Source organism: Galleria mellonella, unplaced genomic scaffold (genome assembly GCF_026898425.1).
Source record: "Galleria mellonella isolate WM207_F2 unplaced genomic scaffold, CSIRO_AGI_GalMel_v1 utg78, whole genome shotgun sequence".
In the NCBI taxonomy this organism is placed as follows: Eukaryota; Metazoa; Arthropoda; class Insecta; order Lepidoptera; family Pyralidae; genus Galleria; species Galleria mellonella.
The window spans coordinates 4,300,774-4,372,862 of record NW_026442151.1 but is presented as its reverse complement, the minus strand read 5'-3'; the positions used below and the strand labels follow the sequence as shown (position 1 = coordinate 4,372,862).

Below are 72,089 nucleotides of genomic sequence, written 5' to 3'. Positions count from 1 at the left end.
GAATCCAGTAACATGTAGACGAATCCGTGACATGTCCTCGACGGACACAGCGAGGTTTATTAAGTTCAAGTCGGCAGTTAGTTTTTCTTCGGAGACCTTGTCACCTGCTAGCGATGTTCTGTGGAGTAGGGAGACATGCATTTCCACAAAACAAGAGCACTCTTTATGGAAATATAAAGTAGGCAAGGCTACTTGAATAGATGCGCGGACGTCGGCGGGGAAATGGCGGAAGTATTTATAGAAAAAGTACCCACTATAGTTGAAAAAGGAACTTTAATTTTCTGTCTTTTTTTTTTTACAACACAGGGGGCAAACGAGCATGCGGCTCACCTGATGGTAAGTGACTACCACCGCCCATGATCACCCACAACACCAGCGGCATTGCAGGTGTGCTGCCGGCCTTTTAAAAAGGAATATACTCTTTTCTTGAAGGTTATGTTGTCGTATCGGTTTGGAAATACTGCTGCTGGAAGTTGATTCCAAAGAATGGTTGTGCGTGGAAGAAAGTGCCTTAAAAAACGCACGGTGGAAGACCGCCACTCGTCTTCGTGTCTTGTTCAGCTAATTGTATTTATTGTTTACAGATTCATTCCATAAAGTTCTCTAGTGCGTTCAGTAGTCATAGCGGTTTATAAATTAGTATGTTTAGTCTATTTGTCGTTTAAGTACTATACTCAATAATGTACCTTCGGATGATAAGTTTCCTGTTCTTACGTTAAGTTTATTCTTGTAAAAAAATTTAAGTAATTTAAAATGACCGCTTATTGGTTGCTTAATTAGTATTATTTTAATAAATATGTGTCGAATGTAGTGAACACCTCTGTTCCATTCGTGTTTTAACCGTGAAGTAGTTGTTTGCATGAAGTGTTCGGTTTGAAGGGTGAGATACGCCAGTGAATTTAGAGGGTACCGAGGCATAACACCTATGTCCTCAGGAATGGCAACGCAGGGAGGGGGGGGGGTATCATGGGCAAAACAGTATACTCTGTTATGTCCATGGCACTGCTCATGTCTATAGGTAACAGTTACCACTTTTCATCACGTGGGCTGTCAACTTGTTTGCCATTCTAAGTTGCATAAAAAAAAAGTAAAGAAAGAGTAAATCTCATGGTTTACTAGTAATATTAGTGGATGTTAAGAGTAGAAAAGTAAAATACGTATAGTTGAGGTAGATATTGTATTTTTATAAGTTTTAGTGGAGTAACAGAATATTATTTCTTATTGATTGAATAATTATTGTTAATAATCAATTTTCTTTTAAAACATGAGAAATAACATGAGTAAATATAAAATATAACATTTTTTAGCGTTGATAATTTGGTGTAAAACTAATTTGATATTTATATATACTATATAAATGATTGGCTATCTATCATTTAAGAGATCGAACGACATCATTTTACTCCCTTATGGAATAAGAATAACACTATACTCCCTGTAAGTAACGCGCCACCCCTGAAAAATAAGACGTTTAAATTTATAATTTACTATAGAAACAATGCCGTGTGGTCCAGGCATAGAATGGGCCACCCGTTCCTAAAACCGATTTTGAAATCGGTTATATGTTTTTATCACAAGCAATTATGATTTGTAATCACAGAAATTTTAATCTAAAACCTAAACCACTAAACCAATTTTTATGAAATTACTATGAGACCAATTTGTAAGTAATTGATTTAAAACAAAAAAAAAAGAATTTTTAAAATCGGATTAGAATTCACGAGGTTATGAGGTAACAAACATAAAAAAAGAAATATAATCGTATTGAGAACTCCTTCTTTTTGAAGTATGTTGAAAATACTATAGACTAGGTATTTTAATTAATTAAAGTCTTGATAAATTTGATTAAAACATACCACATCACGAACCGACTCGCCGGTGTATGCCTGTACACGTTGAACATCGATATTTTATATTCTCTACTGTCTTTAAACTGTTTCAGGATTTTCTCCAGCCTGTAATGAAATTAATATTTATTTGCCAAAAAAACTTTTACATAGATGATTAACACTACGAATTACACACTAGGCATGCAAGCCTGTATCGTTTAATTCAAAAATGTGATTTAGCCATGGTGTTATATTAAATGCTCGGTTGACATACATGCAAACTATTAGATTGGGGGAAAGGGATTATTAGCAATGGAGTTTGACAGCCCCATTGCTAGCAATATGCCTTATTAGGTCTACCTCCACGTGGTTCCCCCTGGAAACCATCGTGAACAATTCTTGTTGAATTCGTCACGATGGGCTAACTGACCTACTTCATCCTCACCTATCATCCTTTATTGGTGCCCCGCCGGTGTTTACCAATAGCGCAGGTGATAGCCCACTATTCCATTATCATCCATTAAAAAAAAACTAATAGATTGAGCATTTATATACATGTAAATGTGCATATACATACTATTTATAATGGCATTACTATAAATAAATAAAAACATATAGAGCTCAAATTTGATTGATTATATACTTTAGGACTTTGAATCGAAGTATTTGGCGTTCTACTGTTTCTGCCTACCCTAATAGGAGACAGGCTTGATATAAATGTATGTATTTTTTTGTAATTATTTAAACTATAATTACTTAAATTGCAACAATATTAAATAATTCAGCTTCGAATGAATGAATGAAAACTTTATTGTTTTCTTTAAAGAATGATTATAAAAATTAAGAATATGTACACAAAATTATAAATAATTAAGTATATAAACTTAATTACATAAAGGCAAGATAAAAAGGTGATATCGGACGGTCTTATCGCTAAATAGCTATGTCTTTCAGACAACCTTAGGGTGAAAAGGAATAATTAAAACTGTGTGTGGTCAAGACGTAACAGATAAAAATAATAATACTAAAAAGGAGAAAAGGGAGCTAAAGATAAATTTAAACGCAGTATAAATAATAATATCTCTATCTAATAAATATAATAGGATCTATATACCGAACTGGACGGTAGGGAAAAAAATAAAATTATAATGTAAAAATTTGACGTTCATAAGCGGCTAAAATGTCCTACATGAATAAATGATTTTTGAACTTTGAAAATTTTTTGAATTTTTGAATATACTTACACATAATAATAATAAAATACTTATAATATACTTACTTACACAAATAATTTATATATACATATATATAAATATAGATATATAAACTTATATAAAGACATACTATATTAGCTACTATAACGAGCGTGATTTTCTCAAATAGTAATTTTTACGGTTATTTCAATAAAGAAACAGTAACTAAAACAAAACTACAACAAAATATCAGTAATTAATAAACAAGTAATCCGTGACATATGCACTATTAAATCCTGCATACTAAGCTGAGTTTGTACTATCAGTAGGTGCTAAACATATATAAATATATGTATATATTACACTTTATTTATATTATATATATAAACTCGTATATATACATTTAAATATATTTAATATCTAATTTCTTTATACATAAAATACACAAAACACGATGAGACAATGTATCTAAATCTGTAAACAATATTCAGTTTTAATTATTACTTTGTTCTTCCCTTGAAAATAAGTTGTTTTCTTCATAAATTTTTCGTTGCTATTTTAATAGATGGCAGCACAGGTGTATTTCTTTAATGAAACTCATAAACTGTTCTCGTTGTGTGGTATTTATTCATTTTGATTGGGTGATCTAAATCTTGATGATGTTAGTTCAAAATTTATAGTTTTAAAACCGCAGCGATAATTTTTTTTTAATATCGTTTTTAGTAGTATGATAGATCTTATATTTCGTCACGAAATACGGTCCTGAGTCACCTGCATCCATTACATTATCCCTGTTACTATTGAGTTTATGCGTATCGTTACATATACTTACGTATGTTGAGTACTAGTTGCAATAAGAGCTGTCCGTCTACCATAAGGTTTTATATCAATAGACCCAAAACTTGCGAGGACAGACGCCACCTGACGACAAAACAAATACATAAATTCAATTGATGGTGCAATACTGGCATGATAGTGCCATTGTAATATCTATGTACAGCTGTTGCGACATAAACTATTATAGCATAATGATATATCGCGGTGGACGGTAGAAGCTCTTGTATAATTATATTTATATCTTAACCTTAAATCAACCTTGACAGTGGCGTGATAAATGACTATTCGTACATTAGAGAAATCAAACACCGGGCCGCATTTAAAAATGAGTCCCGGCGCAAAAATAAAGATTTCCGTGTGCGACACTTGGGTATTATCAATCTGTTTTAACTAGCAACGGGAAATATGCACAGTGCGAGAGGTATGCGTGTGTGGGTGTATGCGTGCGCGTGTGAATACAGTCGCCTGTTGGCGTGTCGCCAAATGTCAGACGATTTCCTACTACACAAATTTGCGGGCACAGAGTCGCAATATCGCACATTCTACCAAGGGAATAAAGAGGCTACTGATGGAAAACACGCCACGGCGCGGGCCGCGCTTGCAGCAGTAAAACACGTGTTGCAAAACAGCACTTTACTGGCCGAGGTGACAATTATTACTACCATAACTGTTCCGTAACAAATGGCTGCTAATTTTGGATCCGAGGATCGAGACAACGCGGATGGACCGCAGTTTACAATTTCAACAAAAATAGCATTGTGTTTTGCTCATTACGCAATTTATAATGAGCTTCACCACGTTTTGTTGGATGAACGGTCTCTTTGATGTTAACGTCTTAGGAATTCAATCAAGCAGTAGGCAGGTAATTTTATGATAGGCGTGTTACTTCCTGGATTTTTTTAATACTTATAATTTGTTTCAATTCAACAGAATTGTTTTATTTTTTTGCGCAGTTATTATTAATTTCAAAATTAACCACAGGCCAATTACCTACAATGTAAGAGAAAGTGTTCTGACTTCCGCTAACCTAAATACGAAATTTAAAAATGAGCTATAGGTACTTTGTAATGTTTTGTTGTGTAATTAAGATTATTATTATCAAAAGATTTTGTTTTGACATCAATCGTAATAAAATTAATATGAAATCATCGCATTTTGTGGACACGGAAGTATATGGGATAAAAATAAATACATAAAAAAATGTCTGTCTGGGATCTCTGTTATGAAGTTAATTCTTGTTATATTTAGATTGTTATATTTTGACAAATGTATTATTTAAAAAAATGAATTTAATATAATATACGGAGATATCTCGATTGATGCTCTAGTTAGAAGAAACAGGTCTTTCAGTATATAATGGAACTAGGTAATACACAAAGGATATAAGACTAAATATGATATGAAACACATAAATTTTCAATCTCTGTGATTGATTGAATTGTGATTAGTCGATATGGTTTACTTTTAACACATAACACCATTGTCGTAGGTAAACCGGCCTATAAATTACGGCTCTGTATTCAATGTTCTAGGTTCGATGCATCGATAGCATGCAAACGAATATGCTATTTTTCACAATATTCAAATATCAAATTTCAGACTTTCTCCGTCTGGCAATCGCCCATTACTCATTAGCGATTTTAAAATTAGAACGTCTTTAATTTTTTTGCGGAATACTTTTCAATATGCTCGTGATCTGAGATAACATTTTCTTAATCATAAGAGTTTAATATACACTAAATTGTTTAAAAGATATTCTTTAATTTAATGGCAAAATATTTATTTTATAGTTTTTTCTTTTTTTACTTGCAAAAAAGAGGGATGGTCCTGAGAGTATTTTTTGTTCATTTTGATGAAACTTAAAACTGTGTTTCAAAACGTAGCAGTTTGTGGTTTGTCCTTGGCGTATACAACGGACATTTTTGTCCTCCATGAATGACATAAGCTCGTTGTTTACGTAGGCTCTTAGTTTAATTTGTCCAAGTGTTTATACAATACCTAGATATAAGTGGTTAATATGGAATAAAATTCTGTTACTCTGGAATAGGTACTATCGTCTTATCTATTTATTTCTAGATTATGGCATAAAGTAGCAAATAGTAGCAATAAATACACAATGCACTTTCCAACAAAAGAGTAGAATAGTATTTGTATGGACGAATTATGGAGTGCTTCAAATTGGTGCGGTTCTGAACTGAACTGGTCCCGGCTTTTGGTACGATTCGTATATTTAGTACATTAGGTGCACGAAACTGTGACGCAAATATATAAATACTAATTTGACACCGAACAAACGTTGTCAGATTCGGAGCACAAATTTTTTTAGAACAACCGGTTTGGCTGGAGTAAACTCAAAGAAATTTTCGTTAATACCTACGTAATAAAGTAGTTGAAAAAAATTACAACAATTTCATAGACTATATTCTAGGGAGGTGGCAAATAAGCATACGGCCCACTTGATAGTAAACGGTTACCATAGCATATAAAAACCTGCAATACTAGGGGCATTTGCCGATCCTGAAAGAAATCTCAATACAGAAAACTTACAATCTTATTCATAAATACTTCTACAAACTTTTTTAATTATTAGTGTTTTGGCACATTCCTTTGATTGAGTATTTAGTGCAAAACAGACGTTTGACATTTTTATGAATAAGGAAGTCATTCACAAAGCCTATAAAGTAATAAGACCATCTGCTTATTTTTTTATATATATTTGTTACAATTAATAAAAATATCTTGGCGTGTTTGTAATGAATTTAGTTGTTTAAAAATAAAGCAGACAATATGTTTATTTCGCTATCCCGTGACGCTGTTTTGCAGTAGTACAAAAATAACTACGTATATATATATATATTTACAATTCATTACAATTATATTGTAAAAAAATAATATAATAAAATGAACAAAACAATGAAAAATATATAATACTTGCCTTTCCCACGTCGATAGTGCTCTCTTTCATTGATTTGACGTGTAGTAAATTAGGCCGGTGGCGTGGTGGGTCTTCTCCAGCTAAATTCTGAAAATGTAATACAAAGTAAAATTTCTTATTTTATAATATTTTAATGAATTTGGCGGCAGATGTTGTTCAGTTGCTTTTGTATATTTATATTTATAAATATATGTTTATAAAAAAATTACGTAAATTATCATTATCACCATTTCAGCCATTATCTGTCCACTGCTGGACATAGGCCTAAGGTCATAAAGGACGGTCCTGAGCCACCTGCATCCACCGACTCCCTGGCTATGGGTAAAGGCAATGATGTGTATTATGTACTCCGGCGATACTGAATGGTGAGTAATAACAATGGAAAGTGGAAACATACTTCTTTGGGCTCTAATAGTAATGTAATAATAGTAAACTCTAACGGCATATAATTGACCGGTACAGAATTTGTAGATGTGCTGTAACGCCATCTAGTGGCGAGTTATAACAAAGTATAGTAAAATTAATATTGTTTTAGTGCCATCTAAAAATCAATGTTCGGGGGAAAGGGGTTATCAGTAATGAGGTCTAATAGCCTAATTGTTAGCAATATACTCTCTAAGATCGACCTTCACCCGGTTCCCCCTGGAAACCATCATAGTTAAATCTTGTCGAATTCATCATGGTGAGTCAAATGATCTGCATTCATTCTCACTTATCACCTTCCACTGGTGCCTCGTCGGTGTATACCGATAGCGCGGGCGGAGTTACCATTCCATTTTCACCCATTAAAAAAAATAACAAATGTTCAAAACCAGTATAAAAGTCGTTTGCACGGATGTCTATAGCGCTGTAATTTCTACTATGTAGCAGCTGTGCTTCGATTTAAAGGGTATGCCAGTAAAATTACAGTTTCCAGAAATGACAACATATATAGGGTACCATAGAAGTCACAGTGTATTCTGTCCATGGTATCGGCGTATTTATGATTCATCAACATCATCTCAGTCATTATCCGTCCACCGCTGAACATAAGCTTCACTCAGACTGCCTTAAAGAACGGTCTGAAGTCACCTACTCAGCCTAAGCGGTACTAAGATGGGCACCAGGTAATTTAGGGGTGAGTAATGCCCACCCGGTCTCCGCTTGAATACCTATAGTTTATGTTCATGTCTATAGGCGAAGATTTCTACTTTTCTCCAAGCAAGCAGGCTATTTGCCATTCAAAATTGCAAAAAAAAAAAATTCCTGATTTGACTTATTTAATGTGTTTATGATTAATACCAAATAATTTGATAAATAGATATGTGCTTAGTTGACTAATTAAAGTAAATAATTTAGAATATTCTAGGAAATTTTCAAATGAAAATTACCATATAAGGCACGGCGCCTCGTATGACGTTCACTTTGTTGCAGTAGGACGCCAGCGCGGCGAGCTTCTCCCGAGGCCCGACCGGCCTGTACTTGCCGCTGATCTCGCACGCCGCCCAGTGGCCCATCCGGATGAAGCAGTAACCTGCCCATGTCATTTACACAAATTTAATTATGTTACTATAATATTACATACTAGCTTTGTGCCTGCTATTTCGTACGTCTGGATTACAGACGAAAACTAATGAAATGTATCATTACTAGATATAATATAAAGTTAAAACACACCAGATTTTAAGTTAGATTTTTAGAAACACAACTGTGAAAACTGCTTCCAAATTTCTGTAGTTGTTTTTGCGTGATGCAGGGAGAAACATATTTTATTTTTCCGACATTTATTAGTTTTATTAAGGCCCCTCATGTTATTATTTTTAAATATTTCTCATGTCCAGACATAGTATAGTTACAATTTGAACCGACGTAAAATAGGAGGTTTCCAATTCGGTTGTATTTTTCTTATGTTTGTTACTTAATAACTTTGTCAGTTGTAAACCATTTTGGAAAAAATCTTTTTTATATGAAAGATGCTTTCAGATTGGTCTTTTTAGTACTTTAGATTTTAAATCAAAACAATTTTACCACAATTGAAGTCAGTTTTTTTTGTGGAATACAGTCTTAGTATATAATATATAAATAAATAATATTATCAAATATAATTAGTTATATTATATTTTTTTTGGATGATAATGGAATAGTAACCCCGCTTGTGCTATCAGTATACACTGACGGGACACCAGTGAGGGATGATAGGTGAGGATGAAGCAGGTCAGTTAGCCTACTGTGACGAATCTAACAATAAATCAATCACGATGGTTTCCAGGGGGAACCACGTGGAGGTCGACCTGATAGGGTATATTGCTAACAATGGGGCTACTAACGCCCATTATTAACAATCCCTTCTCCCAAATTAGTTATATTGTACATAGGATAGGTAAAACTGAGTATTTTGTTTATTAGTAAATTTCGAGAAACTAAACGCGCCGTTTTTATACGGGAGGCTCAAATGCTTGGTGGTTTCTTGACCTATTTCTTTGATGACAATGTTCAATTTCGTTGGTAGAACTCCTGGTAGGATACTAACGACTTCACTTTCAAACAAAAATTACTCCACTATGGTTTTCAGGGGGAACCACGTGGAGTTCGACCTGGTAGGGTGTATTGATAAAAATGGGGCTGTTAGTCCCCATTACTGAAAATATTAATATATATTTCTACTATTTTGTAAGGATAGTTGGAGGTACGTTATACTTTCACGAAAAAACTACTAAATAAATTTACATAAAATTTGGTACATAGGTAGGTTCCATTTAACGCATAGGATATCTTATATGCACGCGACCAAATACGTGGAAAACGGATAGTCTAGAATAATTAAACAACTGTAAAAACATGTTTGACTGTAATGAATAATGTCTTAATTGACATGATTAGATAAATTTATTTGTGTTAACATGTGTGCAGTAGATACTGGGTATTTTAATTATGTTACAGTTTTAACAATAAAATTACCTGAACAGTAAGAGTCCCAACCAGCTTCGTGGAAAGACTGCTTTTCACTAAACGGCGTGCTCAGACGTATAAGGTTAACTCCATTCTCCAGCTTTTTACATTTTCCTTGGGCAAAGAACTCGTATAGACTGTAAATAAAATATTTTAACAATAATCTACTTGAAAGATTAATAAACAAAAATATATTATTAAAAGATTGAATTTTTTTATTTAAAAAAAAAAAAACATTGATAATTAAATAAAAATGGAAATGAATATTGATAAATTTCTCAGAAAGTAACCTTACTCTTGCAGTGCATTCGATTTCCAGACTTCATCGAAAGTTAACATCCATCCCATTTCATATGATATATACTTCGTATCAAAAATAACAGGGAACATTGTGTTAATGTTTTTTTTAAATACCGAGTACTTCTTAGGTAGTGGACCTATGAACTGGCTGTGAAGGAGCATTACATCCATAAATATATTATGCCCAATGATGGGCTTCTGATAACTTTCCAGCAAGTAAATAATTTGTGAGAATCCTAATAGGTGGTTTAGTAAATTTTCTTCTAATGCATCCATAGGTGCACTAGTGGCAGATACTACGTTTTTATCTCTGTATATCAAAATCTGAAACAAAAAATATGTCTTATACATATAAGAATGAAATAAAATACTAGTGTCTAGTGAAATGGTAGCTCAGGTAGGTAAGACAGTTGTACTGCTCAGGTTGTAGAAAGTGGGTTAAATTCTAGTTTGTATCAATTTTTTTTTAATTATGCAATAATTACTATAATATTATATAATCAATAAGATGAAAATCAATAATAAATAAAATTACGGTATTTAATAATATATAATAATAATAAATACTTGTACTTATACTGAGAAATGTTTTTTCAGTTTAAATTTCAACCACCTCAAGTTATTACAATATTGTTTATCGTGTGACATGAGTATTATTAAAAATCTGGTTTCTATAGATTATTAACACAATTTTATTGTTTATATATGGATTGGAATGTTTTGATAATTGTATAAGTTTAAATCTTTGTAAGAATTTCATGAATAAAATAATGAAGATAGTTTGTAGTCTTATAAAATATGGTGTTGCATCTATTAAAAATCAGATAATAAAAAATTAAAACAAAAAGCTTAGCAAGTGTTCCAGCATCGCCAAATTACCTTATTACTATTACCTAAACTATCGGTAGTAAGAACATCTGGGAACCGTATCCTCAGTTCATTGTGAACTATATACCTCAGAACTGGATTTTGGACATCTAGGTACATTGTTTCTTCACTACTATTGATGAGCCATCTGAAATGAGAAAAGATAATCTCAATGGATTATAATTCTTGTTTTTTTTTTTTATATACTGCTCATTTCCTAGCAAGAAATCGAGTACGTGTAGGCAACGCGCGTTACCATCTAACTTATGTTGAAGTTCCTTTCTCCACTGTTACAATACTACATCTCCGCTAGCAGAGTAAAATATAATTTATTGACAACTAAACTTCAACTTCATATGCATGGATTTTGGAAGTAGGCCCTCATATATTTTGCATGGCTGTGTTTCAGTTTGAAGGGATATGGCGTGAATTTACTGGGTACAGAGGAACACACAATAACACCTGAGTCCTCAGGAATGGCAACGCATGGGGGATATCATGGGTGAAACAATATACTCTGTTATGTCCATGGTACTGCTCATGTCTATAGGCGACGGTTACCACTTTCCATCAGGTGGGCCATCGGCTTGTTTAATATTCTAAGTTGTATGAAAAAAAAAATATGTTTTGTTCTAATATATTCTGCTTTTATTTTGAATGATTCTGAATTTAATAGTGTATATGAGAAATGCACCTGGCAATATATGTTACCACAAATATTAAATGAAGTACCTGCAAATGTTTGTAATAGAATATATCTACATAAAAATTGTAAAGTCATCATATTTATATTTACAAAAATATGTATTTGGACAATGATGAATAAACCCAAAGTGAGTTTCTGTTTGATAATTTTTATGTAACTTGCAGTAGCACACAAGCTGACAACCTGTTTTATATTCTGCTATCTCATATCTTTGCTACATTTTTCAATAAGTAATTAAATTTAAAGGGTCATGAGAATATATTAAATAACAAATTTGACTCCTGTCATATTTTTGTTTGAGAATGTTCAATCTAGTGATTTTATTAGCAAATATTAAGCACAATGAAAGCACATACTTAGCCACTTCTGAACAGTACTGTTGTACTTCCTTTTCCTCATCTAATTCTAATGCTCGAGTTAAGTTGTTAAATAGTATTTTATCTTTCAGTTGCTGGCGAATAGACATTTCTTCAGCTTTACTCAAATATGGAAGTCCTTCATAAGTAAACTGAAAATTATAAGTAAAACAAATATAAATTAGATTTTGTTATTTAAATGAATATAAATTAGAACAGGTTGAAAAGGTTTGAACAAAGTAAGGGATGACAGGTAAATATGAAAAGGCAGCTCAGTTAGTCCATCATGATGAATACACATAGAATTTAGCACAAGGGTTTCCAAGGAGGACCATATGGAGGTCAACCTGAGAATGTATATTGCTCACAATGGGACTGGTAGTCTGCATTACTAACAACCTCTTCACAGCCAAATTGATGTATTTCAGGATGATTGCACTAAATATCTTTGTAAATTTATTTGAATGAATTTTTAAATTGTAATTAATGTAATTTTATGTATCATTTTACAAAGTGATACTGGCTGAATGTGTGCATTATTTTTATTTCTTCTTTTATAACATTTACTAATTTATTTATTTTTTCCCCGAGATGCAATAATGACTTGATTATGGATTTGCTTTGCTTTAATATTCAAAGTTATGGCAAGTCATTTATTGTACATTGCACCTCTCAATAACTTGTAGATGGACAATTATTAATGTACTATAAAGTTTGTATCATATATATAATATAAGTATATATCATACAATTTTATTCTGAAACTTTTATAATTGAGCTCTTTGTAAATGTATGTATTTAAATACATATATATATATATGTATGTATTTAAATACTTATTATTGTAATGTAAGTATGGAACATTATGTTTAATTTTAACAAGTTATTATTAATATTTATAAGTTGTTATTGTTAGAGTTTGTTACATTTTTTACTCTTGAACATTCTATACTTTTTTTTTCACCTTATCAAAGGTTGACCTTAAGAGGTCTCTATGAGATAAGTCCTTCATTGTATATTAAATATTTTTAAAGAGTTCAAAGTAAAATTAGGATTTTTATAATTTTATATAAAAATATTATATATATAAAAAGTTGTTATTTACCTTATTAAAATCAAATTTGTGTTTACATAAGAACTTCAATGTGGATGCTTGGAAGACAAATGACTGATGTACATTACCAAACATTTGGGGACAAAGATGGAATGTGTAGCCAACTGCTACATACATATCCAGATCTCGTTCATATTGGAACATAGTCAGTCCAATTTGAGTCATTATCATTTTACCAACTTCATTTTTTATATTATTATATCGTTCTTCATTAGTGTCAAATAATCTGAAAACATTAAATACATGAATGCATTAATATTACTAGATGACTATTAACTTGTTTCAACTAAAATATGTTGTTTAATATCGGTATTCTAGTGAGATAATTATCATGTTATAGAAACAAGAATGATAATTTAAAAATGTATAATTTTTTTAAGAATTAAAATGGAATGGTATCACAACTATTGGTATATACTAGTATAACACCAACGGGGAGGGAGTTATTTTCTATTCACTCTCATTTCTCCTTTAAAACCTCGTGTTTTAATTCTGTTTTATGGTACTTAACAATAAACCACAAAAAAATCCTGTAACCTAATTACAAATCTTAGATATTTGTATGTATGTACACTGCCCCACTGCTCCTCAAAAAAGAGACCGCGAATAAAAAACTTTTATTTTTTAGTAAATATTTTCAAAATATTGGTAAAAGTTATCTGCACACCTGCATATTCTAATGTTTATAAAGATTGTCTAAAAACTTATTCTTTTGTACATAAGCTAAAAAAAAGGGGCAATAAATAAACATTGTTTCCAAACTTTCCAATGTGAGCTGAGGAAGAGCTAGTTCGACAATCGACTGTAAAAATTTTATTACTGCATTACCGCAACTGACACTTTTTTATTTTACATCAACTTTTGCAATTGCTCTAAATTCTTTGAATTATTTAAAATGTTTATTTCAACTCGGCATTTTTAAGGTTATCTACGAATATACGCAGTTAGTTTAATTTTGTGATTCCTACAGTCAAGACATTACTAAAATGGGAAAAATTCGCGAAATTAGTGTTGAAACGCGAGCTGCTATTGTTGTTCTTCATAATGAAGGCAAATCTGAACGTGACATTGCATCTCGAGTTAAATTATCAAAGACTTGTGTTCATCACTATTGTATGGTATAAACAAACTAGCAGTAATCATTGTCCGCGCTCCGAGAGACCAAGAGTATGTAACTTCTTCTGAAGATAATTTTATTGTGGTAACCAGTAAGTAAAATAGACAACAGCCCCAAAAATTCCTGTTGAAGTTAACAAATCTCAGGAGGAATATGAAAAAATGGTTGCAATGGGCTCTAGCCCATTGAGACTGGTCAGAAGATTTTTAAGAAATGCTATGGAGTGACGTCTCTAAATTTGCAATATTCGGTTCAAAAAGAAGAATTTTCATTTAATGTTCTGCCAAAGAAAAGATGATGCTACAGTGTGTAGTCTCAACTATCAAGCATGGCAGCGGATCTGTTATGGTCTGGAGTTGTTTCTCAGGTTATGGGACTGGAAATCTGTTCCAAGTTAAAGAAATTATGAAAAGGGAGCATTACAAATTAATTTTGGAGAAAAATGCTATTCCCTCCATACTAAAGTTAATTGGCCAAGGATTTATTTCAAAATTATAAATTACACTTTTCAAATTTATTATTACATAGTGCAAAATTATATAGGGATTATTTAGACAAAAAGCAGTCGGAAAAAGTGTTAAAAAACATGACATGGCCATCTCAAAGCCATAATTTTAACCCTATAGAGCTTTTGTGGGAAAAGCTTGATTTAAATGTGTGAGAAGAATGTCCTAATTCACAGCAGGCCAAGTGGAATGCATTAGAAGAAAGCTGGAGAAATATCTCACAAGAAACTATCAACAAATTAATTGCTTGCATGCCAAGATTGTTAAAACGGGTCATAAAATACAAAGAATATATTGATAAAAATCTCTCTAAACTCTGTGTGTGTTTTCTTTAGAATATTGTATTCATCAAGACTTCATGTATTCATGTATATTATGTGTAATATTAAAATAAAATCTGTTTTTCATAAAGTTTTAAATATGTTGACTTTTATTTGTTTTCTTATAGTTTTATAGTGGTCTCAAACTTTTGACCGCCAGTGTATGTATTATAGAAGTTAGATTTAATCACACACATATATCTTGTTTCAGTAAATAGATAGATACTCTTTGTTGTTTCCTCCAAAAGATTACATTTGTAAACTTATTATAAATATATACAAACAATTTCTATAAATGTTTACACTGAGAAAACAATAGGCGGCCTTATCGCTTAAAGTGATCTCTTCCAGGCAACCTTTTCATCAGTACATACTAATATTATTACAATTATATAAAATTAGAAATTAAAATAGTATTTAATTACCTATGTCTAAATTTGTCTCCTGTTAAAATAGCTGTAAATTCAGCATCAAAACCAACAAAACATGAACGTTTTAAATCTTGGTTTATGTTGTCTAGTTGTTCTAAAAAGTTTTTTTTCGTTATTTCCATTATCAATTTTAAATTATAAAAATTTAAATAAGAGTCAAAATAAATATAATATTTAATTCTTAACTTATAACAGCACAAATTCCAAAAGTTCGACTGGCAAGTCACAAGTGCACAAAACAAATTACCACAGATTAAAGAAACTACAAATGTCATTATGACAAGAACAGAGCATTATCACTTCGTACAAAAAAAGTATGAAATCTACATAGTTTTCGTGCATACTTTTTTTGTTTAATTCCATTGATTTTGAAAAGTTACAATATAAAGTAATTAAATCTTTTATGTTACAGATTTTTGTTTATCGCTAGAAAAAATATTTATGAAGTATATAGTTCAGTGAAATGTTATAGTATAATGTTAGAACAGTACAGTAATGATAGACAATGACAGCAAATCGTATAAGAAAAGTAGTGAAATAATAGTGATCGTGATTTGTCAGCGCGCTAATTTGCCTAGTGATAATATAAGTTGCTATCCTGTGTTCCGTTCGATTGTATATGAAAAAAATTATAGTGTGTTTTTATGGTTAAAACAGTACAGAAGAGTATTGGAATGATTATTAATAGATAGTTTATATTGAATTGTATAGAGTTATAGTACAGAAATTAATATAAAATAGTTATAAGTTTAAAAAATAATTTTTTTTACTACAGAAAAATCCATAGAAAATAGGTATGGGTATAGTTATAGTTTTACAGTGTTCTTTGTGTCAATAGATTAATGGTAAACAGAAAATAGCATACTAACAGTATAGTAAAATAGAAAATAGACAAAACAGAAACAGTTCGAAATTAGGTCATAATAGAGATCTAAATGTTATAGATCGTAAGAGAGCATAGGCATACACAGTTTTATAGGAATTGATAGACTACTGTTGTAATATGCGCTGCGCGGAATTTTTAGCTACAACGAATATTTACATACCGCTTGCCGCGCAATGCACCATATGTTTTTTTTTATATAACTTAGAATGGCAAACAAGCTGAGGGCCCACCTGATGGAAAGTGGTAACCGTCGCCTATAGACATGAGCAGTACCATGTACATAACAGAGTATACTGTTTCGCCCATGATACCCTCCATGCGTTGCCATTCCTGAGGACTCAGGTGTTATTCCTCTGTACCCAGTAAATTCACGCCAAATGTATGTCTAATGCATATTGTAAGTAGCCCTACTTATAACCGTAAGCACCACAGTTTTTGATAGAATTGTAAAATAAACAGTTTGACATAGGGGAGTTGAGGTTACTAGTTTGCCAGAGATTCACAGGTCAGTCGTGGTAGGCCACTATAAATATAGAGCTCGTTGAGCTAGTACTGAAACTAATACTCCTGCCTCACTATTTATCTATATATATATATTATTAGTTTATATTCATCGCATCCGTTTACCATCACCTCTCTTCAGCTTTCGTGTTCAAGTCATTCTTCGCTCATCTTTATCAGAGTCGTTGTGTTCATCATAAACATCGTGTTCGCCGCATTCATCGTGTACACCGTGTCATCGCTACAGTTGGTGCTCACGCCGACTGAGGACCACTTGCTGAATACAGGGTGTCGTTCTAGGAAAGATAAATTTACATCCTAGCGTACTAGTGGCCTGGTGCAAGTGACTACCCTTTTCAACCTTCGGGGGCAGTGGCATCGTACATTTTATGATATATATTTTAGATAGAGATATGTTATAACTATTTACAAGTAAGTAATTATTATATTTATTTTATTTTGTTGAAATTTTTAAAAGGTTGCATAGATTAATTTTAAAGTTTATTTTTTAATATAAGGGTAGTGGCGATACTTAAGTAGCGTAGTGAGTTGTTGTTGTTTTGTTTTAATATTCGTCACAAATTGTATAGACAAAGAGCATGGCTATAAATCTTAGTATTAAGTTACTACTTATTCTTTATTACTTACTCTGTGTAAATGTCATTTGTTAAATGACACTAAAGACAGTCGATAGTCTATCAAAATGATAATTTTTCCCTATTGAAAGGGAAAACGGAACTAAGAAAATAATAATGGGCAATTATTTTATATTATATATTTGGAATTTGGCATGTAAAATTCCTCTTTAGTCATAAATATATAGTGATGATTTATTTATGGATAATCAGTTGATAAAATGATGTGATGTTTTTCATTCAGAGACTAATTTAACCCATTAATTTTTTTAAATATCGGGTCCTAAAAATGTTTTGGAAAAAAATAATTGAAACGATATTTATTTTTAAACATATAACTTTTTTATTACCTCATTTGCTCATTTCTATTTAGGCAATTTGATGCCTGTCAAATTTTGAACGAATTTTAATATAGCACCGACATTTATGCTATTTTAAATTATATAGGAGCTGCGGCTTACTTGATGGGAAGATAATAATGGACCTGATTTATCTAATAATTTAAATAATTCTTGTACTGATTTATATTGACATAATTTTAGAATTGTAAAATCAACTTTTCTTGAAATAGCAACAGTTAAGTTTCATGTTCGTTCTTCTCGGCTGAAATTGCTAGAACGTTATACTAAGTCTATGCAAATTACATTTTGAATGGGCGGCAGAATTATAAGAAATTCAAAGTGGCTTATTATTAAGGTTACTTGAATCAAGATGATTATTATTATAAAAAAATCTTTAGACATAATAAAGATTTAGGGGAGGGGGAAGGGATTGTTAGTAATATTGACTACCAGTCCCATTGTTAGTAATATACCCTGTCAGGTCGACCTCAAACTGGTCCCCTGGCCCTATCGTGCTGAATTCTAGGTGAACTCATCACGACGTACTGCCCTGCCTTTTTATTCTCACCTATCATGCCTCATTGGTGGCCCGCTAGGATATATCGTTAGTGCAGGCGGGGTTTACCATTCTATTCTTATCCATTACAAAATTTTGATTGTAAAAATTTAAGAAATTTACCAATTTGGAATCGTTTTTGGTAATGTTGAATTCGTGACTACGAAATGATAGCGTAACGACTTCATTCCATGTTTTGTTATTATACCAATTCGATAGAAATCACAAAATACCTACTACCTTATGAAGAGTTTTACAATAAAATGCAGTCTTTTAGTATTGGTTTAATTTTATTAATTTTCACCCGCGAACATGTTCATATAAAAAGTAGCTTATGTTTTTCTCCATTCCAAGTTCTGTTTAAATTTCATAATAACTGTTTTTTTTTAATGGGTGAAAATGGAATGGTAACCCGTCCGCGCTATCGGTATACGCTGGCGGGTACCAGTGAGGGATGACAGGTCAGGATGAAGCAGGTCAGCCCATCGTGATGAATTCAACAAGAATTGTTCACGATGGTTTCCAGGGGGAACCACGTGAAAGTCGACCTGATAGAGTATATTGCTAGCAATGGGTTCATTAGACCCCATTACTAACAATCCCTTTCCCCCCATGATTACTGGTTAACGATATAAGGTACCAGAGGGGAGGGATTGCTAGTAATGGGCATCACAGTTCATATCAGGTCGACCTCCACGTGGTTCGTCCTGGAAATCATCTTGGTTAAACCTTGGTGAATTAAACACGATAGAACGACTGACCTGACTTCATTGTCATTCATCATCCTTCAACGGTACCCCCTTGGTGTACCAATAGTACATATAGGCGGGATTAGCATTCCATTTTTATCCTATTAAAAGCTAAATTTCAATGAGTTAAAAACAAATATTCATGTTCATGCTACTACTATAATAAATGTGAAATTTTGTAAAGATGTTTATTATTCATTCATGCTTAAACAGCTGAACTGATTTGAAGGAAATTTGGTATACGAGTACATATACTAACATACCACATAGAGTACTTTATATACTAAAGCAGGCGGCAAAGCATTATATCTAATGAAAGTAAGAATTAGGGTGGTACCTCCCTAGAAACCTACGTATAAAAATTCGAGATTACAAAGCTTTAAATAGAATGTAAACATTGATCAAGATCCTTATCATAGCGATAGGTATATTTATCACAGAAGGTGTTGGTGTAACTAACATTAATTTTCGTTGCCTGTTGCCGTGAAAGACATTCAGTAGTCACGAAATGTTTGTTTATTTTATACCTACATACGTATCTTCCAAATTGTATCAATTATTTAGATGTAGATATACTAATGTGAGCACTTATCTTTTGTTTCTTTATCAATTATAGGATAGTTATTGAGATATATAGCTTATGAATTTATTTAAGTATAATCTTTTTAGGATTATGTATTAAAAAGGTACAAAGGAACCTTTAAAGTGTGACTTTGTCAGTCTGTTCGTCCATCTGTCACAGGGCTACATCTGAGCAACTACTAAAGGTATCGATTTGAAATTTTGAATAGTTTTATCTTAGATTATAAATTTAGTATATTCTTCATTCCTATACATATACTGAATGGGAAATAATTTATATAACTTTATTAAATTTATATAAATTATAAATATTATGTACTCTGTGGTCCCGGAATAGAATAGGCCACCCCTTTCTTTCCTGTGGGTGTCGTAAGAGGCGACTAAGGCAATTTAATGGTAGAGGGATAGGCAGCAGCGCCCCTCTTAAAACGTCACTAAAAGTCTAACTGTGGTTTCCAACCCGCCTGCCAATCGTAGCAACTACTGGCTAAACTCCCCTTATGGGGAAGGCTTATGTTCAGCAGTGGACACTTAACAGCACAAATGATGATTAATTTTATATTTTCTGGGGCCGAAAGGGGTACTAAACATTTCAATATATCTAGTCTAAATGGGGTATTAAATGAAAGAAATTCATTTATATATTATACAACAAATTTTTGTTTACTTCTTTGCTGTGTAATTTTTGGACTCATGAACGTGATTAAATAATAATCCAAACAATAATCCATACTTTACAAATGAACTTTCACATTTATATAACATTCTATATTATTTAGATAGGGTTATAATTTATTCCATAAGAGATTTAAGTCTAGTCTGTTTTGATAGAACTCAATGAAAATATAAACAAATTTAAAATCATTAGGTGTTTCTGTGATTTTTCTTTCTCATTTAGAATGTATTATGTATAATCTAAGGTATTATTATATGTTTGTTTTTCTGTAGAAATAAATTTGTGACAATAAACAATCAGCTGTATACAAATTCATAGAGTTACTATAATACGAACGTTAAAAAAAGGAATGGCAGTACCCGTTATATTCATCTAATATTCTAAAGTTATCTAAAAATTTCACTTCAGAACCGTCGTTCCACAAGTTATTTCCCAGGGGTACGATTATTTTTTGACCGTAGAGCCCACGAACCGTATATAATATATGTATAAGATATTTAATAATAATAGTTAGGAGCTTTTAATGTATTCCTTAAATTATGAAGTGAACTGTAATATTTATTTTTATTTGATAAACTGAATCATATTTAACACAAAAGCTCAAATTAAATGTCGGAATACGAAATTTTAAGCACAGATTTGCTAAGAAAGGGACTTAAGTAGAGGAGTAGAGATACCATAAACGAATCATGTTTGTAAAAATACATTGTTACCAACGACTTAGTATCATATACAACAAAAATATCGTGGTTGATTCACGATTCGCTTCGAAGGACCAGCTTCATTTTCATCTATTTTCTTTCACTGGGGTTTTGCCACTGTGCTCTAGTAGTAAAGGTTTGAATAGGAAACCATTAATAAAGATGACTTCGTAAATTATGTATTTAGTAACGAAAGAATGTGTGAAAAAATATCAAATATTTTATGCAACTTAGAATGGCAAACAAGCTGTCGGCCCATCTGATGGAAAGTGGTTATCGTCGCCTATAGACATGAGCAGTACCATGGACATAACAGAGTATACTGTTTTAGAAATTATATTTTATATAAATAAATACAAAATATAAAAAAAAACAGCAGGCCAAGTTGCCACCGGCAGCTTGGTTACTATTTCATTTTATTATGATTGTAGTTAAGTCTATGTATCTTACCGTATTTGCATACTTCTAATGTCACATTAAGTGTACCTACACTTCTTTTATTATCTTTTCATTATACGTTCATTACTCATGTCTCTGAATGCTAATTTTATTCTGCAGATTTTGTCCTAGTTGCTTGAAAATATTCCAAAATTTTCATGAGAACAGAAGTTAACGCCCTTTGTGCGAGCGAAACCGTCGTGAACAGTTTGTATTTTACACATTTTAAATATTTTATTAATTTATCTTTTTGTATCTAGATACTTATCCGTTACATAAGAATTTAATAATTTAAAATTAAATAAAAAAGCGAAAATACTTCCCATTCACTCAGTGAATAATTAATTAATATTACTTAACTCAAAATCTCCAACGATTATTTAACCTATGAAGTTGATAGGTAGATAAATTCCTCGTGGGATGTAAACATTCACTAAGAAAGGGTTTTTGGAAGTCCCTATGGGAATGACAGATAATGGATTCCACATGAGCGTAGCAGCGGAAATGGCTACTTTTATATAAGAAGATAGCTTTAATACATCTGTTATACAATTTATAGTTGCGTAACGACGAACAGGCTCAGAGAGAGCGCTTAAACTAGTCAGTCGTCAATTTGCTTCCGAATATCGGCCCCTTGTCTGTAGCACGAGGCAAAGGTGCAGCGTATGGTGCAACGAAGCGCCATAACCAGCTCCACTTGCCAAACAGTCGCCAGCTGATGGTCGACTCGCGTGGTCGCCTTTTTCCCAACCAAGTGATTGTACGGTACATTCACTCTATACACTATCGCTCGTAAACATGTAATGTTATTGAAGTAAATAGAAAAACAAATCGGTGCTATAAAACCAAAATGGAGACAGAGAAGAGCACGATTGAAGCAAGCAGTGTGCCACATAAGAAGCCAAATTACACGCTAATGTCCCTGCAAAGGATTTTGGTGTTGTCTTTTGTACTTATCAGTGTTATTGTTGTAATTTATTATACGCCAATGCCGGGTATGTGTGTCTCAATATTTTCTTTTCAACTTACAAATTACATACAATTATATATACTGTCTAGATGTATGTATATCTTTTACAAAATAGGAAGGTATATTTACATATCATATAATTTTATAATATTACTTATTTTTACTCTCTCTCTCTCTCTAAGTATCCCTATAAAATGGCGAACATAACGAATAAGTTATTACGTAGTTTCATTAAAACTAATTGATTTTCTTGTTGTAATTGTGGTCAAGATTTCTAATAGTAATGTAATATCTGTAAAGATTAAAATTAAAATAGTCTTGATAATAGTAAAAAAAAATAGTTGAAAATAGATATTTTGGTTATCTAAGGTTTCGGTTATCGGCCTCGTAAGGTTTTCATGGTAGTTACATGTACGTGAAGACATGTTAATATCTAATAAATTGTTTAAAAAAATAATGGTCATTATTTATTTTGCAGATGAATATTTTGAGAATTGCAACAGAGAATGCAATGAGTTGGATTGGCCCATGATATGCCGTGTAAAACTAGTTATTGAGGTCTACAAAACTCTCAGCAAGTAAGTGACATGTTCATTATAACAACTGTTTTATATAAAAATAATAGTATTTTAAATGAATTTAATATTGTATAATTTATTATGACAGATCCTGCGGCACTTGTACCGAAAAGGGTGGTGAAGAATGTCCATCTATGTGCATATCTGCTGATGGCAGAGAACGTGGAGTTTTATCCGCGAATAGAGTTCTGCCTGCACCAGCTCTACACGTCTGTGAAAATGACATTTTAGTTGTGGACGTTGTACACAGAGCACCTGCTCACGCTTTGTCAATACACTGGCGGGGACAACCACAGAAAGAGACTCCATTTATGGATGGAGCTCCCATGCTAACCCAGTGTCCTCAACCGGCTTATACTACATTTCAATATAAATTCCGTGCATCAGCAGTAGGCACGCATATGTATCATGCGCACTCAGCCGCAGATGCTGCGGATGGGCTTGCTGGAGCATTCATCGTTCGTAAGCCTCCTCGTTTAAATCCCTTGCATAAATTATATGACGTCGATGCCACAGAACATACTATCTTTATAGCAGAATGGGGACATTCAATGGGACCTTTAGCTGGAATGATGTCAAGAATTCCCAACGCAGAGTCATTGCTTATAAACGGAAAAGGAAAAACGGCAGACTCTCCAGACGCACCAATTGCTAAATTTAGTGTGGAATACGGTAAAAGATACCGCTTTAGATTAGTATATGGCGGAGGATCAAAAAGTTGTCCAGTGAAATTTAGTATACATAAACACATTCTTGAACTTATTGCTCTAGATGGCCATAGAATAGGCATTGAAAATGTCAATTCGATTACATTAGGTCGCGGAGAACGCGCCGACTTTATTCTGGATGCCAAAAAGATGCCAGGAGTGTATAATGTACAGGTGGAGGCGGAAAAATCATGTCAAGATAATTTAAAGGGTGTAGCTGAACTAGTCTATGAAAATAAGGAATCTAAAGTGTTACATGAAGACGATGGAATTAATTCCGAAGTGAGCCGTGAGTTTACAACAGTGATTAGTGAACAGTGTCTTAAAGACAATGTGTTGTGTTTGGATGAAGTGCACGCTGCTAATAAACTTCCTACCGAGTTGATTACAAATTTGGAAAACAGAATATATGTGCCATTTAATTACTCTACACGGCAAATTTCTACTAAGCGAGTAGGTAAGTAGACTTTGCGAATCTATTAATATTTCTTTCTACATTTTCTTCGGTGCCATTCTATTTCCAATTATGTCGATGAAAGAGTCTATAAAAGTTATAAAAATGTTAATATTAATAAATAAATATTCATGAAGGGTATATTATAGGTGACACACTAAACTCTGTTATCCATGATACCGTTCATGTCTATAGGCAACGAATACCACTTTCCATTAGATTCTTTGCCATTCAAATTGCAAAAAAATTGAAGATTTCGATTGTGAACAGTGGCGAGATCATTTTATTTATTATAATATAATGCACAAACAACAAAATGCAGTTTTATGTATTTCAGGGACAAAACGTATTAATGTGTTCTTTAATTGATTTTTGTTTGTAACGGTGGAATATAATTAGTATAATATAGTATATTATAAAAAATGTATATTGAAGTTATGAACCGAAACCACTGACACAATTACGCAACTTGCAATTTTCCAACTAAATCTTGTTTTTTTCGTATTACGTGTGCACTTTTATATAAGTGCCTATCATGCCTTCACCTTAACACACTTCCTACTCAGGTAGGTAATTAAAGTAGTTCAGATGAACGATGTTACATAATCATTTTAATGCCATTGTAGTATAAATGGTTTTGTTCATTTATCATAGATTGAATATAAGAACAAATTTTAGGCGCTATTTACTTTATTCATATTTCTAATATTAAAATAAGTCATTCAAGTCATCACGGTTGAATTGGCCCTCCCCCAAAATAGGGGCTTTGCCACTAGTTGCCGTCCTTGGCAGGTGAATTGGCAATTACAGTCAGATCATGGTGATATGTAAAGAGAGACACTGCTGTCCATCCCTTGATAATTGTTTTTATAGTCACCTCTTACGACACCCACGGAAAAAGAAGGCGCTATTATTATTATTTATTTTAATCATCATATCATTGTCATATCAGCCATTAACTGTCCATTGCTGAATATAAGCCTACCACATGGGAAGTCTTGCCAGTAATTGCCACGCTTGGCAGGCGGATTGGCAGCTGCTAACGGCTTTGGAGATGTTTAAATGGGACGCTACTGCCCGTCCCTCGCCTTCCCTTAGTCGACTCTTACGACAGCCACGGGAAAGGAAGAGGTGGCCGATTCTATGCCGGGACCATATGGCGATTAATTTTAAAAAATAAAATAATTTAAGATGGAAAAACAATAATAAATATATGAAGGGCAATGAAATGACTGGGTATGGAGGCAAAATACATTAGTCCTTAGATTTAGCCACACACGAGAGGTAGTATGGACGTCACAGTGCATTATTTGATGCCGATACTGCTATTCATGTTTATAGATTACGGTTATCATATACTATCAAGAGAGCAGTCAGCTCGTATGTCATTAAAGTTGCAAAAAAAAAAATTAAATATCCATCACTACGAGTTAATATATATAATAAGTTTTTATTCGCTCTCGAAAGTGGTCGGTCCAGTTTTTACAATAGGTAGATTTCAACATAAATACGGAGAGAATGAATTTAATTGCTTTTAAGCACACGATGTTATTTAGCCAGCGTCACATCATGCATGGCGCGTTACATAAGTTCATGGGAAACTTTGGATATTAATTATCTTTAATATTGTGTACAGATAACTGTAATAAATTGGGGGGGAAGGGATTGTTAGTAATGAAGACTGAGAACCCCATTGCTAGTAATATACCCACCAACCAGGTCGACCTCCTCGCGGTTCCCCCTGGAAACTATCATGGTTAATTCCTGATGAATTCATCATGATGGGCTAACTGGCCTGTTTTCATTCTCATCTATCACCCTTCACTGGTGCTCCGCCAGCGTATCCCGTTAGCGCGGGCGGGATTACCATTTCATTTTCACCCATAAAAAAAAAACTGTAATAAATTATTTAGCATTTTTTTTTTGTATAAAGTTATACTTTTAGGATTCAGTGGTTGACTATTCATCATATCAGCCTTCAACTGTCCACCGCTGAACTTTTCCCTTGGGGGTTTTTCCCAGTAATTGCTAGGCTTGGCAGGCGGTCTGGTAGTTGATGTTTTAAGAGGGCCCCTGCTGCTATCTCTCGCCTTCCCTTAGTCGATTCTTACGACACCCACGGGAAAGGAATGGGTGGCCTATTTTATGCCGGAACCACACGGCGCAGTAATAATGTTCAGGATTAAATTTTTTGTACATGTCACTAATATCATAATTGTAGTGATAAAGTCATTATCATTTCAACCGTTAATTGCCCACTGCCGAATAAACAGCCTCTTCATATAGGGAGTTTTACCAGTAGTTGCCAGGCAGTAGTTGCCGTTTTGGCTAGCGGGTTTGCAACCGCAGTCAGACTTTTAGAGATATTTTAAGAGGGACGCTGCTGTCTATCCTTCTACTATTAAGTTCTTTTAGTCGCCTCTTACGACATCCACAGGAAAGGGAGATGTGGCTAATTCTATGTCGAGACGGACAGTGACAAAGTATTACACCCTTATTAACAGAAACTAAAACTTCCTATAAATCTATTTTAACTATAAGACTGTTTTGTCACTTTCATTCAAATTGAGAATTTATCATAAAAGAAAGAGACAAAACAGGTCAATACCTAACATATGTTTATAAGAGGATTAACGTTTTTATGAACAAGAGATTAAAATGCACTGGCTGGATAAAGAATAAAATAAAAATATCTTTTTTACCAAACAAGTCACAAAGACTTAGAACAAAGATATAAGTTAAAGTTATTTTATTTTTTTTTTATATAGCTTTATTTTTTGAAAGTTTTAATGTAATATTCAATTCATAACTTTTATATGCAGTTTATAAAAAAGCGCAAATTCTTAATGGCGATTATTACCTACATTTCGCATCATAATGCTAGACTTTACCATTACAGCGTGAACGCGTACTTTAAATGTCATTTTGCTAGCTTGCTATTTTTTGTTATATTATAACGATTTCAACGATTTCATTTTACGGCCTCTATACACAGAGTGATTTATCGCGTCTATTAATCGAAGTGTTGTTGTACGCGTACTTTTATTGTCTTTCTATCCCCCATTCCCTTCTTTTACGGTGGGTGTCAAAAGTATATAGGCTCTTAAAACATCACCAAAGTCTAACTGCAGTTGCCAACTCGCCTGCCAAGCTTGGTAACTACTGACAATACTCCCTTTATGGAGGAGGCCTATGTTCAGCAGTGGATAGTTAACGTATATATATAATATTAATAAGTAAAAAAATACTTTTTTTTTAAAAAGACGCTTTGTATTATGGTTCTAAAAATTGTAAATTCTTGAATGTTGTTTCTTGTGTTTATTAATAAGAAGCACATTTTTTTTAATATTATTTTACTTAACCCTATTATTTTTTTTTAAATTGTATTCGATATTGGTACACACGTATTATTTTTATTAATTGTTCCATTTTAAAAACTTAACGACAGTTATAAAAATAGTTTGTAGGTATGTGAGGCATTATTCACACCTCGCGAGATGAAAGTAATGTAACTGTAAGCATACTGCGAAATTAACAGTTGACAGCATATAAAAAGGAATTTATAACAGTTTATTTTCGGAACGTTTACACTTTCTCTGCAGTTATAACTGACTTTAAAATAATAATAAAAACCGAATAAGTGTGAATTAAACTCACGTATAGAGGGTTCCGTACGTTGATACGTTACGTTAGTACGTTAGTATGTTTGAAGTAATTTGGTTGTATTACAACTGGAAATGAAATGTATACGCACAAATATTAGGAAATTTCCTATATTACTTTAAATACTATAGACTTTTTATAGGTTTCCTATAATCGACGGCAAAGAACTACTTCGTTGGTTTTTCAAAATTTAAGGTCCAGTAGTTTTGCAGGTAAATGGGGGGAGGGCAATGGTCAATTTTTGTCTATTTTCTCAAGTAACTTCTTAACTGTTTAATTTAAAAGTATAAGAGAAATATATTTTAGACATTCGCAATCTCAAATATATTTTCATATATCACCCAATATAGTTTGCAAAATTTTTTTCTAATTTATATTTCCGCCCTTGTGTCACTGATTTACATTTTATGTACCAAATTCTAACTGAATTGGTCCGGTAAATTTGGGGCAAATTGACTGACGCAGATGGACGTACAAACGGGCACGAGTGAAACTATAAGGGTCCTGTTTCTTCGTTTTGAGGCACGGAACCCTAAAAAAGAGGAGTTCGGCACGTATATTTTTTATTTTGTATTCAAATGTAACCAACTTCCCTGGATTTCTGGACTGTTTAGTATGGCGTTTTAATAATTGTGAGAGTTTGCTACAAAAGTCGATTGCTTGGGTACCTCTGTCCCATTTGTGTTTCAACCGTGAAGCAGTTGTGTTTGCATGGCTGTGTTTCGGTTTGAAGGGTGGGATATGGCGTGAATTTATTGGGTACAGAGGAATAACACCTGAGTCCACAGGAATGGCAACGCATGGGGGGTATCATTAGCGAAACAGTATACTCTGTTATGTCCATGGTACTGTTCATGTCTATAGACGACGGTTACCTTTTTCTATCAGGTGGGACGTCAGCTTGTTTGCCATTCTAAGTTGTATAAAAAAAAATTTGCGGCTGAAATGATATCATCGTAAAGTTGGTTAAAATTTACGCACAAATTGGTATCGATCGATTAGAATTCATAACATCTTCAGTCGGATTAGTAGGTATTTATATTACTAAGACGCGACGCTCTCATTTATGTCATCCGATGATCTGCAAGAATTTGTAACAATTTGATGTCATAACAGAATAAAAACGTTTTACAACTCACGTGACTTTTTCGAAATACAAATGTATAGAATTATGAAGTTCTCTCTTTTCAACGTCTGCTCGTAGCCATGATAAGAACCAAGACTATAAAATAATACATACACTACATAATAGAAACACTTAGAAATAATATATTACTCATATTATATTGCAGAGTGCATTGACATCTTTATCTTTGAATGGTATAAACAAAGTCGTTGTCCACGTCTATTTTTCAATTAACTTTTTATGGATTTTGATATAAGTTTTATTATTATTTAGATTCATTTTACAGAAGATTTGTATGTATCATTTGCATTCTTGCGAAGCTGGGTGGATCGCTAATAAATCATTTTATAAAGTTCGTATAAACAAAGTCTTTTGCCAACATAAGTAGTAATGACAGTAACTTGGATTTGTGTAAATTTTCATTTATGATATTAGGCCATTATAATGAGTATTATTAAATGGCTTAATGTGAAGATTGAAGAAAAAAAGAAAAAGAATTCATTAACCACTTGTATATTACTGCGGTGTTCAAATAAATTATACTTTTTTTAATATTTAAAAATGAAAATGAGATTATAAATTGTTTCGAAATTAAACGAAAATTATTATATATGTCATTATAATTTTTAACTGTACCTATGTTTATGCAAAAAAAAAATATAGCTTGATTCATATTTTATTATTTAGACTGATCATAATTGCCAAATGCTTGATAAGTATTACCACAGATAATGTACAAGTAATAGTACTATACTGGTTATTATTTAGATCACAGACAAAAGCATCAAGTTAGTTGTGAAAACGATTGAAAACTCTATACGATTACTTTGAAGGTAGTAAGTAGGACTAAAGTGGTGTTTCGAGAGAGAACAGGATAGTAGAAAAAATTATATATATAATTTATAAAAAATCACAATATTGAACAAATAATAGTGAATTCATTCATGAACGACGTTAATGATTTTAATGAATTTTATACAAGATAATAAATGTCAAATAAAATTCAAGACAGTGAGTTAAAAAGTATACAATTTGCAAGTGAATTGCCCGCTTAGGTACTCTAGTATATGCAAACAAGTTAGTGAACACAATACAGCACAAGTAGCGAGAATTTTGTACGGCTTGGCGACTAACAGCCTTTGTGTATACAAAGGCACAAAGAAATGTCAACTACATAATGTATTTGGTTGGTTTGAACATGCATTTACGAAAGTAATAAGTGTGATTCATCAGAAAGATCCAACATTAGTTCCTTGATTACGTATCTTGCATTTTTTTTATAATAGCTTATAATATGTCAGTACATCATATTATAACCGAAATTAAATTTGGTGTTCTCCATGTACAGGAGCAACCGTTTATTTTCTTTTTCACGCGTCTCTTGAAAACTCTTAGTTTTCATTATTATAATTGCCAACAATTTTCTTTTTTGACATATTTTGTATTATCTAAAAGCCATTAGCGAATGACTAGTAATTGAAGATACATCTGCAGAGTGATTTGAGACTAAAATCTCTTATGAATAGGTCCTATCTATCGATCGTTAGTGGTGCGGCTTATTAGAGGAAAGTGCATTAAATTCATCTCGCGATTAAATACCACAATATACTACGTAATACCGTTATTTTTGACAATTAACATTTGATCACGAAGTATTCGCGAATTTCTAATTTATAGGTTAATCCATGGTTAATGCCTTAATAAACAGCTTTTTACAAAATTTCGTTATCATGAAATCTCGAAAACGAGTTCACAATTGATAGAATAAAATTCGCGTGATGACAATATCAGTATGCTTTCTAAAACATTTCCATCAAATAATGTGTTTATATTTCCATTTTTAAAACACTTTTAAACGTCAAAAAGGAGAAAGTTCCCAATTTGAGTATATTTTTTGCACGTACCTGTGTTACGCGATATTTTTTGCTTTTTATAGGCAATTATTTTTGCAATCGATGGGGTTAACGCCCGCGTTAGAACGGCGACTTTAATCGTGATACATTTAATTTTGTCACGATTGAAGTAACCGGTTTTTGCGGACAAACCTCTTTAAGTTGCTGTTTAATATTGTAAAGTTGGAGTAATAATTCATTCATTAATTATTAGCGTATTCCGATCTACTGTTGGGTATAGGTCTCTCTCGATGCCTTCCAACTAACGGTAATGGTATTTGTAGGTGTAATAATGTTTATTTGTTTATAAACTATAATATAATAAAATTTATTAATTTAAACACCTTTTTTTTTTTTTAATAAGATTGACTCTTTTGTTTAGGTATAAACAGATGTTAGACACGCTTTTGTGGGAAAACGTTAAAGTTTATTTATACTTTTGCGGATCTATTTATAGATATTTAATAAAAAAAAATATTAGCAAATTTTGATAATAAATTTACGTAATAACTGTAATTAGGTAGATTTAAAATTTTTGTGAAAATGTATCGTATATACAAAACAATATACGACTACAAAATATTTGATCATGATGTATTTTGTCGCTTGTTGGCTCCCTAAAATAATTAGGTGTGGTTAATGGGGTTAATAAGGTAATGGAATGCTATCCATTTCTTTCCCATGAGTGTCGTAAGAAGAGATTAAAGGAGCCTAATGGTTGAGGGATGGGCTACAGCGTCCCTTTTAAAACATCACCGAAGCGTAACTGCGGTTGTTAACCCGCTTACCAAGCGTGGCAAGCATTGGTAAACCCCTCCCCCCCTATGGGGGAGGCCTATTTTCAGCAGAGGACAGTTAACGTTTGATGATGATGATGATGAATAGGGTTTATTAGAGAAGAAATTTATGTGGGAGGAATCAATTTTAAAATAAAAAGAACATCGTGCTTCAGTGGTATACGAGGTTTGTCCGGAATATACGTATAAAAGTTTTTTAAAAATTTTATTTTACAATTATTCAGGTAAATCAATTTTATCCCCTTCAAAGTACTCCCCCTGTGACATAATGCACTTGTGCCAACGCCGTTTCCACTGTGAGAAGGCTCCTTGAAAGTCCTCTGGTTGTAGGTTTCTCAGCTGCCCCGTCGTAGCTTTTTTTATCTCATTTATGTCCCCCAAATGCCGCCCCCGAAGTACCAATTTGGTTTTTGGGAACAAGAAGAAGTCACACGGGGCCAAATCCGGCGAATAGGGGGGGTGTTCGGTCACCGTAATGAAATTTTTACTCAAAAACTCACGGACAACAAGAGAGGTGTGGGCAGGGGCATTGTCGTGGTGAAGAATCCAACGCCCCTCTCGCGCCAATTCTGGACGAACTCGTGCCACACGAGCTTTGAGGCGTCTGAGCACATCGACGTAGAATTTTCCATCAACTGTCTGGCCTGGAGGGACGAATTCTTGATGGACAATCCCCCGAACATCGAAAAAAACAATCAACATTGTCTTGACATTTGAGCGGGATTTTCTTGATTTTTTTGTTCGTGGTTCCCCGGATGTCTTCCACTCTTTGCTTTGGGATTTTAATTCGACATCAAATTCGACATCAATTTCACGGCCATTCTTGCCGAGTTTCGAGAGAAACTTGATTACGACGCGCTGCTCTTCAACGGAAGCGGGCTCCATGCCGACGGGGTTTCGTTAAGAGGTAACTTCACAGATGGCGTGACAAGCCAGTTCGCACCGCACGGCGGTCAGACCAGAACTGAAGCATTGTTAGGGACATAAGGAAGGGGTCCTGCGCTTACCTGGCCTCCCCACTCCTCTTTCTCGCATTCCAGAACACTTTTATACGAACTTTCCGGACAGACCTATTACTCCGACCACAAAGGCCGTGATTCAAAAAGTCAGAGTTCAAATCCGGTACTGAAGATTAAAGTGACGGTGGTAATTTTGCCTCTTGCTACGTTATATTTTGATATGCTTACTAAAATGTAGGCATGCCGAGTATTCCTATATTTCACTACGTACCAATATGACTGTAGTCATTGGCATGCTAATGACTACAGCACTTTGGCACTTGGATTTTTTTTGATGGATGAAAACGGAATGGTAATCTAGCCTGCGCTAACAGGATACGCTGGCGGAGCACCAGTGAAGGGTGATCGATAAGAATGAATACAGGCCAGTTAGCCCATCTTGACGAATTCAATTAGAATTAGCCACGATAGTTTCCAGGGGGAAACGCGTGGAGGTCGATCTGAAAGGGTATATTGCTAGCAATGTAACTGATAGCTCGCATTACTAACAATCCCTTCCCCCTGGCACTCGGATTATAGTCGTGAACATATTTTGTTAACATATTTTACTAATATAATACAATTGCAATTACAAGATGTATGTATATAGGAGATGGTTAAGAAAAAAAATATAAGGGGTCTTAATGAGACCGACAGTTGACATACCTTTAACAATAATTTTTAGAAATTTTTATCTGTTCGTCCGTCTGTATGTTTGTTCCGGCATCACGCAAAAAGTACTGCATCAAATTGGATGCGGTTTTCGGAATTGTGTTCTTGAAAATATAACTTCAAATCTTTTGTATGGTTTCATTTTGATACGCCACCTGGAAGTGGTTTAATTCATTAGCTTTTTTATTTCGGAAATCCAGTTCGATTTAAATAAAGTTCGATTCGAACTCTTCACTCAATTCGAGATAGTAACACACTGAGCTACTTCGTAATCTCAGTACTGTTAGTAAACATATCTAACACATGTTTCCTGACAACAATTACGTACTTACATCTTTGTTGTACCACGCAAAAAAAAGCCTTTTTGAAATTAGCGTAAAAGGTTTTAGCTATAGTAAACATTGTTTCTCATTAGTGTAAAAGGGGTCCCGAATTCGGGCCACATTAATTTGAAAATGTCTGCCGTCTAATGTTTTGCACGTGTAATTTAGTGCGAGGATTCAAATTTGTCCTTGTAATTAAGTAACGTAACAGCCCATTTACTGTTTTAGTTCTTGGTAAAGCCACCGTTATTAGAATCAACTTTTGCTGTAATTGGATCTGATGATAATTATAATGATGGCTTTTGTATCAGGAAAGCGTTACAATGGCATATAGCTTGTCTAGTGGTAGCTATGCAGTTACAGTGTTATCAGGGGTCTACCATGAAATGAAATTCTGAATTTTCGGACTCAATTTCGTGTTTTCGTTCATACCGAAATCGGCACAGTAAATGAAGCTTAACATTTCGTTCACTATAAAACCTACCATAAAAGTCTAAACGAATGATATTTTAACATTTTTAAATATTATGTATTATGTATTTTTGACATCAGATTTGTGTTTTGTTCGGCCCCGAAATTTCGAAAACATTTCATGGCAGGTCCTCTGTATGTTGTAATTTAATCATTCTTTTGTCGTTTTTTAGCGATTTTATTCAGTACAGGAATTCGAGTACATTATTTTTATTGTCCATTTCGCAACATATATATAGCATTAGGTTAAATAATTTATATTATATTTAACAATTTACGTTCTATCGACTTTGGTGATGTAGTGGTTGGTATAACATAATGTTTCACTTGAAGATTGTCGTGGATTCATCTCTGTATAATACTTACATGTACGAGTAAACAAAATAAGTAATGTATGAGGTTTGGAAATTTTTTTATGCAAGTTAGAATGGCAAACAAGCTCACGGCTTATCTGATAGAAAGTGGTAACCGTCGCCTATAGACATGAGCAGTACCATGGACATAACAGAGTATACTGTTTGACGCATGGTATTCTTCATGCGTTGCCATTCCTGAGGACTAAGGTATTATTCCTCTGTACCCTTTAAATTCACTGCCATATCCCACCCTTAAAACTGAAACACAACCATGCAAAAACAATTGATTCACGGTAGATACACGAATGGGATAGTGGTGCAAATAAACGAGTTTTGTACAAAGTCTTCCTCTGCAAAATTTTATATGTGTGTAATGAATCTACATCTCTCGATTATGTAGTACCTGTACTAAAAGCGTTGCTTCGTTTGAAACTTGATATCGGTGTGTAATATATAATATGTGAGGTATTTATTTATATTTATTATTATACATCGTATTATTCAGATTAACCGCCACTCTTATTGGTCGCTACAAGGTTTCATATTTCTATTCTCGACACTGTTGGGTGATACGGAATCGAACAAGTGGATCACACGAAGTCGCCGGTGAAAGTGGGTGATTAAGGCATATACTATAAGAAAAAACCGGTCAAGTTTGAATTAGACTCACTCACCAAGGGTTCCGTAAGTAACCTGTAAATAGGTTTTTGTTTTCTTTACATAAAAAATGTTTGAATTATGCATATATTATTATTTAAATATGTAGATAATATACATGATAAAAGACCTTATTGTATTTCTTATATAAAAAATGGATACCTATTGTTTATTAGTGCTTCAATTAGTAATTTCTTATATTAGGCCACATCTATGGTTAAAAACTCAAACACACAATTTAGTTTGTTTTTGGAGGGGTTTTTATTTTATAAATTCTTAGAAATTGTAGTAATTAGAAACGTTAGTTATTTTGTAATATTCACATATACTTTTATAAATTGTAATAATTTAGGTTTTTCTTGCAAACTTCGGATATAAATGGGGAAGGAAATGTAAATATTTATTGTCATATTTTTATCATAAGGCGTAATCTATGCAACATAAACAATAATCAATCTTAAAATGTACATACGAAGCTTTTTTATACGAGATCCTACTTGAACTAGTAAGATTTTTTTTGAGTTTTGAGTATCCCTTTTGAAACCCGAAACAAAGAAAATATTTTTTTAAATTATTATTTTCATTGCAATATATGTGGGGCAATAATAGACAAAACTATTCTAAATTTGAAATCGATATCATTAGTTGTTACTGAGATACGAGTATAATGCTGTGACGGACGGACGGCGGATAAATCGTACCATAATGATTCCTGTTGTACCTTTTTGGTACGGATCTCTAAAAAGAGTACAATTATGAATGAGTTTTAAAGCGATTATACGTATTTGTAATTAGACTTTTTCTATTATTTAGAAACCTTTATTATGTAAGGTGCTTAATGTAAAAGTCGATATTTCTAACAGACAGTTAAATGATAAGCTTTTATAATGTAAATTGATGATAGAAATATTAAGCGTAAGTGTAACGATAGTGAAAGTGTGAAGCGAGTTTGCAACCGTGTATCTACTTGGTCGAAGATATTCAGGGTTGACAGAGCCTCACTTGATATAAAAATTGATACGCAGTTTCTATGATGTTCTCGATCTACAAAAGGAAGTGCTTAGATTAAAAACTCCTTAAACAGTTCGTGAGTAAATATGAGATAATAATTAGCGTACTTATTGTCCGCGCAGAATTTTGTTTTCGGTGAACGAAGATCATTAGAGCAATTATTTAGATTTTTAAATACAAACAAAAAAGAACTATTCCAAAAACTTAAATAAGTGGACTGCTAGAGAAATTACACAGCCTTAGGCTTCAGAAGTGATAATCTATGAGGAGAATTATGAATATATATTCTGTGATATCCTTGATTGTTCATAGATGATATATATATATATATATATATATATATATATATATATATATATATATATATATACATATATATATATATATATATATATATATATATATATATATATATATATATATATATATATATATATATATATATATATATATATATATACATATATACATGATGGGCTTTAGAGTATAAATAGATATGACTTGAAGAGTTCCGTAAAAAAAAGAACAATACTGATTTGAAAATTAAGAGTATATACATATATTAGTAGTAGAGTAGGTACATATTTTATTATGCTGTATAAATGCTAATTTGGAATTAGACCGTTGTTAAATATATTATTTGATGGGGAAGAAAGGTTTTTAAGTGGCGACCGCGTACGGGCAAACGCAGTGTAGGACGACCCCCCACTAGATGAAGTGACGATCTGAAATGCATTGCAGGTAGTCAGTGGATGCAGGTGGCTCAGGACCGGTCTTTATGGTGGTCTATGAGGGAGGCTTATGTCCAGCAGTGGACAAATAATGGTTGAAATGATGAAAATATATTATTACATCTGTCTGTATCTCTTTTCTATATCCTCAAATGCCCTCATAATGTGACAAACCCATTCAAGAGGCATAATATTATTATATTATGCCTCTTGAATGAGTTTGTCACATTATGAGGGCATTTGATAATGGCCACATAATAATAATTCAGTTATATAGAGAGAAAGAGTGTAATTTAAACCATTTGGATTTAATTTTTTCACAAAATGTTAAATATTTTAACATATATCTGTTCACCGATGTTAGATAAACAAACAGAACTGAGTGCCAAGTACATCTTTATTAAATATAGTCTGACCTGTAGAGAGACGAAAAAAGGTCGCGTGTACATATAGGTCAACTTGAAATAAGACTAACGTACAAATACGTGCAAAACGCGCACGCTATTTTCTATATGATTGTATTACTACAAACTTTTTTCTTTATATACTATAGGTATATATGTGCTTGGTCAGGTAAAAATGACACATTATTTTAATTAATTTATGGGAGCTGATTCTGAGGTGCCGTTTCTCTTAATCTTATATTTTAATTTAATAATTTCACAAAATGATTGTTTGAATGATTTAAAGATATATTAAAATTACAATAATTTTGATTTAAATCTATTAGAAAATAAATTAATATAATTCCCTTACAAAAAAGTCTTCGCTGTGATATGAAATTCAATGTTGGTAACACTGATTTTTATTTTTTATATTATTGAAATATAGATAGATAGATACTTTTTATTGTTTTCTCCAAAAGATTACAATAGTAAACTTATTATAAATATAAACAATTACAAGAAATAATCACAATGAGAAAACATTGGGCGACATTATCGCTAAAAACGATCTCTTCCAGACAACGTTTGGATAGAGAGGAGTAATTATAAACAATTTGGCCCACCAGAGGCACGATGAAAAATTCTGCTAGTTCTAAATATGGAGATGTGATACATACAATATAAATATATAGTATGAACTGTAACTTGATTTTATTTACAACGAATTTGTCAGTATTAAAATCTTGGATAATTATTTGAATCATATTAATCTAACCTTTGTAACAGTTTGGTAACTGTCTAAAAAGATAACAAGGTCTTGTTACGTTTTTGAGGTATAGAAATACTAAAAATAAAAATATTGAAATATTTAAGTAAAGATGTGCCACACGTTACCTCCGAGGTAAACACGTCAACTGGTCGTTTCTCTGAGCTCCTCTGCGTGTTTTTGTAACAGGATTTCCGTTTGACACATTTTGGCGTTGAGAAATTGCGAAACGTGAAAATCCGGTCTTTTATGACAAAAGTCCTGCATCTTTAACACGATAGTGAGATACATATAGACTTGACAAGTTGTGTGTTTTCTAGTACTTATTAAAATAGAATCTAATAAATGGAATCTACATATACTTTTATAAAATTTGCACTTACGAGTACATAGTTATATTTGGTTGTTCATTTTAAACTTTCGCATTGTTTACATATATGTGTTTTAAATATACTATCGGGACTTAATGCCAAGAAAAATTTTTGCAGGTAAATAAAAACTGCATATTTGCTTTTTTATTGTCGACGTTTCATTACACTACATTGCATTTAAAATATATATTTCATTGATCTTAGAATCAAAGGTGTTCTTGAATGTAATTTTTTTTTTATATATAGTAGTGTTCCCTTATTTATGAAAACTAAAACGTCCTATAAACCTATTTTAACTGTTGAGTATTTTGTCGTTTTCTTCCAAATTGAGAATTTAGCGGAAAAGAAAAGTACAAAACACTTCATAGCTAAAATATACTTATAAGAAGTTACACTCTTTTTTAAATAAGGGGGTAAATCTTTTGATTTGTTGAAGATATTATAATGTGTTTAATTTTTTTTATGCAACTTAGAATGGCAAACAAGCTGACGGCCCACCTGATGGAAAGTGGTAACCGTCGCCTATAGACATGAGCAGTCCCATAGACGTAACAGAGTATACTGTTTCGTTCATGATGCCCCTCATGCGTTGCCATTTCCGAGGACACGAGTGTTATTCCTCTGTATCCTGTAAATTCACTGCTATATTCCACCCTTCAAACAGAAACACAATCATGCAAACACGACTGCTTCACGGTAGAAACACGAATAGGGCAGAGGTGCTCAAGTAAACGACTTTTGTAGTCTCCCTCTGGTTAATGAGCACAAGGTTAAGTATCGTTTACATTATTCTTTGTTGTATTTTGTAATTTTGTAATGTAATTTTGTAAAGAGTTTGGAAGGAAAATTTTATGGATTGGCCCACGTAATGTCCATTCTCTACATTTTTGTAGACTTTCTTTTTAATGAAAAGTACAATGGCTTCATAATTAAGAACGACGTCTACCAGACAATTTTAATTAATTTTGCACAATTTATGACAGGCGGAAATGGTATTTTGTTTTACTTTAAAAATCTATCTATGACCTAGTTCTAGGCAGGAGTCTTTATGAGAGGTGAATATATTCTATTATTGCCATGCTGACCAGGCTTTTTATTCCAAGACTTTATATTCTTGCATAGATGTGTCGTATTTTGTTTTGTTAATCATTCTAAGAAATGTACATAAAGGAATGGTAATACGTTGTATTATTAGAGTCTTCATACAGATTTATATCTATAGAAATATCTAATAACAGCAATTGTATATTAATGAAGTAGAACTTTCTTTCCCGTGAATGTCTTTAGAAGCGATTAAGGGAATTTAATGGTCGAGGGAGGAGTAGCAGCGGCTTTCTTAAAATATCACTAAAACGCAATTGCGACTGCCAACCCGCCTGCCAAGCGTGACAACTGCTGGTAACAATATGGAGAGGCTTGTGTTTAGAAGTGGACAGTTAACGGTTCATATAATAATAATAATAATAAATTATAAATATAAGGAATTATAAGTATACAGAATTTTCTAAGAGTCGTCTTATAATGTACTCGACCTTATTATGCAATTAGGTTTCATCACGAGGTCTAAGCGATTTAAATAACTTATTAGTTGACTACTAAGGTCGACAGTTGATTATTCACAACTAAGTACCTACATAGACAATAGAGATAGCTACCCAGTACTAAGCACGGTTGCGCGTTGCCTTAGTGTACTAAGCTCGATATTACATAAGCACTTTGTTAAAACGATTTTAGTGGGTCACGTTATTTTGTCATAAAATCATCCGATCGTGAGATTGATAAGTCACTTTATTTGATAGTCGGTAACAACAGGGAGTGAATAAGTTGTTGAATTACAGTCATTAAGTCATAAAGATCAGAATTATTTACAACGATACGGTTATATTTTTTCGGCATGCGAAGGTTAACGAACTCTTAGCTTTTAAGGATTCTACAGTTAATAATCTTGACTTCTATTATTTTTATATACTTAATGTTTTTATTAAATAAAAAGTGAAAGATAATTTTTTTATTATGGAAATCCTAGAGAAGTTAAGTTTAGCTACCCAATTACTTACTCACATTTTGCTTGAAGTAATTCGAATCTCAAAACAGGAGCGGGTCTTATATATACTGACTTCATAAGGAAAGATATTCTCTATTAATCCGTATCGTTACTTGGTAACCGTTTTAAATGATTTATTAAGTAATTTATCAGGATTTTAAATATTACTTGCTTTTATAAGGTCATTATTACAAATACTAGTTCATAAAACAAATCAGTAAGTAGCTAAAGTAAAATTGACACAAATTTTTTTTGATTGGTTCTGGTTAGCCGCGAAATTGAACTCTGTACCGCAGTTGTAAGGCGTAGTAGAGTATCATTATGTCACACCGCCCTTGTACCTTAGAAAATGTCCTTAATTTCAGGGCCTTAATAATAAATCATTGATATTTCCACAATTGTTACGTTTACTCCCGAAATTGTGATGCCCCAAGCTACTTTGTCTATCGGTTAATACCCTATTTTATTGTTCGTCAGGACCACAATTTCTGATTTCAGTTTTGAAATTCAAATGAGGGAGAAATTAACATCACAAATAGGTATTGTTAGTTGCCTCGGCCGTTCGTTTACGCTTTTTGCGGTCGAATGCTAGGTATTATTTTGTTAAAATACTACTATAAATATACCACTACTACTACTATAAATATAATACTTTGTAGTTTTACAATTTATCAATCAATTTCTAAAAAAAAGATGGTTCTGAATTCAGTTGTATCTATTTTCATTTTTTATGTTTGTTACTTTATAACTTCGTCAATTATAAACCGATTTGAAAAATTCTTTTTGTATCTGAAAGGATATATTTACGAATCAGTTCCATACAATTTTATGAAAATAAGTTGAGTTGGTTAGTTTTTAAGTCAAAGTAACTGGTTTTGCAATAATAGAAGTTTTTTTTTGTGGAAAGCAGTCTTTTAGTTTATTTTTAGTTAAATAAATTAATATTAAAATGAGAAAAAAATTTTAAAAACAAGGGCATTTGCCCCTCAATTATAGTCATATTTTGGGTGACAATAAAATCGTTATGTTGTGATCTTAACTTAATATCACGACATCAAAATTTATTTGGGTGTCTTGATGTTCCACATGGAAGGCCTATGTTTTTGTTCATACATTGCCATGAGGAATTTATCTGACCGATAAGGATCCTCTGTCTCCCTGTCTTAAGGCAGTCGGCCTTATTTAGTGGGGGTCGTTCTACATTGCGTTTATCTGTATGGGGTCGCCATTTGAGAATTTTATTTCTCCGTCGATTAACAATTCTTCGAGTCATATTGTCGGATCAATTCTAGTTTGCTCGTCCCTCGGGCTATATAGCTTACTTAGTTTTTTTATTAAGCATTGAAATTCCGTAATATATACAAATAATGTCTTTTGTTTTGAAATTTCAAACATTCAAAGTAACAGAATATTTAATTCCTAACACTATGATTGTAGTACATAACTGTGATTACGTATACGCAATAGTGGAGACACTGCAATCAAAGCACATTATTTGTGGTTAATGCGGGCACTTGATTTCTTCACTGATTACTTCACTTTCTTCACTTGTCGTAACACGCCATGAAATTAAATATAAATTTATATCCAGAACACTCGATCACCTCATATCTAAAAACTTTTAATTGATATTATTATAGAATTTTGTTAAGCGATTTATAAAAAGAAAAGATTTGCATGAATTGGATTGTATTTTTTATTAATGATTATTTAATTATTTTGTTACAACATTTTGATGATCTTCTTTTCTATAATAGATAGGGTTTATTTCCGTATTGGATTCATAATAATTTCGTTTTGATTGAACATTGATCGAAGAAAAATCCAAGATAAAAATGGCACCAAAATAGAGATAAATGATTCGAATCTTTATGGCAGTCTATGAAGAGACCTATTTTCAGCAGTGCATAGATAACGGCTGATATGATTATAATAATAATAATAAATTTAAAAGAATTGAACAAAATTACATGTAGATATGTACTTCACCCTGTGACGCTTATGGCCAAATATGTTCTTATTAAAGCTTTTGTAAAAACAATATATAGGCATAGACTTTAATGTTCTTGGTAAAGTTAATCCAAATTATATATATATATATATATATATATATATATATATATATATATATATATATATATATATATATATATATATATATATATATATATATTAAATGATGCTTTTCTGCACCATTTTTGTATTGGAATCGGAATTTAAAGTCACTTTTTATATACTTATGCGAATGAAGTAGGGTTTTTGGGGAACAAATGATTTTATGATATATACAATTTTATTGTGTAATAACCTCAAAGCAGCCGTCATTTACAGAATAAGGAGACATTGTTTTGAATATAAATGTATCTCCGACTTTGCATGGTGGAAGTTCATATTTATTCATACATATAAAGTAATATACAAAAGAGTGTTGTAATATATTGGAATAGGTACTTATTTCGACATAGTTTGAATGTGGCCGCTTTCGATATCAGAACCTTTAAATATAAAATTACGACTAAAAGTTTCTCGTGATGACAAAAACCGTAAAGAGCATTCATAGTGAAATATAGAAACAGCGAAATTTGTTTATGAATTTTCAAATATAATTACTTCTTAAATAATCAATATTTAAAAAGTACTCTAATAACGAATGGATTGTATAAAAAAAATACTTTAATAACGGACTGATACGTTAATCTTGGAATAAGTTGCACATTAATGTAATTAAACTGTTTACACCTACTTCACATTCTGCTTTTAGAATTTTAAAATTCTACATTTGTTAACATATTAGTTGGTTATCAGAGTGTTTTGGAAATAATCAATCGGAAATATTGAAAATTGTTAAATTGATTTTAAATTTGACAGATAATACCGACATTAAACTATATTAGATACGGACGCTCTTAATAAATCAAATTGAATGATACTATTAGACCCGTGTCATGTTGTATTCAAATATGATTGGTGAAATGTAGGCATGCCGAGTTTTACTTTCACTACGACAGTAACAATTGACATATGACCGCCATAAGATATTATAGTGGTGAGAATTTCTATTTTTAAGCACCCAAATAAATAAATATATTAATTAATGGAATAATTTAAAAAGGAATATTGATATTTTAAAAGATTTGTAAAATTTTGTATATAATTAGCAAGGAAACGAATAGTTTCTATATAAAAAAAGAAATATCAAATTTGACTTGAAATTTGCTTAAATGTAAGAAATATAGTAGAAATATACTAAAAAATATACAAAGAATACAATCGAATTGACAATAATAATATTAATCTCCTTTTTTAAGTTCGTTAAAAAAGAGATCTGTTTTTTAGCATGAAAAATAATTCCCGTTTTAATAGATTCATTTTCGATTTCCGAGATCCGCCAATAATAATTGTATGGGATTAATTTCCTAAAGTTATTAAGTGGGTGTTTCATGTTTTTCACGGGAAAACGTTGTTTGTGTTCAGTTTATAGTAAACAATTTTCATGAGTTGATCCGTTTTGTTAATTGAGAGGTATACTTATTAAAATATCCATTTAAAATATATTGATCTTAGCCAATTACAATGAAATAATTAATAAAGAATAGAATCAAATATTTTAACCTAAATCACGTACAGTGCGGTTTCGAAGGAATTTTCTTCAGCCAATGTTTACGCTGTGGGATGAGCTCGCTGCCGAGCTTTTCCCTAGAGACTACAGTATGGGGTTCTTCAAAAAGGGTATATTAAGGTTTCCTCAGGGTCGGCAACGTGTACGTGACACACCTAGTGTTGCAGGCGTCCATAGGCTACAGTAAATGTTTACCATCAGACGTACTGTATGCTAGTTTACCACCTTCGTGCTATAAAAAAATATAATAAATAGGTATTTTTCGAAAGTTTATTATAATACTTGTACTATATAACAAATAAAAACAATTATAAAACGTTAACTTAAATGCGTCGTTGGGAGTGAGTGGATATAAATATCAATAGTTATGGAAAGAATGTGACCAGAAACTCTTGATATTAGAGGGAGCCACCTTCACGCGAGTAGGTGCCCTCTGGAAACTATTGTGGATAATTGATGATGAATTTTTTACGACGGGTTAACTAATCTGGCTTCATCATTATTACTTTAACCGCTTACCGTCAGGTGGGCCGTATGCTTGTTTGCCACCTCAATGGTATAAAAAAAAACTTTCACTAGTAGCACGCTAGGGTATCTTTTTTTTTCCATTTAAGAGTTTCCTCTTGTCGGTGCAACTAATTCATACATCTTCTTCCAGCCAGCTCTATCCCAGGCCATATCCTTGATCTCCCTATACGACATGACACCTAGTGTTTCTTTTATCTGTCCCATGTAGTTATAGTTGTCTGTTATTCCTCGGTCTTCCTCTTCCTCTTTTGCTAGGCTATACTAACAGCATAAGCGTGGTTTGCTATTTTATTTACTTCATTTAAAAAAATATGTTTACCATCCCATTTCACTATTTAAAAAAAATGTACGAATCGGCAAAACAATAGTCTAAACGGCTTGATAGCTACATGAAGACTGCATATGATAAATACGACCTGTGAATTATCAATAGCCTGCGAAATTTAGGAGACAGGTTTTATTATTGTGGTTGTCACGTCTACCCTCCTTGCACACATTTGACAAAAGTTGCTAAAAAACTTAAAGCAAACTAAATGTTGCCTGACTATTAGAGGTGAGGCATATATATCGGAATAATTATTTACAATATGTTTAAAAATATAACAATTCGGAACTGTTATATTGCAAACATAACAACTGTTCCAGTTTCCAAATTAACCACATCGACCTAACTAAACACAGAATATGCTCTTCTCATATATAGCATATAGACTTAACCTATGAATAAAATAACCTTATAGAAATAAATAGTTGTTTTCTGCTCTAGAACAGCCTTCTGTTTTTCCACATGTTGCAATAGTGTTTCGATTTAACATTGTGATTTTGGAACAGTCTGTTATTTAAAATAGGTCCGTAGAATTGTTTTATACTGGAACGAGCGCAACAGGTTCCTTATTTTTCCAGTTTAACTCTAATAATTATCTTACATAGATTTATAACATTTAAAAAGAATTTTAAATATATTTGTTTTACTTACAAAAGACAGTTCTCAGTTAGTCTGTGTTTTTATTTATTTATTATTACAAAAATATAGACTTACAGAAAGTATGTTATATTAGCATACAGAAACCACGTAGGTTTATGTTAAAGCTAAATACATTAAGACTATTCAACTTGTATTAACATCATGTAAGAAGTATTTATTTTTGACAGACTGAAGACTTTTTGCAATCGACAGGATTTACTTTTGTATTGGTATCATATTAATCTTGTTAGATTGAAGCCGGCGCTTTGCGTAACAAAATCCGACTTGTACGGAGCGAAATCCATTTGCAGGCACATGGATTCGCTTTCTAAAATAAAATATTTTTCAAGTTTAAATAATTTTGTCGTTTATTGGTGATTCTTTTTAAAATTGAGACCTTACAAGTCAACATTAATTTTGTCAATACTGAAATTTCATTTTTTTTTATGTAACATAATCTGTTTTTAGACTATTATTTTTCGTTTCCTTCCACTGTAAAAATACTTGTGGAGTTTCACAAAACGTAAAGTGTTTTACCGTTTATAATTTATTCATGACAATGCTCAAACGGCTGTAAAAGCCGATTGTCTTTGTAATGATGCAATAACACCAGCTAGTACAATACATGTAACATATTTCCACACTCTACGTGTTATTATATATCTTCTTTTATGAACAAGATAAACATTTAGGATGGTTATTGTGCATCGTACATTAAAATCTATCATTAAATCTATTGTGCCGATTGTCATTAAATGAAGTTCATGGTTAAAATGAATTTACTGGCGTATATTATATATTTTACGACACTTTTACCTTTTATAAGCCTTGTTTCACAAATGTTCAATTAAAAGGTTATGAATAAGTAATTTGACTCCCGGTAGCTGCTTTCTTTATTAAAGGTGTAACTCACTGATCGATTGCCTGCTATTTTAAACACAAACAATAGACCTGAATACAGTTAAAAAACCATAAAATAAGTTAGTGACAGGGTTACAAATAATAGCCTGTTATGTGATGATTCGATATGAGTTTATATTCGTTAATTATTACTGTCGGTATATGATATCAAGTATTATTGTTGTCTATTGATTTGAAAGTACTGTAGTAACATAATAAGTAGACAGCAAAAAATGGTAGAATCGAAAGTATTTTTATACGTTAAGTTTTTTTTTTGTAAAATAAGCTACTTTTAGAATGGACATCTCTCTATTATGTCAACATGGAGAAAGCAGCTAAACAAATATCAATGAAATTTTATAACTTTGTAGATATTACACTAAAAATTAATGCATGTTTTATAAGAATTAATTGTGTGTGAAATATTAAAAAATTTTAAGAAGTCACTTAAAATATAGAAATTTATGAAACTTTTAATATTCATAAAGATGCTTAAAATATAGAAGTCATTATTAAATAAATACTTATGTTTTCGAAAAAGTTTCTAAGGTGGTGATAGTATAAAAGAATCATTCATATCAGCCGTAAACTGTACACTGCTAAACATAAGCTTCCCCCATACGGTGAGTTTTGCTAGTAGTTGTCACGCTTAGTAGGTGGGTTGGCAACCGTAGTTAGGTTTTTAGAGATATTTTAAGAGGTACGCTATTGCCAAATCTTCTACCATTAAGTTCCTTTAGTCGCCTCTTACGACACCCACAGAAAAGGAAGGGGTAGTTTATTTTATACCGGGACCATACGGCCAATAAAAGAATCATATTACGTGTAAAATTTTAATACTGTGTAGATAAAGTCGCAGATGTGGATAATTTAGTATTAAATGTTAAGTTATATAGGAGAAAAAGGATTGACTAAGTAATTTAATATATGCAATTTGCGACACAGCTATATCCTATTTAGCAATAGTAGCCTACTGCATAGAAATTAGTAGGTATGTATCAATTTACATTGATAGTCGCCACCTATTTAAGCAGCCGAGCGTTTATATCGAATCACTGGTTTAATTATTCCTTTCCGAAGGGCGTTATATACTTATTTACATAAACAAACACTTATAAATTATTTAAAAATTTATTAAAAGTTGATGAAGTATAGATTTTTTATTATGCTTAGAGTGGTAATCAAGCTGACGGTCCACCTGAAGGAACCGTCTATGGAAGTAAATAGCACAATGGATATATAAAATACACTATAATACCTATGGTAACCTTTCATGCATTGCTATTCTTAAGGACTGTGGTGTTATTCCTTCGTACGTTATAATTTCACTCTCATACTCTACTCTTCAAACTGAAAAACAGCAATACAAGCAGTTGCTTCACGACAGAAATATGAGTGGAATAGAGGTGCCGATAAGTTTTGTAAAGTCTTCCTCTGATAGATAGAGGTAAATAGTTCATTTCAGATCTAAGAACTAAATATGAATGTATTCTCATAAGTACATAAAAGGTGAAACTGACTGTCTAACAGGCCAGTGAACATGATACGAAATTCCGTAACGAGTTTTTATAAGGTATAATGGAATGAATATAGTAATCTCAAATTCAGCTAATAATTATTTAGGAACTATAATAACTTTTTTAAATACACTACTGGGACTTAACGCGATGAAAAAATTTGTATTTACCTGCAGATAAAAAAATGCAGGTAAATACATAGTATCTAAGTATCCGCTTTTTTATTGTTGATGTTAACAACGTGGAAGTTTAAAGTTCAAAGAATACAGTTTTGGTAGTGTTTATTTTCACGCTATTAAGATAGGTAGAGAGAACGGGGTGCAAAAGTTTGTATCTTCAATTTTTGTATTATCTACTTTCATAAATCCTGAGATAATGGAGGCCCGTATTTCTTCCTCAGATTCTAATAATGTCGAATTGACATTTAATAACCTGTTAATACACGATCTATACAGATATGTATGAATAATTTTATAGCCTATAATAATATTGTTACAGAGAGTTGGGGGCAGACGGACGGGCACCGGTTTACGTACCCCGCGTCCCCCCTACTGACGCAAGCCAGTGATGTGCCTCCCGACGCCTTGTGTCCTCAAAGCGAGGGTCACGGAGACGAGTGTGTGCACGTGAAGAATATCAAATTACACTCCACCGTAGAACTAGTGATGTTCGATCAGGGTAAGTGGTTTTATTGTATTAGGCTGATACAGTTTAATCTTATTCTATCCTTGTATCCTATAATTAGACGACTAAATGTAAAAAATATATTCATTTCTGTACATTTAATAAAATATTACTTGCTTACTTCATAAAGTAATTAATTTTCTTATGGGATGTAAATATTGTTTAAAAATATTTTTTTGGAAAGCGTGCAGAATGGGTTTGTGTAGGTGAAGCCTATTTTTTTTAAGTTCATATACAGGATACCTATAGGGTAATAATAATTTTTTAAATACATTATTTGAGGTCAGTATAGTAGGTATGTTACTTTCCATTTTGATCTTGATTGCGTCATCTCCACTTGATTTAAATGTAGGATTTTTTATTTGGTATAAAGAAAACCAAAAATTAATACACACGTCTAATATCTGAGTTAATTAAGACGTGACCTAATTAATTCTTATTTCAGTTTAAATTAGCGAAAACATCGCATAACATTACCAGAGGGAGACTTTGTACAAAAGTCGATTGCTTGGGTACCTCTGTCCCATTCGTGTTTCAACCGTGAAGCAGTTGTGTTTGCATGGCTGCGTTTCGGTTTGAAGGGTGGGATATGGCGTGAATTTACTGGGTACAGAGGAATAACACCTGAGTCCTCAGGAATGGCAACGCATGGGGGGTATCATGGGCGAAACAGTATACTCTGTTATGTCCATGGTACTGCTCATGTCTATAGGCGACGGTTACCACTTTCCATCAGGTGGGCCGTCAGCTTGTTTGCCATTCTAAGTTCTATAAAAAAAAAAAAAAAAAAAAAAAAAAAAAAAAAAAAAAAAAAAAAAAACATACATGCAGAAAATTTTTGGCGAATTGTGAATTTTGCAATGGCTTAAAAATTGGTGATTTTATTAGCATTCTGAAGTTATTACTCTATCTGTAGCTATTAGGATCGTTCTACAACACGTTTGTATATCTGGAGTCGCTATTTGGAAGTTTACTTAACTATAAAAATATTGTGTAGCTTGGTAGTAGTGAAATTGGTGTCTTTATTGATTATAGAGTTAAGCAAATTTCATTTTGCTCCGCATACTGGAATAATGAAAAGCGAAACTGATTTTTTTTCTTCTTAATTAACTGTCTGCAAGTCAGTTTTATATTTCTTGAAAAATTTACAAGACAATAGGCGTAAATTATTGAAGCAGATTTTTCGTCACAATATTTCAGCTTTATCGTCTCTTTTTATTATGGCTGTAAAAAGTTCGAATAACAAAAAGGCGATGAGTATTTATTTGGCTACTAGATTATAATAATTACAGTAACTTCAAAGAAACTTTATCTCGTAACCTGAGTTTCGCAGACTTATATTGTAAAAATAATGGAAAATATACTCACGACTATACTCCTTTATAGCTTAGCCAGAGGCAATTATCTATTATTATCACTGTGGCGAACGAAATACTTGACACGTCTATATTTCGCCGAGCATTTTAGAATCCAACGTGGTGTGTGGTATCCAGCTATTGAGATTTATTTGGGTTTTATTTCATTTGGGTATTATTATAATTATATAATATTTACATTATAAATTAACAATTAATTATCAGTAATGCCTTACTTGGATAAAAATACCTATCTTATCCCTTAATCCAGGACAAGATCTATATTAGGTTTAATATAAAATCCGTTTAGTTTATGAATTAGCAGACGTGACTGAGATTTCCTCTTTACGTCTACATCTACATGTCTTTAGAAACTTTTACGGTTATTATACAATTAATGAATTATATTAAAATTAAAAATAACTACATTAAATACTTCAGATTCGTAAATATTTATAAAATATGTATATGATAATTATTCAATATAGATAATATAACATAATGTGTCGCATACAAAGACAATCATGACCTCGTCTGACCTGTCATAAATTATTGGCAGATATGTTTATATTTATTCAATTTCTTGTTTTCCGTATCATAGAATACCTAATAATTCATTATCCAGCAATTATTATTTTAATTCTGTTGATCCTGAATATCGTTGGCATTTAGTGGAAAAATTTAATAAATTTTGTATATTATAAGTGAGAGAAGACTAGTATAGTAGTACTTCCCAGCTTTTTATAAAGACTGTATTATTCTAATCTTTAATTAGTAGTCAGTGGTAATTTTATATTTCAATATTAAAATGCGACACTTTATAAAGATACTTAATTTGAAATGTCGGCAATAAAGAAGCAGGTATGTAGGTACTATTTACCTTCAAAAATTTGTCATCGCGTTAAGTTCCGATAGTGTATTTAAAACTTTAAAAAGGTATTTCCAGTTTGAACATTATATTTGCATGACACTTGTTATACATACTTATGTAATACAATTTCCGTTCCGATATCTAAAGTAATCATCGAAAACAAACATTGTCACTGCAACCTATCCATCGTCCATTGCTAAATATACATCTTTTCTAGACTTCACCATAAATTATTAAGCCTTTGGAATTTCCTTACTCCATCCCGTGGAGTCGACCTACATTGTGTTTGCTTGTATCAGGTTACTATTTAAGAATTTTGGGTGGCTGATGACTACTTTGGTTTATGGATCTTTTATACTATAACTATATTCTTGGTATATTTTTGAAACTAGATACCAAAAAGGCGATACAATGAATTCTTATCAATAATCAGCCATATACATAAAATCAGAAACGCTAAATTCGTTTATATAGTGTTAACGGATTATATAAACTGAAGCATTAGTTAGTGTGTCAGCAAACCATAAAATCACATTAGATTGTATCGCTGAGTACTGCAATTACACTATCAAAACCAAGCACGCTAGCTCAATTTGTGCAAAGCACGATTGGTCATGTGACCGGGCTTGATGCCACAACAGAGGTGGCATTTTAGTCTTCACAATCTCACATTAGGTAACTTAAGTACTGACTTTCCAACTTTGAAAGTTAGATACGATGGATACTTGGTAATACTTATTGTTAAAGAGCGGAAGATGTTTCACAGTACTTGTGAGTAAATACGCTTGCGTAGTTCTTGTTTGACAAACGTCTGAGGATTGTAAGTATGTTTGGAAATCTATTATGGATGTAAGTTTCGTTTTACAAGAAACAGTATTTGACTTTAATATTTTTGTTCTGCATAATGATTATAATACATGTTATAAATTAATGTGTAATACTAATGTTATAAATATGAAAGTGAGATTGATTGTTTGTTACCTTATAGGGTCTTAACGGCTTAACCAATCACTATGAAATTTTGGTATACATTTACTATATGGGAAGGAGAAGGGATATAGGTTATTTTTATTCCGGCCAGTTAACATATCTTGGTTACGTGGACAAAGTCGCAGGTAAAAGTTAATGTTTAAATAATACTGAAAAAATTTGACTGGGATATACATATATTTAGTATATTTATTCTATACTAATACTATAACTGTAAAAGAAAGTTCGTATTAGTTGATGCAATGAAATATAATATTCAGATATATGTACTATTTAGGACAGAGAAGGACATAGGCTACTTTTAATCATACATATATTAAAAATACATAATATTTAAAGAAGATAACAGTGTATATTAAACCTTGTTATGTAATTTACCTTATGCATGTTTAAATCAGGTTAATAGCGTTGTAAAAACAAAGTAATTAAAGCAAGTGTAGGTATATTGTGGTAACATTTGTTGTGCCTTTTAAATTTTAACATCTGCGCCCATTAAAAATGGCGAATTTGAAGAGACAATTGCTAGGCCAATCTGTCAAATTTAATTTCCTCAGTTTTATTAAGTCAATTGAGAACCACCTAAGGACCTATTTATGCGTCCTTAAGAGGGGATATAAAGATAAATGAGCGATAGTAAATTTAAATTTCATTACGTAAAGTAGACTTAAGGGTGTTTTCAGAGTCATGGCATTTTGTCACGCATCTGAACTGAAAGCGTGTTCCGTTCATCATCGTTTTGTTTAGTCACTCGGTAACATAAGTCTAGGCTTGTAATGGCTAAATGAATGATAATGGAATAGTAACTATATATATATATATATATATATATATATATATATATATATATATATATATATATATATATATATATATATATATATATATATATATATATATATATATATATATATATATATGTCCTGCCTTCATCCTCATAGATGAAGGCAGGTCAGTTTGCTCATTGTGCTGAATATAACAATAAATCAATCAGGATGGTTTCTAGGAGGAACCGTGTAGATGTCGACCTGACAGGGTTTTTTTATGGGTGAGACTGGAATGGTAACTCCGCCTGCGCTATCAGTATTTGCTGACGAGACCTGGCACAGTATGTTATTAGCAATGGGCTTCTTGTCAACATTGCCGATATTTCCCATCTGTTACCAGGTGTTATGAACTTTTGGGTGCGTGGAGACTGAGTAGCGCAAATGACCCACCAATAGTAACGTTTTCGGCAAACAATTGCTTTGTAATATATTATTTTTAATGCGAGTACATTCCTAATCCTGTTAAGCATATTGAGAATGAATTATACAAAGAAAGAGTAATTATTACCAACAAGTATTCAGTAATAATTACTGTGTAAATATTGTTCAGTCTTTATGACAAACGTTTAATATAATATTTATTTTAATAACAATTAGAGACTATACCAAAAATAAATTACAAAGATATAGGATACGTTATTGTTTTTAACATTATAGAATAATGGATAACATGAACGGTATTGTTATTATCATGAACTTTAATCCACAAAGTTTAATAAGTGAACAAAAAATAGTTGTTGTAGGTTTATCGCGTTTCACACAGAAATGAATTCATACTTTTGATGTTTTTGTTTCACTTTTCAATTGTAATCTAGGTTGGATCGCGCTGGGAATTCTGAATTTAAAATTTCATAATCTGATAATATAACGTAAGTAAATACTTACTAGTTTTGTAAGAATAGAAACTATTTTCTTTTTAGCTCTTCTAAAGCGACTACATCCGTATTAAGCAATTGTTATATAATTTGAGCCGCTACCGAAATTACTTCTTTTTAATTAAATTAAAATTTATGTCCATTCACTAAATGCGTCTTAAAAATTAAATTCAGTGTTGTATGTTAATTTAGTTTCAAAAATGAAATTCAGTGTGTTTTGTATACTTGTTTTAAATTTTTGTAATATTTATTAAGTATCTTGTTTATACTAGTTTAACAATAATTTTCAAAAATCAAAATCATTTAATCATATAGTATATCTTTGGTTATTTGTGTAAGCATATTAGGCCTTGTACTCAGATCTTACCTTGCTTATCTTATATTCACGGTAGAATTTTCATAGATTAAATGATACCTATATACAAATACCTATATACAAATTAAGTATACGTTTAAGGACAGATTTTACTTGATTTGTAACTTTGATAATTAATTTCATTTATAAAATAAAATTTTTATAGTATTTTGTTTAGATAAATGAAAGATTTAACTATATTGATGCCAAAATACTTAGATATAATATTTTAATTAGATTATACTACTACTTTTACTATTATATTTAAGTGATGTATTTAAATTGTAAATTCTCTGACTTATTTGCACACGCGTCGGTACAATATTAGTTTTGTCACGGTTGAAGGTTTTTGTGGAGTAAAATCTTTAATTAGTTTCTATGTAAAACTAGTAGCGTATTAATGTTCAAACGAAGAAGTAGAGTTAAAAATCTAATGTTGAATAACGGCTGTTGACCTTTCGGCCGATTCTAGGCTAACAATATATTAATGATGACTTGCAATTTATGTATTACGTGTGACTCGGTTCTTTTTTTTGACGGATTGTAGTAGCGTGTGATGGGAGAATACCGTTTAGGTTGCTGACAAGCATACGGCGTGATTAACAGTAGGTAAGCGCTGACTGTAAGAATGGAATAGGGATTATCGTCGATCGTCGAATCGCTATCATTGCTATCAATATGCCCTACCAGGTCGACCTCCACGCGGTTCCCCCTGGAAACTATCGTGACTAATTTATCGTTGAATTCGTCACGATGAGCTAACTGACATGCTTTTTCACCCATAAAAAAAATCCATTATAAACTTTGTTAAGAACTGAGCTATCAATTCTTAAAAGATTTTTTATATCAGATTGGTAGTTTCAGAGATTAGCGCATTCAAACCAATACACTGTTCCGTTTTTATACTCGTATATTAGTACAGATCCATAATGATTTTAACTTTTATAGGCGAGAGGCGAGAGGAGAAGAGTTAACGAGAGGAAGTAAGTATAGGAGGGATTGTTAGTATAGATGATTAGTTATGATGGAGTTCCATAGTTGCAAAATACCCTTTCAGGTCGACCTCCACGCAGTTCCTTATAAACCATCGTGGTTAATTCTTGATGAATTCGTAACGATGGGCCAATTGACCTGCTCCTCTTCCTGCATTCTCATCTATCATCATTCACTGATGCCGCTATATATACCATTAAAGCAGGCGAGGTTACAATTCCGTAATAATCAATTAAAAAAGTATCGGACGAGAGGAGATTTTCAGAAAAAGAGATCAGCAATTGTATTGTTAATAATATTATACTGTATAGTCAATCTTCTAGCGATTCCTTCTGGTAACCATCGTGGTTAATTCCTAGAGAATTAATTACGTTAAGTTTACTGACCTGACTTTATTCTCCCCTACATTTTATTTATGCCGTATGGTCCCGGCATAGAATGGGCCGTCTCTTCCTTTCCTATGGGTGTCGCAAGAGGCGGCTAAGGGACGGGCGTCCCTTTTAAAATAACTAACTGTGGTTGCCAACCCGTCTGTCAGAGGAAAGGGATATGCGGACTACTAGTTTTATAACTAGCAATATACCCTGATAGGTCGCCCCTAGAAACTATCGTGCTAAATTCCTGGTGTATTCATCACGATTTGCAAACTGACTTGGTCCTTCCTCACCTATCATCACTGGTACCTTGCTGGTGTATACTGATAGCGCAGGCGGGGTTATCATTTCATTATCATCTATTTAAAAAAAAAACACCTGCCAAGCGTGAAAGCTACTGGTAACACCCCCTTATGGGGAGGCCTATATTTAGCAGTTAACGGCTGATATAATAATAACAATAATAAAACTTTATCTATACAAGAGTCAACTAATAATGCAAGTTATTTCCATTTATAAAAAAAATCTATACCTACTAGTATCTAAATCGTTGAGATGATAAAAAAAGAATACTCGAGATCGCAGGGTAGACTTCCACAGTAATAAATATTTGAGTAACTCGACAAGTATATATTTGTCCTGAGTGTGGATACAATAAAATCCACTCTATGCTTCGATAGACACGGTAAACCCCTGAATATGCCTTGAGACGGGTTGAATTATCTTCTGATGTAGCGAATATTCAATGATATTAGCATAGTGCTAAATGTAACTATATGGAATTCCTTTAAATATACAGTACCATTAGAAAGGAAAACATTATGCATAGTTTATAATATACTATTATTCCTTCCAATTTTATTTAAAAGTGATATTTGTATTTGTGACGTGTATGTTTTCTTTTATACCACGAAGGTGACATACATGCGTACAACCAGTCTGATCGTAAATGGTTACTGGAGTCTATGGACGCATATGGACGTGTTTGGCATATGGAGAAGAATGTAATTTATTGTTATTATAGGGATGATAAAGATAATTGTAATCAAGTCATCATCATCATCATATCAGCCTTTAACTGTCCACTGCTGAACATAAGTCTCCCTTGGGGGGAGGGTATTGTCAGTAGTTGCCACGTTTGGCAGGCCGAGTGGCAACCGCAGTCAGGCTTTAGAAATGTTTAAAAGGGACACTGCCCATCCCTCATCCTCCCTTAGTCGGCTTTTACGACGACATGATAGGAAGGGGTTGCTTATTCTATGCGGGGACCGCACGGCTAATCAAGTGAAGTGGGTTAATGGCTAGGTAGTAATCATCATCTTATAGATTGGTTGATGATCTTAAAAGCTTATAAAAAAGACACACGTTTCACACAAAGTGCACGACAGCAAAAGGAAGGAAAATATATCTTTTTTTTTTTTTTTTTTTACAACACAGGGGGCAAACGAGCATGCGGCTCACCTGATGGTAAGTGACTACCGCCGCCCATGATCACCCACAACACCAGCGGCATTGCAGGTGTGCTGCCGGCCTTTTAAAAAGGAATATACTCTTTTCTTGAAGGTTATGTTGTCGTATCGGTTCGGAAATACTGCTGCTGGAAGTTGATTCCAAAGAATGGTTGTGCGTGGAAGAAAGTGCCTTGAAAAACGCACGGTGGAAGACCGCCACTCGTCCAGATGATTGGGATGAAACTTTAGTTTGTGGCGGGTTGTACGGTGGTGAAAATCAGCAGCAGGTATCAATCCGAACAATTCCTCAGAACACTCCCCATGATAAATTCGGTAGAAGATGCACAGAGACGCAACATCTCTGCGCAGTTTCAATGGGTCAAGTCGGACAGTAAGGCGTTGACTATCGATAATTCGAGCCGCCCGACTTTGAATGCGGTCTAACGGAAGGAGTTGGTACTGTGGCGCTCCTGCCCACAGGTGAGAACAGTATTTCATATGCGGCCTGACTTGGGCTTTATATAATTTCAGGCGGTGTTCTGGCATGAAATTATCGTCTCACCCTATTGAGCACTCCTAACTTTTTGGAAGCTATCTTAGCCTTCTCCTCCAGATGACCGCAAAACTGGACGTCGCAAGATATATCAACGCCCAGAATTCCTAGACTTGACTTTTTATCAAGGGAAGTGCCCTGAAAGTGAGGAGATACGACAAACGGCGTCTTTTTTGCGGTAAACGCGCAGACTTGTGTCTTTTTGGGGTTAAATTGGACAAGATTTTGTTCACCCCAGATCGAAACTTGATGGAGTGAAGTTTCGATTTCAGACACAAGTCTATTCCGGCACTCATCGGTATGTGCCCGCGAGATCTTTGCATGACCGGTATATAATGTATCTCCTGTACTGTCGTCCGCATAGCAATGAATATTACTTATCTGTAACATATCATTGATATGCAGAGATATCTGTGAGAGATTTTCTATTATTTCAATAGATGATACTTTGAATCTATTTATAAAGTATCATAGTAATAACGATAGATTATATTACATGTTATAATATAGGTAGGATCATTGTAGAAAGGTACGTTAAAGAGAATGCATGATTGAAGAGTAACCAGTATTTGGGACGAGGCTCTCGCCACGAACCAAAGCTTGATTTATTCAAAGACTGGAATACAGATGTTTTTAAACGACAAAAATGTTATACATACTGTGGAAATTTATATTTAAACTGGTTATTTCTTTTAAATTATAAAATATATATTATATTATTTATATTCTTAAATTTAATTTATAAGTTAATAACGGATCGCCGCCGCTCCTTGCCGCCGATTTCAATTTATTTATTGGCTTGATCAACAGTTATGAATTTTAAATTTATTTTTCTATTTATACAGTCATTAAGGTAAATACTGTTATTTATAAATAAAATTTAAGTGCTTATATTGCATAATAAATTGATAAATAGATATAGTGTGTGTAAATGTTTGTGCAATTCAGCACTATTTACCTTTACCTATATATATTTATAAGCAGTGTTCATAAGAATAATATAGCAAATATTCTGATATAGTAATAATAATAATAAATGTATTGCCATTCTTTATAAATACGGTACTATAGTAATATATAAGTAAATATAGCAAATTATTCGGAACTAGAACTAAAGTAGAAAAATATTATTTTATGAATTTTCATTGAAAGAGATCCTTTGCATCTATCTGTATTCTTATAGCACTGAACAGGCTAACGTATATAGCGTAATCCGGTACTAAGCAACTACAATAAAGTATAGTAATCTAAAATTTAGACAATCTGTCGAATTCCACATATACATATCAACAAGGATTACTTGTTTCTCGTACTAGGACATGTTTCATGCTCGCCAATTTAGTTGGAAATAAAAATGTGAAACGAGTCAATAGGCAAATATTCTAAATATTATTATTTTATATATAGCTATATTCGAATTTTATAAGTAATATACCTGACATTACTTAAAGATTCAATTCTCTTTATGGCATTATGTATATACGATACATAAATAACTAGGTTTAACTGAATTTATCCAATGTAGCAAGCGCTGCATGAATTCAATTAAACCCAGCATATTGTATATTTTATACAACAAATATTTGTTAATAAATATAGTTATCTTTATATTTAATAGGGTAACAACGTACATAAAACAATACTGTTTATATTATACTTATTCTTTTTTTTATTAAATAAATTTTTATCCTCACTTTCTTACTAATATTATAAATGTGAAAGTGAGTTTGTTTATTACCTTATAGCGCCTTATTAGCTTGACCAATTACAATAAAATTTGGTATACATGTACCATGGGATGGAGAAAAAATATAGGGTACTGTTTATCCTGGTCAGTAAATTATCCCGGTCATACGGACGAAAAAGAAGGTACACAAGTACATTATGCTCTACAAAAATAAAAGAAATATCAAAATTAGTTAAGAATTAACATCATAGTTCTCAGAAATGGCAAGGAGTAAAGAGTACCATTTGTATCACAGGGTATTCAGTAATATCCATGGTGTTTTTTATGTCCATTGGCAATGGTTACCACTTTCCATTAGGTAGGCCGTCAGCTTGTTTGCCACTCTATGTATAATAAAAAAAATTTGCATATTTATAGTTACAAGAAAAATACACAAGAAATATAAGCTGTCTAATTCTTACTTAATATTATAAATGAGTTTGTTTATTCGTTACCTCATAACGTTTTAACCAATCACTATGAAATATGGTATACACGTACTCTATGGAATGGAGAAGGATATACTAGGCTATTTTTTTCCTTAGACAGGGATAAAATGCTTGCAGACGTAAGCATATCCTGGTCACGTGGACGAAGTCGCGGGTAAAAGATAGTAGTAGATTATATTAAATAACTTTTGCACGTATATAAGAACAGAATCTGGGGCTCAATTTCGTGTTTTTGTTCGTATCAAAATCGACCCAGTAAATGGAGCTTAACATTTCGTTCATCACAAATTCTATTCTAATAGTCCAAAGGAACGATATTTTAACCTTTTTAATAATTTTAAACAGCATGTATTATGCAATTTTAACATCAAATTTCTGTTTCGTTCGTCCCCGAAACTTCGGAAAATACTTCATGGTAGGCCCTCTGATTAACCTAATATCATAGTTAATATCTATAATATTATATAAGTAGGCATGACATAGAAAGTAACGTGTCCATTTTATTTGTTACAGGGGGCGAGTCCGATCACATCTTCCATTTACACGGGTACAGTTTCTACGTGATCGGCGTGAGAGAATTCAACCGTAGCTTAACTGTGGAGGAAGTGACGAAAATGAACGAAGACGATACATTGTTTACGTCGAAAAATATTGAAGATCCAGTGATAAAAGACACTATAGTCGTGCCAAAGTTTGGCGTTGTCGCTTTGCGTTTCAAAGCTGACAATCCAGGGTATTGGATGATGAGGGACGAGCGCTCCACTCATTGGACGAGAGGGTTGGACTTCATTTTAAAAGTTGGCGAGGACAGAGACTTTGTGCAAGCGCCAGCTGATTTCCCCAAGTGTGGTTCCTACGTGGGTCCAGAATATTTTCTAATATAGAAATGATAAAGTACTGATATTGTTGTTGTTACCATTTGTTACTCGCTGATGGGTTGCTCATTATTTATTTAAATTGTGATATGTTTATATTGATGTTTGTTGTTTTCTTTATTATTTGGTATCAGTCTTTTATAATAATTATATTATAATATTGTATTAATACGTACTAAATGTGTTATATCCTAACAATGTTTTACTCTATTAGAAATATCAAACAAGTTGACAATCTGGCTGACTGTATGTCGTAAATATCGCTTATGCATAATGTTGTGGACATACTGTATCGTCCGTAGTAGCATTTACTCATTGCTAAACCTGAGTAATAAGGTGTTAATTATGCCTCTTGTGCCAGAGGTTGCACTGTGAATACTCTTTAGTCGTACTGAAACACAATGACGTATTCATTACTGTTTAACACTATATATTATATATGTATGTGTTGGAAATATATACCTAATATGACGGTAACTGTATAAACGAGTTACACAAAATACAGATAGATAAAACTACTACGTGAAAAGTTAAGGTTGTTATAAAAATATTAAAACAATGACCCAAAGGCTTAAACCGCCAGACTACTGTTGAGTCCGCAGTTTTGTTACATACGTATAGACTTGTAATGTTATTTATTTTTATTCTGTGGTATAGAGATTTACAAAGAAATGATATTTGTAAATTACTATGAACCGTTAGATTTTATATTTAAATTTCAATAACATGTAGTTATAATAAAGGCAAGCTTTTCTCAATTAAAAAAAAAGTTAATGATATGAAAGTATAAAAATGATATTTTTGTGTATATATCAATTTAAAAGAAGTTTAAATTATATATATGTATTATTATTACATCTAGTAATTTAATAATTAATTCACAACAGTTTTTTGTTGCCAGAATATATTAAAATTTGCATTTCAGAAAAAAATATAATGTTATAATTATACAGTGCGAATTAGTAGCTTATTCCTATACGATACTGAGGTAGATTAAGAATGAATTTATATGAGAGAAAGTTTTGTAAATATATAATGTTTTTACATTTTATTTTATTATTTTTTATACCATTGGTTATGGTACTTACATAAAAAAGAAAATTAATATTTTGGTTTTATCTATGGTACTTACAACTGATGATATGACAACCATATGTTTATGGATGCCCAAAACAATTAGATAAACACTGCTGTATTGATTTAAAAAACTGGGAAACTGATAGAAATAAAAACACTAAAGACAATGTCTGATCTATATCAACCTGACAGGAAGTGGTTCCGATGCCTTACTAAAACAGGCTCGTCTAAGCCCTTCAAACATGACGCCAGTTTGGGTGCCTTTTATGGACAATAATATGATGGTAACACCTACCTACGCTATCGGTTTTCACTGGTGGTAATAGGTAAAGATGAAAGCAGAACAGTTGTTTATCGTGATGAAAACGCCAGGAATTAACGACGACGTTTTCTAATGAAAACTGCGTGGAGGTGGATCTGACAGAGAAGTTTGCCAGTGATGAGTTTGCTAGTCCCCATTACTAACAAACCCTCCCTCCCATGTATCCAGATTGAATAAGATTTTGAAATTACTGAAGTTCTAAAAAGATAATTTTATTACCGAATTTTTTTTTACTTTAGGACATATGTTACTCGATATCTTTGTAATTTGTGAATAGATTTTAATGATTCTTTTTATAATCGAAAGAGTTCGACTCCATGTTTGTTTATTTATATTAGAAGCAAAGTCTAAGAAAGAACAAATGAACATTTTTATCCCAATTATGATATTATTTGACTACGAAGTTCGCTGACTTCGTTAAAATGTCAATTTTGGTCATTGGCGAAATTGTGAAAGCGTTTATAATTGTACCTTTTTTTTTTTTTTTTTTTTTTACAACACAGGGGGCAAACGAGCATGCGGCTCACCTGATGGTAAGTGACTTCCGCCGCCCATGATCACCCACAACACCAGCGGCACTACCTACTGCGACTACAGAATAACAGCCGGCGGACGTGAGTCGGCGAAAAACAAACAATACAATCACTTTTACTTTGTATTTTTTGTTTTATTACAGGTATTAAGTAAGTTCTATCATTTTGAGTAAAGTTCTAAGTCAGAACCTATGTTGAGGAATTTGAGAGGTAAGTAATGAAGGATATTTTCGGAAACATCAACAGAATTTTATAGAATCTTAAATATTTATTATTAATCTATATAAGTAAAAAACAATTGTCGAAGTAGGCATATTACTTCAGAGTGAATGCACCTATTTGGCTAATTTTCTTTTTATTGTAATTGTCAGTTTGTAATTGTTAGTACAATGTTTGTGTAAAAGAAAATGTTTGAAATTGAGTTACAATTTCACCATTATAAAAAGTAAACGTGTGAGTGTGACAGAAAACGGTCAGGAGCTCTTATAAATTGTTAACAGAATTGACAGATTGAAGTTCAGTTACTCAGTTTCTTACATTGTATTCAATACATAGTCGTACTGTAAAGAGATGTAGTTTATTTTATTTTTGTCACTAGTACTCCTATACAAAGCCGGGGCGGGTAACTAGTATATATATATAAATAAATTCCTGATTTCCTGAGTAAGTCAGAGTCATTCGTCCACTATCACTTTTATCACTCTCATCGACTGTAACAATTTTTAAATTTATATTATTATTGCTTTTTATACATCTATATAAATCTCTACCGTATCGGATAACCGCTCTCTTTGGATTAACTTTCCATTTCTATACTGTTATACTACTTACACAGAGTAGAAGATTCCGTTGAATAACTTGTTTAGTAGCGTTTCGAACAATCTTTATTGTACAGACGGGTCGTTAAAAATTCATGAAAGGTCGAGAATGTAGTGTCGGACGCCCGTAAAAACTTTTTGATGGAATAACACTGGACGTACGTTTAATTCAAGTTTAAAATATATTTTAGTAAAACTAAAAAGTACACTTTGATGAAATATGGCGTCGCGATAATTTAGGTCCTGGCTTGATATCTAGTATGTTTTTTTGCTACGGGAAATTATCTTATTACATAAGGTAAGTAATAAACATCGTTATGTAATCGATGTCGGATGCACAAAAGAATCATTTACAATTTATTTATTAATTTCAATTTATTAAAAATTATAAAAACTCATCCTTTCCCGTGGGTGCCGTAAGAGACAACTAAGGGAACTTAGAGGTCTAGGCATGGGCAGCAGCGTCCTTTTTAAATCATCGCCAAAAACTAACTGTGGTTGCTAATACGCTTGCCAAGCGTGGCAACTACTGGCAAAATTTCCTTTATAGGGAAGACCTATGTTTAGCAGTGAACAATTAACGGCTGATATTATAACAATAAGTTAGTTGTTTTTTTAACCATCATCGTGTCAGCTGTTAACTGTACACTGCTGAATATAGGCCTTTTTTAACCATCCAAGTTTACTGGTTTAACATCTATGATATTTTCGAAAGTTATTTTCAGATGTGTATTGCAATAGTATTTTCTAGTATGTAATTTTTAGACGCAGCAGTAAATTTGTTTCTTTTTCGAGTTTAAAGAAGAACGGTAGTAACTTAAAATATCATTATCACTACATATTATATAACAAAGTCGCTTCTCGCTCTCTGTTCCTATGTATGCTTAGATCTTTAAAACTACGCAACTGATTTTGATGCGGTTTTTTTAATAGATAAAGTGATTCAAGAGGAAGGTTTATATGTATAATACATGTATAATATAGTAAAGAAACACTGATAATTTTAGAGATTTCTAAGGTAACGTCGTAAATAAAACCATATTTTTTGCGCTTACATTGCAAATGCTGGCTGAACCCTACGAGATAGATCAAAAAAATTTACTACAATAATAATAATGTATCTCCTCGAAGTATTATAGGCTATTTTATATTTTTTGTAAAGAACCCATGCCAAGCTGGGGCGGGTTGCTAGTAAAAAGTAAAGAAATAGGTACAATGGTGGACTTATTCCTGCAGTCATCTCTTTCTGTTAATCAGCTTTTTAATACCAATTCATTTATGCCACCAGTTCTTGAACATGAGGAGGCAATTTAGTGTAAGCCCAGATTATTAAAAGTGATTACAACTGAAGATTAGGGATCTCGAGTCTCGAGTCTATAAAGAAAGTAACATTCCATTAGAGACATCGTTAAGGGAAAAGTCTAAAATATGTGATTAATATCTAAGATTATTAACTAATAATATAGTAACCTTTAATTTTAGTTTGACATATAATATGCGTATTTGACGTCTATAAGCTGTGTAACTATTTGAAAGCTTATAATTGCATAGTTAAAAAGCTCTCAAAAGAAAAATGTTCTCATTTTATACAAAGTTTGTGGTTATATTATGTGATTACGATGCAATTTACAATTACAATCGATTTACACAATTCTTTTTACATATAAAGATGGTTTACCACCGTATCGGTCCTATATTATGATAAATGACTACGATAGTAGCTCCAATTATCGCATATAATTCATATGTGATGATTTAAGCTACCATATCTACTTCTAGACACACGATTTCGCGTTCTAAATTAAAATATTTTTATATACATAAGTTTTCTATAAAGTATCTTGTTGGTGTCTTAAAATGTGTGTGGTCATGAGTAAAGTCGCTTAGTTTACAGAGCAGAACGTACTTATCTATTATTATTATTTATTTATTTAGGTTTACTAACAATTGTTTCCACAAAATAATGTAAATATATATACAATTATGGAGCTTAGAACAATTTTTTATAGGCAAACACAGCATATATTGATACATGTATAACAATAAGTACGGAGAAATATATATAGCTTACAACTATTATTAAATACTTAACAATTAAAGCCACCATATCCATAAGCAGATCCAGCAGCACGACTCATTTTATATATTTATAGATATTTCGTACAAAAACAATTGGAGTATCAAAATTAATATCGACCTGGTCACTGCAGCTATTTATAATTTTAACAGTCATTAACTGTCCACTGGTGAACTTAGGCCTCTTCCTCTTGGGGGGTTTTGCTAGTAGTTGTTACGCTTGGCAAGCAAGCTTTTAGTTATGTTTCAAGAGGAACCCTGCTGCTCATTCCTCGACCATTATTACATGGAAAATGAATAGGTGGCCCATTTTGTGGCGGGACCACATATCAACGGTACTTGTCTAAGTATAATCTTATACGCTTATTTTTCTGTGGTAGTAGTTATTACCACTTTGTCGAAATATGAATCCGGTAGACCTTTGTTTTTGGTTTAATAACGAAACTCAAAACGCTATGATCACGTAATACAAAATACTCATATATAAACAAACTAATATACATGTATAAGTCAAGTAACTTTCTAAAACAAACAAGATTGATCTTTGCATCTTATCGAAATTCAAAAAGACTTGTATAAACATAACGTATTTGTAATTATTAAACTGTTTAATTTTATTATAAATTGAACCTTATTATTAATGCGCAATGGCATAACATGAGCCAATATAAGAAAACGAAAAGATTGTATTGATTGTCGAGACACTAAAAAGTGAAAGGTGGCCGGGGGCGATTTTAAGACAAGTTCCGTTTGGTCAAATGCAGTGGACCTACTTATTTCCACTCATTATATATATACAAATACTAAGCTTTTGTTTGGATGACGATTTTTTAACACAATCCGCAAAAAGTACCTTTAGTTTAGTCATTATCATCCATAAGGCTAGCGGTCCACGTAAAAACGCAAGTCGTTAAGCTATAAAAAAACTTCGAAAGTAGAAGAACGCGCTAATGTCACAATACACTCGATTGTAAAAGTTTTCAAATATAAAATTTTGCTCTGCAAAATATAACGATTTCGGTAGTCATAAAATTTATTTGGGATCAACATTGGGAGTAAATCTTATCGATTTATCAAAACAGGTTTAGAATTAACTAAGACATCACGTTATATATACAAAATATAAACTTGCGCGAATTATAAAAATCTTCCTTTTTGACGTTGTTTAAAAATATTGGAAGCGACAGTAATTACTTTGATTGATTGATTTCGTACTCGATCAGTTGAGAATGTAAAGAGAATGATAAACAACTATTACTTAATTATAGTTTGAAATTTACATTTTAATGTATCGAACCACAACCTGATATAGCAACCTATACTTAGATACAATGTAGAACATTGCATATTTCTAATGAAAGTCAAGCTTTATTCATTTAGTCATTAGGGTCAAAAACATTTTGGTATAATTGTTGAAACTTTGTTTTTTTTTTGTTCTATTTTTTAAGGTAGTCCATTAGCTACATACACACAGAAAATCTTTCAATAGTTTTATACTTGAGCTAATGTTTATGTAATTATCTACATTTTTTATCTATAAACTTACCCTTCATATTGCTTGTATACATGTATTAATCACATGAAACTTATGGCGGGAACTTTCACTCATTTTAATAAATGTTTCGACCTTGGTGCTGCTTCTTAATTAAATGCTGCATAATATATAATTAGTAATACGTGTGTACCAGTTTCAAAGTTATTTGTGTCACATATTTAAATTTATCATAGACAAGGGAGGGTTTTAATTCACCTGCCTCTATAGACAAGGTAAAATAAAACGAATTTACCAATAGAGTCGTTTCGATCAGCGTCCAAGTGAAAAAGAACGAGACAGTGCACGTCGCTATTTCTATCTATCTCATGGATTCGCTAGCGGTAACTGTTTTACAAATAGATTCGTTTATACTTTGTTTAAGGAGGCTGTATTATTTGTGTGATATGTTATTCGATATTTCCATTCAGCAATGGATTTTTATAAATCTTCATACATTCGGTGTAGTAGTAAGATATGGCGGTGAGATTACAGGATATAGAGGCATAATACCTTAAGTTCTCGAGAGTAGCAATGCATGAGGTCTCCGCTTTTCTTTCTGTTAATGACGGTTGTCGATTACCATCAGGTTGGCAACAAGCTTGTGTGACAATCTAAGTGGCATAAAAACATTTTTATTATTATATTTAAATCAAATGTACGTTGTATGCATTATAAGTTACTTTTGATTATATTCGTCTAATTTGTTGCACTTAGTTACCATACCATTATAGTACTAAATAACTGAAATTTAATTCGATTTGGATTTAGTGTTACAGATCGGCCATCCAATCAACACCTACCTTAATCAAAGCATGCAACGTTAATTAACAATCTATTATATGACACAGTATAACAATTATAGGTATCAGGTGTTGTTGCATACCCTGTGTACACGTAATTGGACTATTTAATGGATTATTGCTATATTATGATTTAGTTAATATAATATGGTTTAGTTTGAGCGTAAATGCAAACAAACTATTCTACTTATGATATATAAATTATTTTTATGTAAAGCAGAAAGCTCTACTATGCCATACTAATGCCATAAGCATAAATATATGTTTTTTATATTCTAATTGTTATTAATTTAAGTTAGCTTTTACAAAGAAATCTTCGTTATTTCGCTGGGTTGAAAACGGTTTTTGAAGATTGTAGTTACTTATGCCTTTTATACTTATTTGTATTTTAATATGAATTCTCCTTTCAGAATAATGTATTTATTTTATTAAAATATTATTAAAATAGGGTTAATATTCAGGACTTAGATATGTCTGTTATTTTGTCTTTGTATTTATTACATAAGGTTCTTCCTGCAATTAATTTAACCAGGGATACTACAGAATATGCTCCAACAATTAGATTTAGAAAGCAAGAAAGCAGGTTTATCTATGAATCCAACGAAAACTAAAGTAATGACGAATACTGAAAGGGTCAATATAAGAATAGGACAAGAAGTCATAGAATATGTAGATGAATATATATATTTGGGGCAACTAATTTCGATAAAAGACCAGTATTCTAAAGAAATAGATAGAAGAATAAGTAACACTTGGAAACGGTACTGGTCTTTAAACGAAATAGTTAAAAATGAAGAACTTCCTATGGCAATAAAAAGCAAACTATATAACACATGTATTCTACCATGTCTTACATATGGATGTCAAACTTGGCCTGCTAAGAACAAAGATAACCAAAAACTTGTAGTTTGTCAACGCAACATGGAACGAAGTATGTTAAACATCAGACTAAGAGATCGATGGACAACTTCAAAAATAAGAAAAAGAACAAAGATCAATGACGTGTTACAAAAAATAAGAAAACTGAAATGGAATTGGACTGGACATATAATGAGAACCAACAAAGAAAAATGGACGAAGGATATAATAGAATGGTATCCTAGAAATGGGAAAAGACAACGAGGAGGACAAATCAAAAGATGGGAGGACGATTTACCTAAAGGATGGAGAAAGTCAGCTAGGGATAGGGGAAAGTGGAAACAGTTGGGGGAGGCCTATGTCGACAGACAACCTGACTAACATAATGGTTGCTAAAAAGCTACCTTAGTAATAAGTAGTATATAAGTTAAAGTAAAAATGTCAGAGAATAAAGGCTTTATTATATTATTATATTATTATATGTCTGTTATTTTATCTTTGTATTTATTACATAAGGTTCTTCCTGCAATTAAATTTTTAACACAATGGCAAAAATTTAGGCACTTAGATTACTACATTATACTGGACTAGAAATAGAAGAAGAAGACTATAAGAATTTGTAAGATTAATTTTCTATTATTCCAATATTATATACTTATTCAATGTGACACCCCAAATTTTTGATAGAGACAGATATTTAAATTCAGTAATCAGGTAGACTTTTGTGAATAACATTAAATTTAATCAACCTACTCTAATGAAATACGCAAAATTTATTTAATTCTTATATACCAAATTTATTTTTAACGAATCTCAGTTTGTACAAGTATTTCTTTGTAAGTTTTCTGTGATACAACTTTGAAACGTCTTATGATAAAATACAATTTGTAAGTTTATTGGATACACGAGTAAAGTTGTTGCTATTCGCAATCAACTTCAAACTAGATATCTCGATATTGGTAAATTGAATCTGAAATTTAAATTTATTAAATTTCTTCTGCATATAATTGATTCTACTGTGAAAACAAATATCAAAAATTTATATTTAATATAAATCTAGTCTCTTCGCTACACTTCGCCATCAAAAGAAACCTATTCTTCATGTGAATTTAGCATTTATTCTAAAGAAATATTAATAATTAATATAAAAAAATATTATTATAACATTATGTGATAATATTTCGATGTTCTGCGTTTGGTTTCTTAGTTATTATGCTATTATTAATATATAAAATATATTGATGATTTAGAAAATGTAATTTGATGGGTCTTTTATACTGAATTATTTATTGTCTAATTGGAATTTATTCTTTCAAGAAATACGTCTAAATAAGATTATTATCTATGTATCTAATATCTAATAATATATTATTATTATCTATATTACTATTATTATCTATATTACTATTATAAAGAGAAAATATTTGACTTTTTAAAATGAATAATTTAAAAAATTACTTAACCGATTTTAAAAATCTTTCACCCAGAGAAAGCTATGTAGCTTTCTCTATAATATAGCTATCAGCTATTAGCGAAATACATGGACTTTATTTTGTAAAAATAAACCGTTAGGTAACCGGGGCGGTTTGCTAATAATAAATAAATGTTAAACGCGTCTTAGTGTCCGTATTTAAGTTATCTAAATTGTAAGCGTTACTTTTTATCAATTGGACAATACCGTTTAAGGGTTTGTCTTTTTCAATCATTATTCTAATTAGGTTTTTTCTTACATATTGCATTGCATTGATTATATGTATCGATTTTTTTAATTCGGATATAGAAAAGACATGTGTTTGAAGACTTTTTACAGAGTAGGTTTATAAAAAAAAATTCTATACTTTTCAGTGCTCATATTTTGTGAAATAAGTTCTCTACTGACATCATAAATTTTTTTGTTTCTACTATTTTCTTGTAATTCTTTTGTAATATTCTTTGTTCTAGGTCTTCTTGTAAACTATATGCAATGACGTTGAATCACATACGATTATACGTTTTATAAAATACGGAAAGATATTTAAATTTTAATAATAGCCAGATTATAATATTACTATGATAATATTACTTATTATTTTATAATGTCATCACCGGATTATTTATTTTTTACAATTAAAATAATAAAAAGATGCTGTTTGTCGTATCTCCTCAGTTTTAAAGCTTTCTAATAAGTCGAGTCCAGGGACCGTTGGTATTGATACATTCCGTGACGTCTAGTTTTGCGGGCATTTGAAGGAAAAGATTAAGATGGTCTCTAAAAAGTTAGAAGTGCTTAATAGAATGAGACGGTATTTCATGCCGGAACACTGCTCGCAATTGTACAAAGTTCTTACCTCTGGCCTGGAGCGCTACAGTACCAACTTCTTCCATTGGAGCGCATTCAAAGTCGTGCGGCTCGAATTATTGATGATCAGCGCCTTCCTATCCAACTTGACCCAATGAAATTGCGCAGAGATGTTGCATGTCTATGCATCTTTTATAATATTTATTGTGGGAAATGTTCTGATGAATTGTTCGGATTGATACTTGCTGCTGAATCATCATCGAACAACCCGTCACAAACTAAACTTTCATCCCAACAATCTGGATGAGGGACGTCTTTCACCGTGCGTTTTTTTAAATATTTTCTTCTGCGCACAGCTACGCTTTGGAATCAACTTCCAGCAACAGTATTTCCGAAACGATACGACATCATAACCTTCTAGAAAAGAGCATATGCCTTTTTAAAAGGCCGACAACGCACTTGCAGTTTCTCTGGTGATGTGGATGCTCATGGGCGGCGGTCACTTACAATCAGGTGAACTTTGTTTTCCCCCTATATTACAAATAATAATAATGTGTAATCACATAATATTTAATATTAAAAAATGAACAAATATATTGACACAAATATTAAATTTATAAGGGTTTTGTTTTTGCCTCTTAGTTATGGAGCTCAAAAGAATATAAAGGGGCAAATCCTTTTGTAAATTATATCATTATTATTAATTTCAGTCGAATTCAAGTGTCGAAAGCAACACGTGATAAATATATATCTAGGCTGGTGGTTCGGATCTACACAATAAGGTAAACACGCAATACTGTCATTTGCCCTTGGACTTACGAAGTAGGTTAATTAGTTACACCGTAAAATACACTATATATATAGTTATTGATAGTTTAACAGGATAAGGCTTTAGATACGGGATCGGACAAGTAAGATATATTTTCTTATATTTATTTGACTCTTAATTACGTAGATATTACGTAATTGATAGATTGCTAATTGGAAACGTATAGAGTACTAGATACGAACTTATTACTAAGGAATTTTATCCAGACAATCATTGAGTAGAAAAAAATTAATAAAAGGAAAAGGAGATGCCCTCCTAAATTAATATTAAAAATAATTATAAATGTTTTATTTTCATTATAGAACGTAGAATATAGACAAAAAATATTTATGCTACGAGTATTTATTGGAAGGGCAATAAACTCATTAAACAAACAAATGTGATAGACCTCCTGATGGAAAGTGGTAATCATCGCCTACTATAACAAGTATAGAAAGTCTTAATTGTCCAGATTTTTTTCTTTATTCTTTATTGTACATAAACATAATGTTAAGAACAATTAATTTTAAACGTATAATTTAACTTTTACATTTAAATTTTAATGTACAAAGGCGAGCTTATTTCTAATAAGAGATTTCTTTCAG

General features: G+C 32.1%; 2 protein-coding genes and 1 long non-coding RNA gene across 3 annotated transcripts; 1 reads left to right on the top strand and 2 right to left on the bottom strand.

The window, feature by feature from the left end:
• Positions 1 to 1,154: 1,154 nt before the first annotated feature.
• LOC113517413 (pre-piRNA 3'-exonuclease trimmer-like) lies at positions 1,155 to 15,680 on the bottom strand. The gene is made up of 11 exons (XM_026902071.3): positions 15,434 to 15,680; positions 13,057 to 13,291; positions 11,952 to 12,103; positions 10,902 to 11,037; positions 10,018 to 10,346; positions 9,732 to 9,859; positions 8,165 to 8,307; positions 6,795 to 6,881; positions 3,855 to 3,943; positions 1,857 to 1,955; positions 1,155 to 1,455 (listed from the first exon to the last, which is right to left on the bottom strand). The coding sequence occupies exons 1-11, from the start codon at positions 15,559 to 15,561 to the stop codon at positions 1,395 to 1,397; spliced, it is 1,587 nt and encodes a 528-aa protein (XP_026757872.1). The 5' UTR covers positions 15,562 to 15,680; the 3' UTR covers positions 1,155 to 1,394.
• Positions 15,681 to 18,022: 2,342 nt separating this feature from the next.
• Positions 18,023 to 40,545, bottom strand: LOC128202175 (uncharacterized). Its single transcript, XR_008253629.1, has 3 exons — positions 40,495 to 40,545; positions 33,356 to 33,516; positions 18,023 to 18,073 (listed from the first exon to the last, which is right to left on the bottom strand). It is a non-coding gene; the product is annotated as an uncharacterized LOC128202175 (long non-coding RNA).
• On the top strand, positions 22,136 to 61,823 carry LOC113517539 (uncharacterized). The gene is made up of 5 exons (XM_026902237.3): positions 22,136 to 22,499; positions 22,953 to 23,052; positions 23,141 to 24,216; positions 48,504 to 48,683; positions 60,019 to 61,823. Exons 1-5 carry the CDS (start codon positions 22,355 to 22,357, stop codon positions 60,387 to 60,389), a joined length of 1,872 nt encoding a protein of 623 aa, XP_026758038.2. The 5' UTR covers positions 22,136 to 22,354; the 3' UTR covers positions 60,390 to 61,823.
• Positions 61,824 to 72,089: the final 10,266 nt, after the last annotated feature.

Coding starts and splice junctions, on each gene's coding strand:
- LOC113517413 (XM_026902071.3), bottom strand. CDS start 15,561: ATGGAAATAACGAAAAAAAACTTTTTAGAACAACTAGACAACATAAAC. Junction 12,104..13,056: donor ACAAATTTGATTTTAATAAG/GTAAATAACAAC, acceptor TATAATTTTCAG/TTTACTTATGAAGGACTTCC. Junction 9,860..10,017: donor AAATCGAATGCACTGCAAGA/GTAAGGTTACTT, acceptor TTTTATTTACAG/TCTATACGAGTTCTTTGCCC.
- LOC113517539 (XM_026902237.3), top strand. CDS start 22,355: ATGGAGACAGAGAAGAGCACGATTGAAGCAAGCAGTGTGCCACATAAG. Junction 22,500..22,952: donor TTATTATACGCCAATGCCGG/GTATGTGTGTCT, acceptor TTTATTTTGCAG/ATGAATATTTTGAGAATTGC. Junction 48,684..60,018: donor ACTAGTGATGTTCGATCAGG/GTAAGTGGTTTT, acceptor TATTTGTTACAG/GGGGCGAGTCCGATCACATC.